Source organism: Anoplopoma fimbria, chromosome 2 (genome assembly GCF_027596085.1).
Source record: "Anoplopoma fimbria isolate UVic2021 breed Golden Eagle Sablefish chromosome 2, Afim_UVic_2022, whole genome shotgun sequence".
In the NCBI taxonomy this organism is placed as follows: Eukaryota; Metazoa; Chordata; class Actinopteri; order Perciformes; family Anoplopomatidae; genus Anoplopoma; species Anoplopoma fimbria.
In genome coordinates this window covers 30,500,263-30,572,351 of record NC_072450.1, presented here as the reverse complement: position 1 = coordinate 30,572,351, position 72,089 = coordinate 30,500,263, and the positions used below count along the sequence as shown (strand labels likewise).

At 41.6% G+C, this 72,089-nt stretch overlaps 1 protein-coding gene across 1 annotated transcript; it reads right to left on the bottom strand.

Moving 5' to 3' along the window:
- Positions 1-47,987: 47,987 nt before the first annotated feature.
- ano9b (anoctamin 9b) lies at positions 47,988-71,773 on the bottom strand. Its single transcript, XM_054615746.1, has 24 exons — positions 71,442-71,773; positions 69,009-69,074; positions 68,275-68,397; positions 68,021-68,160; positions 65,612-65,661; positions 62,574-62,632; positions 61,033-61,112; positions 58,563-58,697; positions 57,424-57,517; positions 57,124-57,184; positions 56,909-56,991; positions 56,012-56,116; positions 55,232-55,396; positions 52,288-52,324; positions 51,943-52,054; positions 51,602-51,656; positions 51,412-51,509; positions 51,107-51,303; positions 50,580-50,732; positions 49,629-49,773; positions 49,415-49,537; positions 49,227-49,320; positions 49,014-49,126; positions 47,988-48,224 (listed from the first exon to the last, which is right to left on the bottom strand). Exons 1-24 carry the CDS (start codon positions 71,460-71,462, stop codon positions 48,191-48,193), a joined length of 2,343 nt encoding a protein of 780 aa, XP_054471721.1. The 5' UTR covers positions 71,463-71,773; the 3' UTR covers positions 47,988-48,190.
- Between the last annotated feature and the right edge of the window lie 316 nt (positions 71,774-72,089).

Genomic DNA, 72,089 nt, shown 5'->3' with positions numbered 1-72,089 from the left:
GGAATCAGAGATGGCTGTCTGGCTGGCACACACTCTGGGACCTACATCTGGAGGTCTAACTACATTCTATCATTAGACATCATTACTGCTGCTCCTCCTTTCACTCTGCATGCTGAAAGCTCCACAGTAAGGGACAAACAACTACATCAAATTGAGTCTCTCTCTGTGTTTCAGGCTGTTTCCTTCTAATGATATTTATGCTTGTTAGTGACATGTTTTAGCCTTGCTTATTAGCCCACTAGAGAGAAGCCCTGCATTTGGGTGGACAGACAAGTTTCCTACCCAGGCCAATTTGTGTTCTGTGTTACTATTGCATACAGATACTAACATTATTCATGTCATCGTTAGTGGTAGATAGACTTTCCATAGAAGACCGCTCCTGTGTTTAATTGTGTATAAACATGATGTATGCCTCCAATGTGTAACATGTAACCTTTCCCTCGGTGGGGAATGTATGCTGCTGATTCTGGGCTTTGGTATCTAGGGCAGTGGACTCCACACTTTTTTTTAACTAATTTGACAAAATAAAAGTAGTTAAAAGCTATTCATAGCACCAAGTTATACATCCCAAAAAGCAGACATCATCTTTGTCTTTTATGGTCTTTTAATAATGTTTCATCTTTCACAGTCATTGAGTCTATTACTCTGTTACCCATTCCTCATGAAAGTAGTATATTTTTTGCCTATTATTGGTCAGCCAATGTTAGTGCTAAGATGGCACTGGGATCAAAAAACGTAAGGAAACTGTAAAACTTATTTCTTCCAGGATTCATGTGGCCTCCATTTCTACATTTGTCTGATAAATAATGGATACATCATGTAATAATTAGAAAGACTGGTGTGCTTTTGTGTTTTAAAAGAACCTAACAAAATGACCACCAAATTTGAACAATTGACACTAAGTTTGCACCCAAAAAAATCTAATTTTTGTTCATACATATTTATTCCAGTGTCCCAAAAATAGGGTTGAAATTATTATTGTCAATAATGCGCATGAAACATTTTATTGAATAACTTATAAAACAGAGAAACAATTTAATGTTAGGTTCATGCAACAAAACCACTTCGTTAGGTTTAGGGAAACCATCATGGCTGAGCTCAAAATAAGTATGTTAACTAAGTAGAAATACATAACAAACGCAACAATAAGTCAAAAACTCCTTGGGACAGGAACACCGCTCTCATACACCGTTCTCCTGCTTGAAAGTCCTGTGTTTGTTTGAATGTCCCGCCCCACCATAAGTAGCCTATTTCATTCTTTATGTGAAGTCTCTAGCTAGAGCATTGCATAATCACATGGATGCATTTAATGAATGTGTTCACCACAACAAAGCATCCTAATACACTTTCCATTGGCATTGTGTCTGTGGTGAAGAGACAAAATTTTAACAGTTAGTGGTCATTTTAAGTATTTCTGTGAGATAAGGCTGTTTCAATCACAAGGTAGCCCCTCCCTAAAGCATACCCCGCTTTATGGTCTATTTGACTCCTTCCCTTTAAGAACTCCTGAGCAAGCATTGTCCAAATTCCCTGTTGGGAACATAAATGTTTGGACAAAATTACAAGACAAACTGTCAAATTCTTGGTCCAAAGTGGTGGTTCAAGAAAGTAACTGATATTGCAAAGAGCCATGACACTGGCTCAATTTAACAGTGCCCATGTTGTCCTAAGCTGCACAATGATACATTCTTTGTAACACAGAGACATCTCTCTCTTTGAAATGAAACAAATAAGCGGGTTCCCCAAAATGCTTAATTTCTCATAAAAACAACTGTAGAAATGCAATGGTAAATGGAATTGTACTTCATTCATCCATTCATTTTCCGTAACCACTTATCCTGTTAAGGGTTGCGGGGGATCTGGAGCCGATCCCAGCTGTCAGTGGGCGAAGGCACGGTTCATCCTGGACAGGTCTCCAGACTATCACAGGGCTGACATATATAGACAAACAACCATTCACGCTCACATCCACACCTACGGGCAATTTAGAGTCTTCAATTAACCTAAGCTGCATGTCTTTGGACTGTGGGAGGAAGCCGGAGAACCCGGAGAGAACCCACGCTGACACGGGGAGAACATGCAAACTCCACACAGAAGGCCGTCTAGCCCGGGCCCCTCTTGCTGTGAGGCGACAGTACTAGCCACTGCACCACCGTGCAGCCCAGAATTGTACTTGTATAGCTCTTCCGATCACTCAAAGCGGTGTAACACTAAATGAAGCTTAGTGAAAGTTCAGTCAGGTATCAGGTATCAGGTCATCTTTACACTCCTTGTCATTCATAATCTCAGTCACTCTCTCCCCGTGACTACTCTATCAGCTGATTGTGGGTTTCACTTAAAGTTAACCAACCAGAGTCTGCCACCGTTTCCTGAAGCCAATCAAATCGTTGCTGTCAAACTTTTAAAATGTTCTTCCCTCTGCTGCTGTAAGTTGTCATTTCAGCACGATCAGATGCGTATCGATGCATTTTCCTTACCCTTTTCTACATCTCGTTGCGAGACGATGTTGGATCCAGGTCAGGACTTAATATCAATTTTCAGCCTGCAGGGTGGCCGGCACAGGAGCAGTCACCAGCGCTGAGCAGCGGCTCACCCTCAGACGAGCAAGACGCTCTGGCTCAGTTAGAAGATTGCCGTGGTTTACCAGCACCAGTCCTTCCTCTCTCCCAGCTTCATGAGCAGTCAGTCTAACAGTTAGCCGCGATCCAGTTGATCCTCCCCGGTGCCGTGCTGTGCGTAAAGGACGAGAAAATCAGGTTCATCCAAAGCTCCGCAGGCGAAGACGAAGTAAGTTGCTTCCTGTACTCTGGCAATAAAAAGCCTTCATCTCCACCCTGCAGTCACGGGTTAGCTCCATCCACACCATCGATGCTCGCCTTCAGTACCTGGAAACGCTGCAGCTGCTACTACATCTTCAGTTATCCATGCCGCCAACCAGGACTCCATGCGGCAACATGCCGTCATGTTAAATCAGTCACACATGATAGTTTCAGGCTCCGCACCACTAAAACTACAACTTTGTTTTATGCTGCCTCTGCTTTTACCGGACAGAGGTGTAGCGGACATCCACCAAGACATTATAAACCTGTCAATAAGACAATCTAAACTTATCAACTTCCTTCAGGAACTGCTCTCATGAACATAAAGGCACAGTGGTTGTTCTTACCCTTTGCCGGGACTATCTTAAGATAAGACTTTGGGTCATTCTTGGGGTCACTCCATGTTTTATGAACCAGGACAAAGAGAAACATCCAATTGTAATAACAAGTTAAAGAAACCTTTCATTGATATGTTAGTCCTAGGACAACAGAGGGGGGAGAGGCGTTTCCCCCTGCCTCTTTCTTGTCTCTCACACAGGACACTGATGGGGGCTGAAATGTTGAGATTAATGTTATCCATTAATTTTAGCGATTTTAGCAAATGGCTGCAATGAAACAAAGGGTGAAAAATTTAAAGGGGTCTGAATACTTTCCATACCCACTGTATATCTACATAGACCTGTCTGTGTCATGATAACAGTGTCCATCTATTTTGTGTAATTGTTTAATTCTTTCTGTCTTGAATTTATCAGGTTTTATTCAGTGATCAAACTTTTGGGTATCATTCTTCAGTTCAAACATGGAAGAATTAAAACAACTTTATATGTACCTAGTGTTAATTCAATAAAGTAAGGTTAAAGGATAGATTTTAAGATGGGAGTAAATGGTAAATGGACTGTACTTGTATTGCGCTTTTCTAGTCTTCCGACCACTCAAAGCACTTTTACATTACCAATCATTCACCCATTCACACCCATTCATACACTGATGACAGGAGCTACCATGCAAGGTGCCACCTGCACATCAGGACCCTAACTAACATTCATACACATACATACACCGCAGGAACAGCCTGCGGGAGCAATTTGGGGTTAAGTGTCTTGCCCAAGGACACATCGACATGGACTGCCGGAGCCAGGGATCGAACCGCCGATCCTCTGATTGGGGGACGACCCTGCTCTCCACTGAGCCACAGCCGCCCTGTGGTTTGTAAAACTGCCCCTTTCTCAAGAAGATAAAGCAACAAGAAGACACTGCTCTGGGTAGTCTTCGACGAGCAGTCTTCCACACGACTTTGACTCTGGACGTTGACACTGAAGGGTGGTCTCCACCACCCTACCCCCCTTTGCCATCAGGCCTGAGAGGGGGGGTAGCGCAGCTCTGTCCATCTGCAGGCTCAAAGGCCCCTGTGAGCAGGAACCTCTCCACAGGCTGAGAGGACCTCCAGCTGATATGAGAAGCGAGAACCTGGAGAGCTGCTTTCCTTAACCTGTTTCTCATGGCTCTGCCGGTTCTTTTATACGGTTCTTGGTCTGTAAACTACAGCCCTCCTGAGCCGTCTAATGTGCCATGAAGCTCTGACCTGCGATGCACCAACATGCTGAAGATTAATTCCAGCAACTATTGAGAGCAACAGACTCTTAAACTGGCAAAGATGCCATAATGACCCCTGCTGCTACAAATGGGGTGAAGAGACGACTCAGACTCCTGCTGAGAAAGATGAAGATGAGGAAGAACGGTTGAAGCCCAACCTCAACAAAGAAGACGACCGATTCCCGAAGACACCACAGAAAGATGGGATGTTGGTCATCCTCTGCCTTCACCTCCATTAAACATCAGTATAGCCTCAAAATAGGGTCCGGTAAGTCATTCATATGGTGGTGGTGTCACTTTTAGGTCTTGTCTTGCAATATTGGCATCTCATTTAATTTGTCCCATAGCATGGGATAGCATTATCTTAGTCAGGCATAATGTTCCTTATATTACATTACAGTCATTTAGCAGACGCTTTTAACCAAAGCGACTTACAATAAGTGTATTCAACATAGGTATTCAAGAGAACTACTAGTCACCAGAAGTCATAAGTGCATCTCCTTCTTAAACAAGCATCTAAGAGCATAAACCAGAGCAAAAGTACAGTGCAGAAACAAACTAATACGAACACAATAAGTGCTAAGTGGAAGGCTCAGGGTAGTACTTCTTGAAGAGGTGAGTTTTCAGCCTGCGCCGAAAGATGGGCAGCAACTCTGCTGTCCTGACGTCAGTGGGGAGTTCATTCCACCACTGTGGGGCCAGGACAGAAAAAAGCTGTGACTGGGTCGATCGGCTGCAGGGACCTCTGAGCGACGGGGCAACCAGTCGCCCTGAGGCAACAGAGCAAAGTGGTCGGGCGGGGGTGTAGGGCTTGATCATGGCCTGGAGATAGAAAGGAGCTGTTCCTTTCACTGCCCTGTAGACTAGCACCAGAGTCTTAAACTGGATGCAAGCTCTTACAGGGAGCCAGTGTAGAGAACGGAGAAGGGACGTTTTGTGGGAGAACTTGGGGCAATTGAACACCAGACGAGCTGTAGCTTTCTGGACAAGCTCCAGAGGTCTGATGGCCGACGCCGGGGCTCCGGCAAGTAGTGAGTTGCAGTAGTCCAGAGATGACAAGAGCCTGGATGAGCACCTGCGCCGTCTCGTCAGTGAGGAAGGGGCGAATCCTCCTGATGTTGTAGAGCAGGAATCTGCAGGAACGTGTAACCGATGTCCAGGGTCACACCCAGATTCCTCGCAGTCTGAGTTGGCGTCACCACGGTATCATCAATGGTGATGGACAGGTCTCAGTGCGGGCAACCCTTCCCCGGGAGGAACAGTAGCTCGGTTTTGCTTCAGGTGGTGTGTCGCCATCCACTTCGAGATGTCAGCCAAGCACGCAGCAATGCGTGCCTCTACTTGAGTGTCACCGGGGGGAAATGACAAGACCAGCTGGGTGTCATCGGCATAACAATGGTAAGAGAAGTCATGCGAGCGAATAACAGAACCTGGAGATGTTGTGTAGAGCGTGAAGAGAAGGGGGCCCAGAATTGAACCTTGTGGAACGCCCATAGTCAGCATGTGTGGTTCCGACACGGCCCCCCTCCATGTCGCCTGGTAGGATCGACCTGTCAGGTAGGATGCAAACAGGGAGAGTGCAGAGCCTGAGACGCCCATCCCCTCGAGGGTGGAGAGGAGGATCTGGTGGTTCACCGTGTCAAATGCCACAGACAGGTCCCGGAGAATCAGGACAGAGGAGAGAGAGTTCGCTCTTGCGGCGTGAGGCGACTCTGTCACCGCAAGGAGGGCTGTCTCTGTCGAGTGACCCACCTTGAACCCGGACTGGTGGGGGTCCAAGAGGTTGTTCTGGTGGAGATAGAAAGACAGTTGGTTAAAGACAGCACATTCAAGTGTTTCGGATAGAAAGGGTAGAAGAGAAACCGGTCTGAAGTTCTTGACATCAGAGGGGTCAAGTGATGGTTTCTTCAGAAGGGGGGTGACTCTGGCAGTCTTGAAAGCCGAGGGAAAGCATCCTGAAACAAGAGATCTGATGATGAGGTGGGTGAGGAAAGGAAGGAGTTCAGTCGCAATAGACTGAAGAAAACGGGAGGGGATCGGATCAAGGGAGCGCGTGGTTGGGCGGTTAGATGTAACAAGGTTGAGGACCTCGTTAGGGGAGAGGGGAGCAAGTTAGGGTAAGATGGGGTGTGGAGAGGGGATCACTAAAGCTACTTCTCACACTCTATTGTTTATGCGGATATTCTCTCATTCACTGTATGTCATTGCACTCCTGTCTGTTCATTGAGTCAGACTCTTCTCTGCTCTAACGTGTCCGTGTTATCAATTTGCTGGTCTAACAGACCGTTTCTCAATCTCCCGGTCTAACGTGACCATTTTCTAATTTCCTGGTTTAACCTGACCTGGTCTAAAGTTACCTTTTCTTATTCCCATGGTCTAATGTGACTGTTTTCCATTTACAAGGTTCTAATGTGACCATTTCTCATTTCCCAGTTGGAATACGACCTGGTCCCGAGGACCCAATTTCTCATTTCCCAATCGGAATGTGACCTGTTCACAAGGACCCTATTTCAAATTTTCTGGTCGGCAGTGACCTGGTCTAGAGTGAGCCAAATTTCTCATTTCCTGGTCCAACATGACCTGGTCTAACAGGACCGTATTCTCATACCCGGGTAAATCAAAAACAGAAAACAAAACTAATGTCTTCTCTGTTATCTGGTCTCCGAGGGACTCTTCAGATCTCTCTCTGGTCTTACTCTACCCCGCTCTTCTATTTTGCAGTCTTAGCTGACCAACTATATGTGCTGAGGTCTAATGTGATCGCAACTATCCTGTTCTGTGGTCTAACATGACCCCTTACTATTCTGTACTGCAGTCTGAAATTACTATCCTATACTGCATTCTAACTTGAACCCCAACTGTTCTGTTCTGCGGCCTAACATGACCCCCACCTATCCTTTCCTGCGGTCTGTTGAGACCCCTGCTATCAATTCCGTGATCTGTCAGATCCCACCATACTTTACTGTGGTCTGTCTAGACCCGCACTATCCTGTTATGCGGTCTAGTAAGACCCCCCCCCTATCCTTGTCTGCAGTCTTTCTAGACTAGGGATGCCTCCCGATCCCTGATTCTAAACCGGAACCGATAAGAAAGTAGTAAATAGGCGGGGTATCGGTAAGGTTCGGAGTTTCCGGTTCTGCTATCAGTACTTTAGAAGTTATGGAGTGAGATCTCCGCAGGAAAAAACTGCACTGTAAACCTCTTTCCTTTGTCTCTATCTTTGCACGAGGGGCGGAGTTGTGCTTTATTTTGACACACATACACACACACAGCACCGACTTCGGCTCAGTACAGCCTGAGACACACATTCAATTCAATTCAATCCAGATTATTTTGTATAGCCCAAAATCACAAATTACAAATTTGCCTCAGAGTGCTTTACAATCTGTACACATGCGACATCCTCTGTCCCAGAACCCTCACATCAGAGTTACAACACGTTCAATGTATATGACATAAATTATTCATATAATCATAGTAGTAAGCAGAGTACAATTAAGACTACTTATAATAAAAGCAGCAATGACTATTAGAATTAAAATAATGATATAGGGAATAGTATTGTGACTAATAATAATAATAATAATCGAAGTAACGGTGAGTGCCAGGTCACAGCAGGAGGCACGACCACGGTCCAGGTACCACAACGATTCATGGAAACCTGCGAGGCGAGAAAGCAAAAAGGGCTTCAGGGTAGAAGCAAAGCCAATAAGCGTAATGCTATAGGGAATAGTAATAGTAATGTGACTAATAATAATAATAATGGTAGTAGCAGTGGGTGTCAGCAGGGTCACAGCAGGAGGCACGACCACAGTCCAGGTACAGCCACGATTTATGGAAACCTGCGAGACGAGAAAGCACAAAGACTCCAGGGTAGAAGCAAAGCCAATAAGCGTAATAGTACAGGGAATAGTAATAGTAATGTGACTAATAATAATAGTGGTAGCAGGAGGCACAATCACAGTCCAGATATAACCCAGATTCATGGAAACCTGGGAGGCGAGAAAGCACAAGGACTCCGGGGAAGAAGCAAAGTCAGTAATGTGCATAAATAGGAGATTAATACATAAAGAGGAGAGAGGAGCTCAGTGTATACTAGGTAGTCCCCCGGCTGTCTAGGCATATAGCAGCATATCTAGGGGCTGGACCAAGGCGAACCTGAACCAGCCCTAACTATAAGCGCTATCAAAAAGGAAGGTCTTAAGCTTACTCTTAAAAGTGGTGAGTGTGTCTGCCCCCCCGGACTGAAACTGGAACCTGGTTCCACAGAAGAGGAGCCTGATAACTGAAGGCTCTGGCTCCCATCCTACTTTTATATACTCTAGGAACCACAAGTAACCCTGCATTGATGGAGTGCAGCTCTCTAGTTGGGTAATATGGAACTATAAGTTCCTTAAGATAAGACGATGCCTGGCCAGTTAGAGCTTTGTAGGTGAGTACAAGAATTTCGACTGTTTGGCTAGCAGTCCTTCCTCGTCCACTGCAGCTAACGGTAGCGATGTCATTCGGAGTATGATCATAAGAACTGGCCAATAAATAAAAGCTCATCGCTCAGCTAATTATTAAGCTGCGCCTGTATTTTAAGGATTTTGGAAATGTTTGTAGATTGTCGTGCTGAGGCTCAAGCCATGACCCAACCTGTCCCCCCTTCCTCTACTACCACCGGTCCCAGCCCAAGTCCCTTCACAATAGCAGATACAGGGAAGATGACACAGGAGAGGGTGAACAAGTGTCACAGGGCTGTTGTTGTTGTTTGTGAAAGGCCTGCACCCATTCTCAACAGTGGAGACAAAGGGATTTAGGTAACAAGTCAGTCAGTGTATATGGAGTTGTTTTATGCAGTTATTAATAAGGGGAGCAGCTGTGTTGTTATAAGTTAGTGTTATAAATTATAACACTAACTTATAACTACACAGACCAGCAGCTTTTAATAAAGTAATGTTCATTCCTTTTTAATTAATTGGGTTTTTTTTCTCACAGAATAATCAAAAAGAACCGATAAGTAGTATCGATAAGGAACCGAACCGATAAGCAGTATCGATAGAAGTACTAGTATCGATAAAATCCTAACGATACCCATCCCTAATCTAGACCCTACCATATCCTTTGCTATGGTTTACTTGACCCCTCTTAACTCTGGTTTAACTTCAATCCATGCAAGCTGATTCCAACAAGTTTTACCGATAACCATTCTCTCATGACTAATCTTCTGTTTCTGTTTAGGAGTTCTCTGCAGCAGTAGGTAAGTTATTTATTTTATATATTTATATCAAATAATTATCTCCTATGGGGGATTGTGCCTGTCTGACCTCAGCATCACTGCCCCTTGGTTCGACCGTTTCGCTATGGAGTCTAATAGCCAAAGACTTTGCATTATTAATTTCTTATGTGCGATAAATTATTTTTACATTTTATTGAAGTCTCTCCTGATTGAAATGAAGCCTAGCGGAAGTTCAGTGAAAAGATAACTGTGAAGCTGCATTTCCACATCTATGATAATTTCACTCGCAGGAAAATAGTCAAGAGCATACTCACTGTTCTGTATGGCAACAAAGAGCTGCGCAGACATGTACAGTATAATGTCCCCAACACACAGACACCATCTGTGTTTCTCACTTCCTCATCATTCTCACCACCCAGCCTTTATATGGCACAAGGATGCATTTGGCAGACAAGGTGCTTCCAAGCACACAGTTAACACAGATTTTCTTCTACATCAGGTTTATGGAAAATAACAATAGGTTCTGTCTCATTCTAACGTGCACAATGGCTTCCAGAATTTACAGCTTACAATACTGAATCCTGAGTGCTGCCACTCAAGATGAGCGGAAATAACTGCATTAAAAATAAAAAAACTGCCTTCTGCCTTTAAGTTGTCTCAGGAAATTCACTTACCTACATATATTCATAGTTCTGAAACTAAATATACAACCTGTTTTGATTTCAAAGAAACATTTACAAGCATTTCTATGCATACATGCAGAGCGAAGTGCACTTATGACTTCTGGTGACTAGTAGTTCTCTTGAATACCTTTGTTGAATACACTTATTGTAAGTCGCTTTGGATAAAAGCGTCTGCTAAATGACTGTAATGTAATGTAATGTAATTATGAGGTCACAATGTTACGGAAGTCACGTAAAACTCTCTGGCTAGTTTGACTAGTTTGGAGTCAGAGCTGAAGCTCACATTTACCATGTTGTAGTGGTTACAACAGCAGTCTCTCACCCAGGCAGCCTGGGTTTGACTCCCGTTGTAACCCATCTTTCATTTGTCATGCTCCGGAGAGAGAGTTTTTTGAAATGTGAAACGTTGACCAATCACAACAGAGTGGGCTAGCTGACCAGACAGGGTAGACTTTGCTTTCTGGAGGGAGTAGCAAGCGCTACAACGGAGCATTTCAGAGAGAGGGTGAGAAGGCTGCAGGACAGCCAGGATGAGAAAAACACAGCGGATTATGAGCATTAACGCATGTAAACATGTTGCAACTAACTAGAGATAAAAAAAATGCAACCGGAAAATAGCATAATAGGGCCTGTTTAACTTTGGCCGTTGTATTGTAAAAACACATCTCTGCATATCTCTATTGGAAACAATTGCCCTACTACATATTTATGCAGATGTCATTTGAATCCAGGCTAGTTAGCTCAGTTTTAACCAAGAGATCACAAACCATCAATGAAGCTTTGGATTAATCAAAGCAGGAAATATGAGTGATGCTCAACATCACACTAGCTGAAGGTTCAGGTGACAGGAAGGAAAAACATATCAGGTTAGCCAGTACCAGAAGGGTGGTTTATTCAAGCTGTCGGCTCCTCATCCATTCCCTTGGTTTATACCTGCCATATTCGGCTTCTTGCTGTTCCTACTTAGATTTCTGCTAAGGATTTTGACTGGTAACACTACTGCGCTCACCATTCTTAAACGGCCCCGGCCAGTAGGGGCCGCTAGTGATATCTCAGCTGAGTGCATTTACGACCCCCAGACTCTACTCTGCGGCCAGAGACACTGTGGGCCAGAAACAGTTTGTACACTGTTATTCTTTTGGACAGCGTTTTTGGCTAACAGGTAACGGAACTACCAGTACACAAACTGCTGCTACCTCAGCGCCACTCAGCAGTTGCTATGTGTATAGACAGCTTGGTGAGTTTGTGTGTGTCTTATAAAATGACTTTGAGCCCATTACTTGTACAACGGTTGCATCACCTCTTGTTTTTAGTTTAAATGTAGTCTGTTTGATGATGCTTTACAGCACTGGTAGAATTCTTTCAATATCAGAATACAGCAGTGGTGGTTGCAGACACATGTGGTGTAGATCTGCACTCTATTGAGTTGACCCTTCAAGTGTAGTTTGTTGACCCTGTACGTTTACATTGCAAATATATGAGTAACAGATTAATGATGATACACAGTTTTTTTTCATTGTTTTGGTAGGCTTCTCCACAAGTATCATGATAAAAACACACGAAGGAACAGATTCCATCGGTTCATAGTTCATTTAGTATTTTTGGCAGTACATTAGTTTGTATTGGTAGTGCACACATTTGCTAAACTTCTGTATAGTTACACTTTGTCAGAGTTAAGTTTATCTGAAGGTGCTTTCATTTCTGTCTTTTGAGATCTCAGTTTTGAGTTTGCTACTGCTGGAGGGACATCTTGTCCCCCTAAAGTCAAGGGAGTGGCCGATCAGACAGAACCAAGTTCCCTCCACATCATCGATTTTGTATCTATTTCAAGGTTCATTTAATATCATTTCAAATGCAAGTTGTTGTCCCTTTATGCTACTCAAGAAAAATGGTGGAGTATGGAGTAAACTCACAGCCTGAGGAAAGAAGCTGCTCTGTAGTCTGATGGTACTGCAGCTGATACTTCGGTATCTCTTGCCAGATGGCAGCAGCTGGCTGTAGTGGGGCTGGATATTATCTTTTAGTATCGTTTGGGCTTTGTGCAGTCACCTCACCTCAACGATACCACTGATGCTTAGTATAACCAAGTCGTAACCTTAACTTACAGAGGAACTCTAAGGGAGTACTAATGCATATCTGAAAGAGCCTGATAAATTTCTTCAAGTGATGTCATTTGATTTAACATTGTGGCTGAAGCCTACAAGTTTTACCTCTGTAGCTCTATCCCCATCTCTGCTAGATGCTAGTGGCTCAAGGCTGCATTCACAACTGCCAAGTACAACCAAAAGTCATTGGTTAAGTTGTATTGTGGGATATGTTAGCATAAAGTTTTGATTTAGAATTTAAAAAAGGATATCATGGTTCTGGTGCATCAATCTTCACCTCCTTTTTAAATACTATACTTGGCAATGTTATCGCAACACTAATTGGGGGAGAACTCTTTTAACTAGCCCATATTGTTCAAATTATCCATTTAAAAAAGGTGACACTGGACATCATAAGTACCGTCAAAAAAATGACTCTGTATTCGTTTAGTTTTTCAGAATCATCCAGTTTTCTGATTCTGGCCTTTCAGAGTTGGTGTGTATTAGTGTGTGCTACCTGGACCTCCAGAGTCAGTGCTGTTTCTCCACTGCCAGGCAGAACAGTGGCTCTGCAGCAGGTGAAGCAAATCACGAACAGGAAGGTCATCTTCACAACCCTGTGGCTCACATGAAACATTAATCACATGCATATTATTCTAATCGGACACCTCTGAAGGTACAGACTACACTTAGAACAACAGTGTAAAGTTGGGGATTTGCCAGCATCATTAACCACCAGAGAAGACTGCAGCTCAAGTAGAGGCATCCATATTGTCATCTGTCACAGAGTATATATCCACTGGGCTTTCTCCTCTGGTGCTATTGGTTTCAGTGAAAGGAATTGACAGCAATAACACCTGGGCATTTACAACAAAGAGCACTGATTGAGTTATTTGTTTAACATTGTATTTTCATTCAAAAAGTCACCAGAGCAGTAAAACAATTTCACCTGTTTCAAATGGAATTTGTTCCTTCAGTTTGTTTGTATCTCAATACTTGTGGAGAAGCCTGGCAAAACAATGAATTAACCATCTTGAAAGGAGGGCATGGCAAGCAATGAGCAGTAATAATGGAGGTCAAAGTGACTTTTTGGTAGTAAACTGCAGGAATTATTAAGCCGGCCTGTAGTCCATAACTCCTTCTCCACATATGAGACTTGTCTTGTTCCTTTTACAAGGACATGTTTTGGTCTCAGGTCCCACTGGAATTCACCTTAATTGTTTCCTCCGACATATTTTGTACTATGTTAAATTCATTAATATCATCCTGTTGTCTTCTATTCAATTATTTTTAATTTGACTTAACAATTCAAGAATAAATCGTTATCAACACACAATCAAAAAAGGTCAATGTCAATTGTACACCCAGTGTTTATTTTGTCAAAATCGTACGCTGTCTAATTTGGGGTTTCAAGGTGTGGTTTTCCAGTTACTTTTTGGGAATGAAATAAAAAATAAAAAAAAGAATAATTCATCACTGCATCGTTAAAGATCATTGAACCTATAACCACCATGGTACTGTCAGAGCTGATTCTCTCTCCTTGCACTAAGTCCACAGCCTCCTTCACACATGGCCTTTCCAAGGCGACCTGGAGCGGGCGGTTGTGGCGCCTCTTACAGGAAATGTGCCCAGCGGGGTGCAGCCAGCAACTGGGAGAGGTTTCCACTAGGGAATCCTCCCACACTGAGCGACTGTCCCTGACCAACTGAGTTGAATCCCCAGAAGTGGTCATTATTAAACTGTGGGGAACATTGCCAGAGACGAAGTCAGATGAAATCACCTTGTCACTTTTTACCGCCAGCTCTGCTGTGAGAGACTCCTCATTCAAGAAAGAGGCGGGATGTAGATATAGGTTTTGCTGACAGCTTGAGGATAAGATAAAATGAATGCTACGACTTTCGGTCACAAGCTCTTTTTAATACTTTCATTGGTGAAATATTTGCAAAAACCACAGACAGATAGCATAGATTTATGAAAGACAGGACAAATATGGAAATGAGAGGTTTTTGCCCGACTGTGACAACGTTTTTATTTCACTATCGTAAGTTGCTACAATTAAAAATTACTTTGGAAGAAATGTATCAAAGGAAGGGCAACTCATTTGGCACACAGCCTCAACAATTTTTTTTTAAATGAGTAGGGTGTCTCAAATTTTCTCTATTGTTTTTATTGCTAGAAGTCACCCTGCATGTGCAACCCACAACTAAGAGCAGGTTATTCCCGCTCTCTGGCATTGTTGATTTTCACTTTGGCACTAAGAAAAGACCAATCACGTTGCGCAGAATGGACATATTAAGAAAATACACTGTAGTATAGGCTACAACGACAGGGTCTAATCCTAGATGGCTAACTTTATTACTCATTTCAATCTTAACAAAGGCAGACCAGATCCACTCCCTCTGTTCTGTTTACCTTTCAAAATAAAAGGCCTAGACATGTACACTGTATATTTGTTTAGGGAACAAAAAAATGTACTCAGAGCATTTAGGTACTGCCAGACGCTGCAAAAGTGCTTGGTGGAGTGGGATATAGATCAAATGGTGTGGTGATCAATGATACCAGGCAGATCTCTGGCCTCATTGCTCTGAAACAGCAACAGAACAACAAATGGAGAGAGGCTTCCTCAAGAAATCCCATTATTATTTGGATGACATCATGAACACATAGCCCAAATGTGTTTTTGTTTTATCAGTTCATTAGTACAATGATTAGAACAATGATAAAAGGAAATATTTTTCAGTTTAGTTTATTTTGTATAGCCCAGAATCACAAATTACAAATTTGCCTCAGAGGGCTTTACAATCTGTGCACATGAGACATCCTCTGTCCTTCCCTCACATCGGCACAGGAAAAACTCCCCTAAAAACCCCTTTAACAGGGAGAAAAAAGGAAGAAACCTATGGGAGAACGACAGAGGAGGGATCCTTCTCCCAGGATGGACAGAATGCAATAGATGTCATGTGTACAGAATGAACAGCATATTTAATAGTTTAAAGTTTTTATCATCAGTCCAAAAACTTATTTTTTGTTGAAGCCTTAATTCTTTTGTCACATTGTAAATTGTAACATCATGTAGTAAAATGTGATACATTAACATTTGCACCAACATGCATTTCAAAACTGCAAAGAAAGGAAAGGAGGGTTAAAGAGCCCTGTCAATCTGACCTCCCCAATGCTAAACTGATCATATCAGACAGTATCCTAATTCTATTACCATTTGTAACTTTTCATGTTCTTTCATTTACTTTGTCAAACAGAGTGGTGGTGAGATACATGCATAGATTTTTAGAACTGGTGTTTAATTTAACTAACTTCTAAGGTTGTTTGGCTGTGTCTGATCTCTGAAAAGTTGACGGCCGCCTTGTTGTTCCATTCATACAGTGGGCTATTAGTGGTAAGCATTAAATCTACAGCGTAAAAGCCCTTGTTAGAAGTTTGTAAGGAGAATTATTATTTTAGGTATGTAACCTACCAAAGCAGGGACAGTATAGACATCATGATCATGTAATTCCCTCATTGTATTACTGTATCATTGAAACTCTATAGAGCTCAAGTGACATAAGCTGTCAAAAATTGGACACTTGCCCAATTTAATAACCGAGGCTGTTTCGCTTAAGTGTTTAAAAGGAATTTGTACTGTCAATTGCTCATGCATGGTTTAAGTGTTGAGGAAATGATTTCATGTTGCAAATTATGTAGGGCAGAACTCACACACAAAGGCACTTGATTACCCATTGTTTTAGATGAACAGTGCATTGCTTCTGCCATTCAATATGACCCCCCCGAACTAGATGGCGCTGTCACTGCAGAACCTTGGCTAACATTCCCTGTAGGTTTGAAAATATAATTGAATGCAGGTTTGTTTAATGATGATGTTATTTATCCAGTGAATTCTAATTCACTTCATAGTTATACTTTACTTTATATTACTTAATAGAAACAGTCTGATTTTGAAAGTTTAACTTCCTGAGTTTAAAGAGTAGCTCAACTGTAAAATCACCAGTTTCCCATTGATGAAACGTCATAACTTTTGAATAATGATATACACTTAGATGAGGTACTTTGTGCTGCCTGCTGTTCATCCAGTGAAAGTGACACAGACAGAATGTCTGAGATGCTGATGTTTAATCAATGCTGACTAATTAAGACATCCAGCTGTTCTTGTGGCTTTACATTTTTAACAGGCTCCTGGTTTCCAATTAAGCTAATTCATGTCAGCTACCACAAACACATGGCTGGCAAACAAAGCAGACAGTTTGGGCTACCGGGATATACATCCCATAAGCCCATAAACCGGAACATTTCTGTTAGACTTCTGTCAAGTCTATCACTTTAATTGGAGGCTGCCTTGTACCTTGTACCTCAGTACATCAGCTCTGCCTTAAATGGATTTAGGTGTTTTGTCATAGTAGCTGTTTATCAAAAGCAATATTGCCAAAGAAGGACAGACAATATGTAGACGCAGAAACAATGATTCTAAATATGTTTCCTAAATTGGGTAAGACTAGAATGATGAAATGCCGACAACTTTTCAGAGCAAAGGAAGAGAGGAGGAAAACCACCTGTTCACAATTTCTTTCATGAGCCTTTCTAAAAAATGTCCCTGGGGTTAACTTTCCATATTCTAAAATGAGGATCTTGTTTTTAGAATCTGATGGTGAAGATTTTGAAACTTGACGATATCATGATATCTACATGTGCTTTATCCTAATGTCATCTTTCCAACTTTATAGCTGTAATCTGTGCTGACTTAAATATTGTTTATGTGTGTGTTTATTTAATGTGTGATCTTAGTTACCTGCCCTGGTCTGTACAGAATGTTTGCTTTATAAATCAATTTGATTGATTAATTCACTGTCTATGCTGTTTGGCCCTCCTTGTCCATACTCATAAATATCGCTGCATGACTGGCTTGTGTCTGACAATGTGGTGAAATTTAACCCACAACGGACTTGGCCTTGTGGGAAGTGGTGTTTGTGTCCCGGAACCCTCCCATCGGCATAGGAAAAACTCCCCTAAAAAAAACATTAACAGGGAGAAAAAAGGAAGAAACCTTTGGGAGAGCGACAGAGGAGGGATCCTTCTCCCAGGATGGACAGAATGCAATAGATGTCATGTGTACAGAATGAGCAAACTAACAGAGTTACAACACATTCAATGTATATGACATAAATTATTCATATAATCACAGTAGTAAGCAGAGTAACGAAGAAAAAAAGACTACTTATAATAACAGCAGCAATGACTATAGTAGATAATAAAGATATGGGGAATAGTAATAGTAATGTGACTAATAATAATAATTGAAGTAGCAGTGGGTGTCAGCCGGGTCAAGGCAGGAGGCACGACCACGGTCCACGTACCACAACGATTCATGGAAACCTGCGAGGCGAGAAAGCACAAGACTCCAGGGTAAAGGCAAAGCCAATAGGCGTAATAGTACAGGATACAGAATAATAATAGTAATGTGATTTATAATAATGATGGTAGTAGCAGTAGGTGTCCGCAGGGCCACAGCAGGAGGCACGAAAAGCATATATATTTAACCTGCATCAATAGGAATTAAAAAGTTTGGCTTTTTGGCTAAAAACAACACTAAGTATTAGCAAACTGTGACTATTTACGCATCCATCAGACACAGAGCAACATTAGCATTCATAATGAGTCTTGTTAGAGTCAACCTGTTGAATGTAAGTCCATAATTCCCTCTGCTTTAGGCTGTAAAACCAAAACAATGAAGTTAAAGATGCTGAAATGATCCATAAACGCTTTTAATAACCGGGGGCCTTTTTATTCCTGCGAATAATTCACAAGTCAATACATTTTTTCAAACTGTTATTTTTGTCATGAATATTTCTATTTCGTTAGGGCACTGTCACTGCTGCCTGGGCTTAACGCCACCCACGACGTTTAAAGATAGCTCCTCTGGTCCTTGCCACTTAATGCTAGTCCCATGCAGTGTGTGGCAAACAAAGCAGTATAAATGTGTTATATTCACCTATTCTAAAGAGTTTCTGTAAACTGTGTCCCTGAACAGTGTTGGAATTGTATGTATTGGATTTTAATGCAAATGTTGAGACTATTGTGGATCCAATGAGCAAATTGTCTTCATGTGTGATGGTATTAGTCACCATAGTAGCCCTTTCACATATTGAGGGAAACTTGACTTCACTATATAAAATGACAATGTTGTGACATTAATAACAGCCACATGAAACAGAGCATTGCTTCCCCTAACCAGAATGATAATGTGTGCCTCCAGACTATTCTTTAGCGCCGGCACAGCGCTGTGGACCATCGGACCATCAACAACAAGACAACAACAGTGACTCACAAAACAAATATCATCCAGTGACAGCTGTCAACATACAGTTATGTCATTGCTGGTTTCGGATAGCTGACTGCTAAGGACTGTAAATGTGTTCAGCACCCAGACTCTCCACTGAACAGCAACTATCTTACATTCTACCTTAGCATCTCAAGCAGGCTAAGGCTCCCATGGGTGCTGTCTCCCATCTCTCCCATTCTAAGTGGGTCAGTGGGTCCAATACACTCGCCAGTTAAGTGCCGTTGCTGCAGCAAATGTAAGAAGATAATGAGCTGCAATTAGCAGGGCTCTCTTATCAGCTCCCAGCTAATAGATCTGCACTCTAACCCATCCTGACAGAGCGGGCCCTGGAGTGCTGCAGTGTTTACCTGTACGACTCCTTTCCTTCTTCCTCTCCAGTAGAGCAGTAGAATATCAATGCTTGTGTATGTCGTCAGTGCTGCTCGGCACATTGCAGCAGCATGCGTCGTGCATACAGACAGCTGTCCTCACTGTGACCTCAGTTTAATCATCTGAGTGCAATGTCAACATGGTTTGAATGTAAGAATAATGAATAGTTTTGAACACATCGTTGGCAATATTTCCTATAAAGATTTATATCCTGCATGTCTGAACCACACCTGTCTGGCATTGTTCCTCTGCTCTGGGATGTGTTTCATTCTTGCTCTGTAGAGCTGCTGCCATAGAAATAGAATAGGAGTAGAAGGGACATTCCCATTAAATTTAACATAGTTGGATGGTCAGAGTAGCGTCCCTTTTTAAGTGTACCGTTTCCATTGCGAACGTTGTAGCAGGCTAAATTCTGTATAAACTAAAACAACATACGGCAAGTCACAGACTCACTGTGAGGTTTTGCAGTAACGACTAAAAAACTACAATATTGTAACAAAGCATAGAGAGAAAGAGTAAATGAGTAATACTTCACAACTTAATGCTTCATCCACACACTCCTGTCACAGTATAGGAAACCACATTGCTATCAACAAATGTGTAAAAACTTTGTTTATGCTTTGATGCTAAACTGGTTACAGAAAATGAGACTGGAGCCAGCTGCAGCGCTGGGTCTAACAGTCCCTCCGCTTCACTCCCCACTGCTCTGGAGATGGACAAGCTACCTAGCTAACTAGCCAGTCAATCATTTCTGGAGCTGTCTGCTCTCATTGGGGCAACCTTCGGTTCTGAAAAGTGAAGTAAATTCTGAAGTGTCTTAAAGTGTGTCTCTCTCTCCTGTCCATCAGGGGGCGGCTCCTCTGGTTGTATAGAAGTGGATGAGAAAATGACTCTACTTCTCTCTTGATTTATTACCTCAGTAAACATTGTAAACATGAGTTCATGGTCTCAATCTCTAGTTTCAAGTCTTCTTCAATACAGCATGATGTTCATTTAGTACATTATGTTCCATTTAGAGTCAAATAGACCATAAAGCAGGGTATGCTTAAGGGCGGGGCAAACTTGTAAACCTTCTTATTAAAGGTCCGGATGTACTTAGCTCAACCCTCTAGTGTCACTTCTGGTTGCAAAAAATAATAATATGGCGATGGATCAAATGTCAAACAATGTTTGTTCTACTCCTGTTCTATTTCTATGACTGTTGCTGTGTGTGTGTGTGTGTGTGTGTGTGTGTGTGTGTGTGTGTGTGTGTGTGTGTGTGTGTGTGTGTGTGTCGTTTCATTCATGATGAGCATCAGCATCAGATGTCAGCTTAATCTAGCTGCCAAAGAGCAATCAGAGGGGCCAGACATGACATGAATAATAACACTGCTCAGAGGTAGACTCAAATTATCTTTTGAATGGTTTGCACACCTGCATACTTCATATTTTAGAGCCATTGAATGCATGTTATTGACCTATGTGTGTATTCATATTTCATTCATGATTTACATTTCTGAACAGTTTTCATTCAAGTACAGATTCTGATAAGCAATCCTGACAATAAATGAAGAGAAATGAGGGAGCAAACAGACAGAAAGAGAGACCCCGCCCTAGAAAAGTCTACAGCACAGGACTGCTGCAGTAAGACAAAACACACACAAACACACACACATGCGCTCCCACACATATCCATGCACACACGCACACACACACATGGAGGAAACAGGGAGCAGTGAGGAGAAGGTCCCCACCCCTGTCTGTCTCCAATGCAGCAGTGCTGCAGTCAGACAAAGGGGAACAAAGGTTTCATAACAGGATGGCAGCCGATGTTACAGCAGCCCCTAGTGGTCCAACACTGAACCCCAGAGCAGTGCTTAAGACCACCACTAACAACGACTGGGAGGCAGCATTATGTCATTATTTGGATCTTTGATCATATTATTACGATAAAAAGCAAAGATGATAATGAAATGTATTATTTGATGCAGGGACTTTGAAAAGTTCTGAGTCAAATTAAGAAATCGAGTAGATATGACCAAAGGAATTGTAAACATGACAAACAAAGAGCACCATGGGTAATCGTAGTGGTATGATGCCATTGGGCCCAGAAACAGACAAATGGATTGAATAGATCTTATTTAAATTATTGGGTCTTAAAAGTTGTATGCGAAAGAACCCTATACCTTGACTCAAGTCTCACACACACAGTGACTGAACATCTCTGTGTTGTGGAAGCTAGAGGGAAGAGTTTTACAGCAGATTATGAACTTTCATTAGTTTAAAACACAGAGTAATTATACAATACGGTTATACTCTTTTATTGAAAAATAGGTTACAGTTATTATTGAATGGCTAATGATATTAGCAATATTTTACCCTCAGTACCGTTACTGAAAAAAAAAATTAGTTTTTTGTTTTGTTAACAGTTATTTATTTTTAATTAAAGTTTCATTGCATGTTTTTATATATTGCATTGCAGTAGTCTGTATGAAGAGATACCTAACAACTAATCAATGCTGATACTGTATGTTCATAGATACAACAGTGATTCAAATACAGTAGCCTACATGCTTTGAATTCTTTACATGTAGCTCTGCAGTGTTCTAAACAGAGCAGATGGCATGAAGCAGACGTTAGAACGTTCATTACAACCACAAGAAGAGACTTGACTGGGACTTGCAAAAAATGACTTGTAAGTATCTCTGGATCTAGCTTATATTATACTCGGAAGCCAAACTATTTTTGCTTCATGCTACATTGATATGAACAGGGCTCTGCATCAACGCTGTATCCAGCTCTCTTTATACATCTATGCTCCTGAGTGGTTAGTTCAAGATCAAGTGCTGGGCTGCAGCAGAATACATGCAAACTTATCTGTCATTTCTTTGTTCTGTCAATCATTTTTCCTTTTCTTTTGTAAACAACAACATCTTTGGGCTCACAAGTAACTGACTGACGGTCTGAATTCTTCAGGATAATGAAGTTACACTTGCAATTAGATCACACTTAATGCACACAAAGAAATTGAGGACACATACACACATGCGTCCCTGTGTAGTGTTGCTATCGGCAACGCCTGTAACATATTATACATGCAAGACACAAAAGAGGAAGATATTCTCACAAAATGCGTATCATGGTGAAAATAGCATAATAGGGCCTGTTTAAGTCTCTGTAAACATGAGTACGGTCTAGGCCTGCTCTATATGAAAAGGCTCTCGAGAACTTCTGTTATGATTTGACACTATATCAATTACTTCAACTGATGATGACATGAATATAGTAACTATATTGTCTGTAAATAAAATACAGTATATTGAAATTACAGTCCTCTAACTCCCCCAAAAATTGACCTCTGTTGTTGTGCACACCAAACCTGAATCCTATATACAGTGTTTTATACCTTGCACATCAGTGTGCAGTTGGCTTCTGGAAAGATCTTTTTATTTGGCGTTTGTGTGTAAAGTTTTGATTCAAAATTAAATTTTTTGGAAGAGTTTATATAGTTTAGAATTTTTTATTATATTTATATTTTGCCAGGATAATCTCTTCGAGATTTTGAATCCCATTTATAAAGGGGACCAAGAAGGCAGCGTTAGTGTCAAACAAGAACCAAATAAAAACACAGACAACAGATAAAACAATAAAAATAAAAACAGCAAAAAGTTAAAAACAACATAAAAGCATTTAGCAATATATGAAGCTTAGCAAAAATTCAGTCAGGAAGACTATCTTTACACTCCTGTTCATTCATAAACTCATTCACTCTGTCCCTGTGATTACTCTATCAAGTGATTGGGGGCGTTCACTTAAAGTTGATCAACCAGTTTCGGCCACGGTTTCCTTTAGCCAATCATATCGTTGCTGTCAAACTTTAAAAATATGCTCTCTGCTGCTGTCAGTTGTCATTTCAGCATAATTCAGATGCGAAGCAGATGCATATGGAAAAAATTGTCCTTACCCTTTGTAGCATAGCGTTGCTGGTAACAAAGACGATGTCAGATTCCGACTTCGATCCTTTTCGGGGAGAGTCAGGTCTCAACATCAATGATCAGCCGCAGCCGGCATTCAGCCCGCCCGGCGACCGTCGCAGGCGCCCTCTTGGCTTAGCTAGAAGATTGACGCATTATTCCAGCACCAGGACTTCCTCTCTCCCAGCTCAGAGAGCTAGTGAGCCTAACAGTTAGCGATCCAGTCGACGCCCAGGCGTAAAAAGGCGAAGAAATCCGGCTCATCACAAGCTCCGCAGGCGAAGAGAAAGTATCTCACTGCCCTTAATCCTTCTCCACCAGCAACACCAGGCCCATCTAATGCAGACAACGCTGTCATCTCCAACCTACAGTTGCTGGTTAGCTCGATCCAGACCATTGATGCTCGCCTCTAATCCCTGGAAAAAGCGGCGACTACATCAGCGACTTTAGCCGCCACCCAGGACTCTATGCGGCAGCCTTTTCTTCCCCAGCGCCATACTGATAGCCGCGGGCATGAGGTGCTTCATTCACATCACGTTCAAATTGTCATGGTACTGTCATGGTCATGGCCATGTCTCCGGTTATTCCTTGTGTTTCATGTGTTTTCCCTTGCCCTTGTGTCTCCTGTGCTCCCTTGTTTGTTTATCTCTCTGTAGTTGTGCCCCAATCCGGTCTACGTCGGCCGGGTCCTTTGAATACCACAAAGGCTGGACCGAGCGGTCCCCGAAATGAGACGGTCTGGTCCACAAATGATTTCTTGTTTGCATCACCAGCTTTTCACGCCCCCACCCTTTTGCCGCTCCCGTCTCCTAGCAACCAGCTGCGGTTGTCATAAAAGAGTATAAAAAAGTTAAAATATTAAAATGGACGAGCTGCTGTAAATAGCGCAGTGGCTTTCGGCTCTCTGCAGTATATCAACCCCGGTCATCCAGTCACTCACCGCCAGATCGTTTCAACCACAGTGGTAGATTGCCCTCCAGGCTTATACGTATTGTGCTTTTGAGTGTTTCTTGCCAGTTTCCTTGTTTCCCTCTAAACCTTGTTCTCCTTCTGCCACAGGAATATTACCCACCTGCCTGCCGCTCCGTTCACCTCCTTGCCGCCGCTCAGCCTCAGCCAGACATCCACTACCCACCTACTACCCACACCTGCCGAACTTCTCCCCTCTTCCCAACTCCATTTTCCAGAAAATCCTATCAATAAACCCTGTTCACTATACCTCCTCCGAGTTTGTGTTCTGCATTTGGGTCCCCCCCGTGGACCGTAACAGAACGATATGGCCTACATGGACCCAGCAGACACAGACTCTCTCCACCAAACCCTCGTCAACCAAGGTGCCCTCCTAGCTCAGCACGACCAATTCCTCCGAGAGGTAATGGAGACCCTCAAGACCCTCATGCCCCATGTGACCAGGATCGGCAGCCAAGTCAACAGACTTTCCGCTCATATCTCTGATCCAGCCCTCGTAGTCCAGCGCAACCAGCCTGCCCCCACAGCTGCTCCAGCCCCCCCCGGCTCCCCCTTCCAGAGAACTTCATGTCCCAGCGCCAGAGCGCTATGGGGGGGGACTTGGGAATGTGCCGGGCATTCCTGATGCAGTGCTCCCTGGTGTTCGAACTACAGCCATCCACCTTTACCACAGATAAGTCCAAGATAGCGTATGTTATGGGATTGCTTAAGGGGAATGCTTTAGCCTGGACCACAGCAGTGTGGGAGAGCCAACCGGCCATTAGCTCCTCTTTTGTTAGCTTCATAGATGAGATGAGGAAAGTGTTCGACCACCCCGTCCGGGGTAAAGACGTGGCCAGGCATCTCCTACACCTTCATCAGAGCACCCGTAGCGTTGCAGAATATTCGGTCGAATTTAGGACCATCGCAGCGGATTCTGGGTGGAATGACACCTCTCTCCAGGGGGTCTTTCTTAATGGTCTGGGCGAGAATATTAAGGATGAGCTAGCCGCTAGGGATGACACCAACAGCCTAGAATCCCTTATCTCCCTCGCCATTAAAATCAGGACCACAGGTCCCCGTGGACCGTAACACAAATTTGTAATAACTTTAACGAAAACATGTGTACATACCCCAACTGTAATTTCCTTCACGTCTGCAGCTACTGCAAAAACGCCCATCCCCGGCCAGTCTGCCCCCGGCGCATATCCAGGATCCCTCCACGGCCGGGGAACATCATGGTTCAAAAACATTTTAACACAGCATCCCTCTACACCAATAAATGTCCGGTCACTTGCATTCGAACTCTCCTCTCATCCTGAATCTGTATCTGTAGACTATCTCCTCACAGGTCTGTCTCAGGGTTTTCGGGTCAGAGTCCTTACAATGCCTACCGGACAGATTTTCAAAAAATCTGCAGTCAGTGGTAAATGATCCAGGTGTGGTTTTTCAGCTGATCGAGAAAGAGGTTAATAAGAAATACGTCGTCGGCCCTTCCCAGTCCTCTCCATTCCCCACGTTTCGCATTAGTCCTATTGGTGTAGCCACGGGTAAATACTCAGGAAAGAAAACATACATTTTTGATCAGTCCGCCCGCCCGCTCCGGCTCATCAAGTGTTAAGAGTCTCATCCCTCCCAAGCTATTTTCCCTTCATTACGCTTCTGTCGACAATGCCATTCAATTAATAAAACTAGCCGGTCAAGGCGCATGGCTTTCAAAAGCAGACATTATAGATGCGTTTAAAATAGCCATGGGTCCAGACACACGTGTGGCCTGCTTTGTCTGGGGCCGGCACTGGAAATGCAAGCGCATCTCTGTAATGGTGAAATACAACATGGCGGCGCACAGGCTTGGCGTCTCTCCAGATTCTGCAAATTAGTAGTTCTCTTCCTATTTGTCTCAAGTCTGTTCACTCAGTACAGTCTTGCATACATTTCATACAGCCGACAAGAAGCCGACAGTCGAGACTGTAAACAAAGGCGATGTGCGGCCTCTGGTGAACAAAATGGATGAGCTGCGGCTGCGGATCATCACTCACAAAAGGATTATGGACTGCAACATCATGATCTCCCGATAGCGCCATTGAGCTAACGGAACGCTACATGCTCAGGACAGATAGGACAGCAGTCGACTCCGGTAAGACCACCCCCCCAACCAGCGACGCCTCCCTCCGTGATGAGCTTAACAACTTTTATGCTCACTTTGACAGGGACAACCAGGAGGCGGTCTTCAAGACTGTGCCCCCTGCAGACCACCAGCCCCTCACTCTCCCCCACCGACGTGTGTGCTGCACTGAGCAAGATTAATGCACGTAAGGCTGCTGGCCCTGACGGCATCCCCGGACGCGTGCTGAGGGCCTGTGCTGGGCAGCTGACTGAGGTCCTGACTGACATCTTCAACCTGTCACTGGCCCAAGCAGCTGTACCCACATGTTCAAAACCACCTCAATCGTGCCAGTGCCAAAACACTCCACTGCAGCGAGTCTTAACGACTTCCGCCCTGTTGCACTCACCCCCATCATCATGAAGTGCTTTGAGAGCTCATCTCAAAACCTGCCTACCACCCACACTGGAGGGGTCCAATTCACCTACCGCCAGAACAAGTGTACAGAGGACGCCATCTCCACAGCGCCTCACTCCGCCCTCTCCTACCTGGACAACAGCAACACCTATGTGAGAATGCTGTTCATCGATTTCAGTTCAGCATTCAACACCATCATCCCCTCCAAACTGAACACCAAACTAGGCGACCTTGGCATCAACACCTCCCTCTGCAGCTGGATACTGGATTTCCTAACCAACAGACCCCGGTATGTTAGGTTAGGCAATCAAACCTCCTCTACCCTCACCCTGAACACTGGCATTCCACAGGGCTGCGTGCTGAGTCCTCTTCTCTACTCCCTGTTCACCTATGACTGCACGCCTGTACATGTTTCCAATACCATTATCAAGTTTGCAGACGACACAACGATGAGTCGGCCTATATTGAGGAGGTCCGGCACCTGGCGGCGTGGTGCGCCTACAACAACCTGGCCCTCAACACCAAAACGACCAAGGAGCTTATTGTGGACTTCAGAAAGACCAAAGGCTGCACACACACCCCCATCCATATCAATGGAACGGAGGTTGAGCGTGTCACCAGCTTTAGGTTTCTGGGTGTCCACATCTCAAATGACCTCTCTTGGACCCTCAACACCTCAACCCTGGTCAAGAAGGCACACCAGCATCTCTTCTTCCTGAGGAGACTGAAGAAAATGTCTCCTCTGATCCTGGTGAACTTCTACCGCTGCACCATCGAGAGCATCCTGACAAGCTGCATCACAGTTTGGTATGGCAACTGCTCTGTCTCAGACCGGAAAGCACTGCAGAGGGTGGTAAAAACTGCCCAACGCATCACCGGTACTCCACTCCCTGCCATTTATACATGAAATCATGGTCAATATAATTTGCCTTTTTTGACAAGAATTTGCAAATAAAAACTCTTTAATATCAAAGTGAAAACAAAATAATGTCAATTAATAAAAAATATATAAGGTAAAGTAAATGATTGCATAAATATTCACCCCCTTCAGGTCAGTATTTAGTAGATGCACCTTTGGCTGCAATCACAGCACTGAGTCTGTGTGGATATGTCTCAATCAGGCTGGCACATCTGGACACTACAATTTCTTTCCATTCTTCCTTGCAAAACAGCTCAAGCTCTGTCAGGTTGCTAGGGGATCGGACGGGGACAGCTCTTTTCAAGTCCAGCCACAAATTCTCAATTGGAGATCTGGGCTTTGACTTGGCCACTCCAGAACATTCACCTTGTTGTCTTTGAACCATTTCTGTGTAGCTTTTGCTGTATGCTTTGGGTCGTTGTCTTGCTGGAAAATAAATCTTCTCCCAAGTCGTAGTTCGCTTGCATACTGAGTCAGATTATCCTCCAGGATTTGGCGATATTTTTCTGCATTCATGTTCACCTTTACAAGCCTTCCAGGGCCTGCTGCTGAAAAGCATCCCCAGAGCATGATGCTGCCACCACCATGCTTCACAGTGGAGATGGTGTGTTTGTGGTGATGTGCAGTGTTTGGTGTTCGCCAAACATAGCGTCTAATCTGATGGCCAAAAAGCTACATTTTTGTCTCATCAGACCAAAGAACCTTCTTCCAATTGACTTTGGAGTCTCCCACATGCTTTTGGCCGAATTCCAGGCGAGATTTCATATGAGCTTTTTTCAACAGTGGCTTTCTCTTTGCCACTCTCCCATACAGCTTCGACTGGTGAAGAACCCAGGCAACAGTTGTTGTATGTACAGTCTCTCCCATCTGAGCCACTGAAGCTTTTAACTCCTTCAGAGTGGTCGTAGGTGTCTTGGTGGCCTCCCTCACCAGTCTTCTTCTTGCCCGGTCACTCAGTTTGTGAGGACGGCCAGCTCTAGGCAGATTTAAAGTGCCATACTCCTTCCATTTCTTAATGATGGATTTAACTGAACTCTATGGGATGTCCAGTGAGTTGGAAATCTTTTTGTAGCCATCTCCTGACTTGTACTTTTCAATGATCTTTTCTCTGAGTTGCTTGGAGTGTTCTTTTGTCTTCATGTTGCAATTGTAACAGGAATACTGATGAACCAGAGACTGGACCTCCCAGACACAGGTGTTTTTATACTACAATCACTTGACACACATCAAGTGCACTCAGGTGATCTCCATTTCACTAATTGTGACACTGCTGGTATCAACTAGCTGGACCTCTGTTGAATTAGGTCAGTCACTTTAAAGGGGGTGAATATTTATGCAAACACTTATTTTACACTATATATTTTGAAGTAATTGACATTAGTCTGTAAAAATCTGTTTTCACTTTGACATGAAAGAAGCTTTTTTTTCCAATTCTTGTCAAAAAAGCCAAATTATATGGACCATGATTTCATGTATAAAAGCAACAAAAGGGGAAAACATCCAAGGGGGAGGCGGTGAATACTTTTTATAGGCATTGTATACTGTATATATCTTGCATTTCATTTTATTATTTATCTGTTATTTGTACTGTTATTTATTTATCTAGTATATTGTACTGCACCTTTACTGCTTCTTTTTGCACTTCTGGTTAGATGCTAAAACTACATTTCGTTGTCCCCGTACCTGTACTCTGTGCAATGACAATAAAGTTGAATCTAATCTAATCTTCTAATCTAATCTAATGTGTGATAATCAAGCTGTTGTCGACTTCATCAACATAGGGCGCTCCTCCTCCAAAGATATCATGCCTTTCATGGGAAGCATCATGTAGTCAGCCGTCGCACATAACTTAATTATCACAGCCCGTCACATGCCTGGTCATTATAACACACTAACTGATTCACTTTCCCGTTTCAAATTCCAGACTTTCTGGAGCATCTATCCAGAGGCCAATCCAGTCTCAGTAACAGTTCCCCTTTGTCACGCCCTGATGCTTTCCTAGACCAAAGCCTCATGGGGAAATATATGGAGTAAGCCAAGATTTATATGAGGAAGGGTTTAGCACTTTCTACCGTGAGAACATATGATTTTGCTTGGAGTACTTTCGCTTTGTTTTGTGTTATTGTAGGCATGCCTCTGAAACCGGTTCTCATTAACACTGTGTGTGCTTCCATTTGCTACTGCAGTGACGTTCGCCATTTCAAACCTCCATATATTCGCAGTTTGATTTCTGGCATTCAATTTAATATTAGGTGTTATGATCCTGCTTCCGCAAGTTTGTTTTCTAATTCAGCCATCAAATTACTGTTAAAAGGTATTACTAAAGCTTCGTCTTAGAATATCTGTTCAGTCATGCATATAGCTGGTGGTGATGTCATTTCATGTATTTCTTGTGTGAATTGCATTCTTTAATTTGTTTCAGAGCTTGAGTTAGCAATATTTTATCCATGCAAATGTTCTTCATATATTAACTAAAACTCCTTCTGCATTCTATTGTTCTGGTGGATATTATCTCATCAATGTGTAATGTATTTTGTTCATAAGACTGAGGCCATTAGCTGGTATAAAGTGACTATGGTCTCAATTCAGAATCAGAATCAGAATCAGCTTTATTGGAATTTGACTCCGGTTACTTACGCTCAATAATACACAGAAACAGACAAATAAACAAATAAATCAAGGAGGTCCAAGAAGATGAAAAGGATAAACATTACCTATTTTGTACACAGAAATATAAAAATGTATATATATGAACATAAAAACACAAAAAACAACAACAATTGGCTGGTCCCATAGACTGGTTATCAATCTCACGTTCTACGTGACCGTTTTCTCATTTCCCTGGTCTAACGTGATCGTTTTCCATTCCTCAAGTCTAACGTGACCAATCCTCATTTCCTGTTCGGAAGTGACCTAGTCCCGAGGACCCAATTTTTAATTTCCCGGACGGATTGTGACCTGGTCCCCGAGGACCCAATTTCTCATTTCCTGGTCGGAAGTGACCTGGTCTAGAGGGACCGCTTTTCTCAAATTCTGGTCAAACATCTCCTTTCCCCGGTCTCCGGGGACTCTTACGATATCACTCTGGTCTAACTCTACCCCCCTATCCTGTCCTCTCACTTGAACACAACTGTCCTGTGCTGCGGTCTGACATGACCCACAACTGTCCTGTGCTATAATTTACTAGACCCCTCTTAACTGTGGCGTGACTTCAATTTGTGCAAGCTGATCCTAACAAGTTTTACCCGTAACCTTTCTCTCATGACTAATCTTCTGTTTCTGCTTAGGAGTTCTGCGGCAGTAGTTAAGGTATTCATTTTATATATCTATATAAAATAATTCTCTTTTTGGGGGATTGTGCTTCGTTGATCTCAGCATTCTGCCCCTTTGTTACATGGCTTGGCCATGGAGTCCAATAGCCAAAGACTTTGTAGTCTCTCCTGATTGAAATGAAGCTTAGCAAAAATTCAGTCAGGAAGACTATCTTTACACTCCTGTTCATTCATAAACTCATTCACCCTGTCCCTGTGATTACTCTATCAAGGGATTGGGGTGTAATGGTTGGTCATGTAAAGTTGACCAACCAGTTTCCTTTAGCCAATCACATCATTGCTGTCAAACTTTAAAAATATGCTCTCTGCTGCTGTCAGTTGTCATTTCAACATAATTTAGATGTGACCCTCCTCCACCCCAGTCACCGCTAGTCGTCAGCACAATCAGCATTAGGATTACAGGAAGTCCCTTCATCATCACCACCACCAGTGTCTAGACTCCAGGGGGATTGTGCTTTGCTGATCTAAGCATTGTGCCCCTCTGTTATAAATCTGCTTTAGAATAGAATTTTTATTCAATGTCAGAACAAGTACGTTCAGAGCTCTAATTATCCTTAATCCTGTTTTTAAAACCTGGCATGTTTATGAAATAATCTAGTTTAAAATGTCTCTGTAGCTCTCAACAAGATGAGGGTCCAATACATTTAAAAGTGCTTTCACCAAAAGCGTGTTCTAGGGATGACATGCCTAATGTGTCTGCATGAGCCGAGGTTGCAGCTATGGGGTTGTAAGGCATCAGCTATAAGTTGAATTTACAATTACTTGATTTCATTCATTTATTTTATTTTAATATGGCGGATCAATGATCCCTTTCCCATCAATTCTCTATATCCCTCATGTCATGGAGCATGGCCAGAGCTTCTTGTACATCCATCCATGAAAATCTCTCTCCATTTTTGTTGCATAGATGGTTAGGTATCCAAATCGACCTGTTTAGTTTCAAGTTTGTATTTTTCGGACGATACAAGGTTGTGGCACCTCGCCCGGAATAGGGAAACCGGTGCACCCTCCTGGAGCCAGACCTGGTAGGGGAGCTCGCCGGCGAGCGTCTGGTGGCCGGGCCTTGGCACATGGGGCCCGGCCGGGCCCAGCCCGAAAAAGCTACATCGTGCCGCCACCCTGTGGGCCCACCACCCACAGGGATAGGCATTGGGGTCAGGTGCAATGTGAGCTGGGCGGCAGGCTGGGGCGGAAACCTGGGCATGCTGACCCCCGGCATCACAGACTAGCTCTAGGGACGTGGAATGTCACCTCTCTGGCGGGGAAGGAACCGGAGCTGGTGCGGGAGGTGGAACGCTACCAGCTAGATATAGTTGGGCTCACCTCCACGCATAGCACCGGTTCTGGAACCAAACTCCTGGAGAGGGGCTGGACTTTTTCCTTTTCCGGAGTTGCCCAGGGTGAGAGGCGCCGGGCGGGTGTGGGGATACTCACAAGCATTTCATTTTATTGTGGTATCAAACTGTATTTCTACTCCAAATTAATTCTGCTTAAGGCTCAATAATTGTTAAGTTGAGTGATTGGTCTTGGATCCTCCTTCTTTACATTGGGGATGAGGGTACTGAAAATGTAGTGGCATGGTAACATGCAAAACCAGCATGACATTGATTTAAGGTTGAGTATGGAGGATGAATTAAGGAGTCTCACAGCCAGAGAAAAGAAGCAGTTTCTTAAGTCTGGTGGTTTAGCAGCTGTTACTTCTGTATCTCTTTCTAGACGGCAGCAGGGTGAACTTTCTTTTAATATCCCCTCAGCTCTTCACAGGCTCCTCCTCTCCCCAATATCACTGATGCTCAGTAGAATGGTACCAATGATGTTCTGGTTTTAATCAGCAGCTGTATAGCCCTCCTGTCCTTAGCCGTACACATCCCATGTCAGTTTGTAATTTTTACAGTCAGGATGCTTGCTACTGCTCCTCTGTTAAAGTTAACAAGAGCAGCTGCAAACTTCACAACAGCACCTTATGCTTGGGGTAGCAGCTGTGGGTGTAAAGTGTAAACAGGAGGGGGCCGAGTACACAGCCCTGGGGGCCTCGGCTGTAGAGTGGAAGAGGTGCTGGGGGTCTGTTTGTTGGGAAGTCTAATAACCAGTTACAGAGTGAGGAGCTCATGCCCAGATTGCTAAATTTACCAATCAGTTTCATGAGGGAGATTGTGTTGAAGGCTGAGCTGAACTCAACAAGCTGGCTTTGTTGGCTCTGTATGCAAACTGGTGAAGGTCCAGGCTGGCTGGGATGTTGATGTTGATGTGCTGGACAACCAGTTCCTCAAAGTTCCCACGTAATCATAGGAAGTTTAATGATTTCTCTGTTGATCCCAACAATTAATTTGTTTCAACAATTGAAAGTCATACAAAGTAACACTGTTCTTCTGAAAATGCCCAGCTGGGATGTGTTGTGTTTTTTTTTTGCTGAAAGCTTTGGTTGCATCTGGTATCTATGATACCAAATATCCTAGCAAGTAAAAATGTTGGTATAATGTAAAGTAATTGCTCCGTCCTTTGATTTGGATGAAGGGAAGGCTGAAATCTGCAAGTCAATGTCGGTTCATGAGATTTTTAAACAGAAACATCTTGCCAGGTAGGATTGTTTGGTTAAAGAGCTGAAGTTGGATGGAGCCGAGTTCAAGGAGTAGGCTACTTTTGTGGTATTTGTTCCGCCCCTACTCCACAGTGAAGGGACAGCTGGTGAGAGTTAGTTTACCAACTCTCGTCTTTGATAAACAGGCTAAAAATGCAGCTGGCATTTGTAGCATGTCGCTTCCCATTGCAATATGGTAGCCTCATGAAAATACACCACAATGATGAAAATATAGCAACGCGCTGAATATCTTGCCTTAGGGAAGCTTATACAAAGGGAATAGAATAGGGCCAAGGAGTGACACAAGACACAAGCCAGGCTTTCCCCAAGATACCAACGCATTTATTTAGCAGATTCATGAAGATGTTATGATAAGTGGTATCAAAGGCAGCGCTTATGTCAAGAAGTGCCCGGGCCACACTACCTGTGATAGCAGCTTGGTGTGGCAGAACCGCTTGCTTTTCTTTAAGGCACCTGTTTGGCGCGGCTCGGCTGCATGTCTTGCAGATATTTGTTGCACGGGTCACAGCAGAAATAGACGGGGATCAAAAAATGATAAATACAATTCACAATCTTCAGTTTAGTAGGCAGACATGACAGCTGGAGCAGGTTGTACAGCAGGTTGTACAGGCTGATAATTTGTTCTATCAGAGCTCGGGGATAGTGTTTATTAGTGGTTATTTATTCTGAGAAGTAAGCTGTTCTTGCATCTTTCATTTTCTGATTTAGTAAATTCAAAACACAATTCATATGTAGAAAATGAACATTAAGTTTTGTCTTTTTTTCATCCTCCATCCTGCAGACTTACTTACAGCTACGGATACCATCCTTTATCCAAGGGGATGATTTGGTGACTGCCACTGACCTGGTTGGCATCTATTGCCAGAGAACACAGGTTATTAAAGCTGTTTACCAGAGAGATAACCAGAGTGGACTACATAAGACACAATTGATGAGAACCTTAGAGAAGACTCGTTATTAAAAACGCAAGGAAGTTACTTTTTGCTTCAGAATTTAAAAAAATTGACTGGATACAGGAGTCTTATACAGTACATTTATTGTCAGACATACAGGTAAAGGCTATCAATGAAAAGGATTGTAATATATTCAGGCCATAAGTAAATACGACGTCAAGGTAGTGTTCTCTGTAATGAATTGAATCAAAGACATGCTACACCAGGTTGAAAGAATCAGCAATGTTTTGGAATTCAGTGGATATTAAAATCCCACATAATAGGTCAATCATGATTTTAGTAAAAAAAATAAAAGAAATAAACTAAAAGTTGTTATTTGGTTTCTGGGGCAGTACATTAAGGTTTTGTTTGACAGAGACCTAGAACTGAATAGAGAACATTTAGCTGGAGTGATGTCAGTTGGAGGGACAGCTGTACAGGATATGTATTGAAGATTAGTTTTGTTACCTGCTTAGTGGTGCAACACCTACCCTGCACAGCTGGTTGAGGCAGAGACATTTGGTTAAGGTTGCATTGAACTTGAGTAGTTAGGGTCAGGAAAGCCTATTGGCCAGGACATAGGACACAAACAAATAAGGGGGCCAGTACTTTGGCGAGCATGGGCGCCTGGCCAATCCTAGCGCTTGAATGCTGCACAGGGTGGGTCTTGCAAAGAAGAGCAGTGGGAATCATAACACAGGATGTTCATGAGTGAATTGTCCACGGTCAATCAAGTGGATATGATAGCACTATGTGCAGCATGTAGTAGTCATGCACCTAGTAAGTCTAATTTAAATGACCAACCTCCCGTTGACAAACAGTGCTGTAGAATATCACTATTTATCACCATACTACTTATTTGCTGGAAAACTACCATATAACTAAATTCAATGATAGAAGTCAGGAAACCAATAGGAGTGATCACAAAACGCCCCAGCTTGGGGTTTAGCTTCAGTAAGGGCATAGGTAATCAATACTCTCTGCAGGTGACAGTATTGTAAATCTGAGCTAAATATAATTAGTTTTGTTAGCAACTCAAGAAAGATGACTAACTTGAGCTGTCATCAGTTCCTGCTCAAACCACATACACTGTATGAAGAGAGAAAACATGCACATCTGCAGAGAATTGATAATATTCAGTGTTAGCTTTGAGGTGTTTAATGAGATTAGGTGGCATTAATCACTGAGCCAGTACCTCACTCATCACCCTAATTTGGCAAGATTGTCATTTTGAAAGGATGAACCTTCTGCTGGAACAGATATATTTGGCTGCAGGGGTTTGACTTTAAGCCTGTCATGCTGGAACAGCAGTCTTGGCAGCTGGCACACACTCTTTCAGGGCCTTAATCCACATTACAGTTGGCTGGTGTTCTTGTTCCCCTGCTCCAGGATCAGAGCATGACAGACAGAAACACAAAGAGGGGGTGAGAAGACCTTGCTTCATCCCTGCATGCGTCTATCTAAAGTGCTGTTGATTATGTTAACAAACAAAACAGGAAGCAACTTCACAAATTTCTAATCTCTAATTCACATTTGACGGTTGTGGTTCCGGGCAAAAAACAATTATTTAGCTTTTTGTCTTCATTGACTGAATTTTTATTTGTTTATTGTGTCATGATTGCCACATTAGAACAATATTACATGGCTGCAGAGGGGCTCCCCCACGTTGAATCCCACCCAGATTTGATTGGTTTAACTGTTGAATTTGGGCTGGCCTAAATGTCAATTTCATTGGTTGGAACATCTTGGATAGCTGCATTCTTCTAATGAATTGAGTTTTCCTAATTAATACACAGTTTCAAATACACAAAATCTGTTAATAGGTCACATTAAGAACAATTTTTTTTTTTTAAAAACACTAAACCGCAATATGAACTACTGGGCTTGGTATAAGTTACTTTAACATTTACCAAGACATTTTTTGTGATCAAATTTCTCTAATATTGACATAATTTTACAGGAGCAATTGGGGTAGAAAAGTAATTCTAGAAATGATTAACATCTATGCACTTAGTCAGTTTCCCCCCCAAAATGACGAAAGAATCAAGTCAAAAACCAACAGCCATCCCACTTGAGGGCAATAGCTCTGAGTACACATATCTAACTACATGAGCACCCACCCAAAATGTTCACAGTCATAGCGCCACCTACTCGCAAAAGGAACTGACACGTCTTATATTTCGATGTACTCCTCTTAGCCAGTTGACCAGATCAATGTCAAATTTGGTAAGGAAAGGCTTAAGACATTGATGATGCTGCATCCTAAATATTGTGAGTTTTTGTTGACAACGCAAAACTACTAAGACCCTTGATCCCACTTCCTGTAAGTCGCTTTGGATAAAAGCGTCTGCTAAATGACTGTAATGTGATGTAATGTAATGTCCCTGACTGCACAAAGATACCATGTCACACCAAAGTCGTTATACTATTGGCTCACAAGCCTTGGAGTGGGAATCAAACAATCAAGACATTTTTGATCGAAATAAACAAAACAATATTTTAAATAATTAATCAACAATCATAATATTTTTTTTATGGGAATAATGGTACTTTCATTTGGCACCTTTCTTAAAGCATTGTGGGTGTTTTATTTTTAATTTTTGGACTTTTGCTGTGTTCACACCACAAACCACACAGCAACATTCAATAAGTAATTTTCATTGAAAGCCGATAACACAAATCTACAAATTGATGGCTGACAATTGTCGCTGTGTGACGGGTTGATGCGATACAAGTCAAAGCTGAGCGGATACCCAATTTCTTTCATAATAATGGTTGGTGGGACATTTAGAAAAATAAGTTGCTTTCAGGATTTTTTGACACCTAACCTGTTTGCTTATTTAAAACAGTTTGTCAGGTACGTATCAATTAGACCCTGGTGCAGACCAAACAACTGAACAAAGACTGCTTGAAAAGGTGGATCTCAGTCCACTTCAAAAGCTAATCTACAAATGAATCCATCAGCTGATGGTGAAATCTGTTCAGGAAACAAATTTATAGTATAAGAACATCTATATAACTTATTTATATCATAATGCACAAGACTTTTGCACACGAGGGCGGACATTTTCCTTGATTAATAGGCCCACAGCTGTGCTTCTATGCACCATCATCATGAACTATCATCTAAAAAATACTAATAATGATTGTTACCAATTATTAATAATAACAAAAAAATACACACATCAGAAGCATTTTAGTTCTGAATAACCTTCTGTCAGTCACTGGAATTTGATTTCCGCACATGGGTCCTGATGATGCAGGATGACAATTGCCCAAACTTACAGATCAACAATTTACCTGTCAGTTTGTTTGACTTCATGATCAATGTTAGTTTGTAAAAAAAATTGTGTTAACAGGAACTGGACCAACACCTCATTTATAATGGTTGCGCACAAAACAAGGCCAGAAAGGGTCGTATGCCAATTCCTAGACAAAAGTTGTGATCTATAAAACCAAACTTGACGGGAGAATGTGCTCACCTGTACAGAAACTGTGACCCAGACGTACAAACATTTTGGAGACACAGACGGTGAGGGGGCGAATGGAAGCCTGACTGTAGAACTTAAATGCAAGAGGCTTCATTACAGGTATAATGATGCCTCTCACATTTAGTGTCGACTGATCACACTCTACTTTCTACTTGTATATTCTCTTTATCATAAAAGTGTTATTTGTGCTTGTACTAGTGAGCCATAACCATGAGCACATTTCAATTGTAAAAATAAAATAAACTTCATATTTCATCAGTGCTGTCTGCTTTCCTCAGCTCAGAGGAGAGGTTTGGTCCAGCATACTAACACTCAAACACTTAAACAACTGCAGAACAGAGTGTCAAAATTTTTTTATAATCTTTAATACAGTGCAGATATCAGTACATTTTAGTTTTCATGAAGTGTTTGTGAGTAAAATCACTGCAGTGAACACAACTTTATTGATTATTAATGGTTTATATCATAGGGACAAATACTGTGCCAGATAAACTGAAAACAGCTACAAGATGGAGTTCAGAGCTCCCATGGACTGTCACACACTCTGCCTTTTCAGTCTCCTTCACTTTCCAAATCTTCATCACTAGCACATTTGTATTTATAAATTTAGATCTGGAAATAAATTGTTATCACACACAATCACTAATCAATTATCATGTCAAATCATAATGCCATGGCATAAGTAATGTAACTAAATTGAATTCATCAATCGCAGTGTTTCCCTGGTGGAGGTCACTAGATAAACTTCCCTGTGGCAAAGCCCCAGGGATTGATGAGATCCAGCCAGAAATGAAAAGGCTCTGGGTGTTGAGGGGCTGTCATGGTTGACACGCCTATTCAACATCGCGGGACTCGGGTACAGTGCCAAAGGAGTGGCAAACCGGGGTGGTGGTTCCCCTGTTCAAAAAGGGGGACCAGAGAGTGTGTGCCAATTACAATATCACACTTCTCAGCCTCCCTGGTAAAGTCTACTCCAAGGTGCTGGAAAGGAGGTTCGGCCGATCGTCGAACCTCAGATTGAAGAGGAACAATGTTTTCGCCCGGACGTGGAACTACGGACCAGCTCTTCACTCTCGCAAGGATCCTGGAGGGGGCCTGGGAGTATGCCCATCCGGTCTACATGTGTTTTGTGGATCTGGAGAAGGCGTATGACCGGGTCCCCCGGGAGAAACTGTGGGAGGTGCTGCGGGAGTATGGGGTAAGGGGTCTATCCTCAGGGCCATCCAATCCCTGTACTCCCAAAGCGAGAGCTGTGTTCGCGTCCTCGGCAGCCAGTCAGTTTCGTTCTCAGTGGGTGCTGGTCTCCGCCAGGGCTGCGCCTTGTCACCAATCCTGTTTGTGATATACATGGACAGGATATCGAGGCGTAGTCGTGGTGGGGAGGGGTTGCAGTTCGGTGGTCTGAGGATCTCGTCACTGCTTTTTGCAGATGATGTGGTCCTCATTGGATCATCGGCCTGTGACCTTCAGCACTCACTGGATCGGCTGGCGGCCGAGTGTGAAGCGGCTGGGATGAGGATCAGCACCGCTAAATCTGAGGCCATGACTCTTAGCAGGAAACCGATGGATTGCTTACTCCGGGTAGGAAATGAGTCCTTAGCCCAAGTGAAGGAGTTCAAGTACCTCGGGGTCTTGTTCGCGAGTGAGGGTACTATGGAGCGTGAGATTGGCCGGAGAATCGGAGCAGCGGGGGCGGTATTGCGTTCGCTTTACCGCACCGTTGTAACGAAAAGAGAGCTGAGCCGCAAGGCAAAGCTCTCGATCTACCGGTCGATCTTCGTTCCTATCCTCACCTATGGTCATGAGGGCTGGGTGATGACCGAAAGGACGAGATCGCCGGGTACAAGCGGCCGAGATGAGTTTTCTCAGAAGGGTGGCTGGCGTCTCCCTTAGGGATAGGGTGAGAAGCTCAGCCATCCGTGAGGAACTCGGATTAGAGCCGCTGCTCCTTTACTTAGAAAGGAGTCAGCTGAGGTGGTTCGGGCATCTGGCAAGGATGCCCACTGGGCGCCTTCCTTGGGAGGTGTTTCAGGCACGTCCAGTGGGGAGGAGACCTCGGGGAAGACCCAGGACTAGGTGGAGAGATTATATCTCAACACTGGCCTGGGAACGCCTCGGGATCCCCCGTCAGAGTTGGTCAATGTGGCCCGGGAAAGGGAAGTCTGGGGCCCCCTGCTTGAGCTGCTCCCCCGCGACCCGACCCCGGATAAGCGGACGAAAATGAGATGAGATGATGAGATGAGAAGACAACCTTCTGTGTGGAGTTTGCATGTTCTCCCCGTGTCAGCGTGGGTTCTCTCCGGGTTCTCCGGCTTCCTCCCACAGTCCAAAGACATGCAGCTTAGGTTAATTCAGTGGTTCTAAAACTTTTTCTGTCACGCCCCACTTTGGAGGAAAAGAAATGTTCATGCCCCACCGCCCCAACAAAATTGTAACGAAATGATCCATGTTGATTTTTTTTTTGAAATAACAACATTTTGTGACTCCTCCATCTGTGCTTTTTCAAATAATAGAATAAAGAAAATTGCAATCACTTTCAAGTAGATTGCTCCATTAGACAAAAACAAATAAAATGTGCAATCACTTTGTTAGAACAATGCAAATAAAGTTCTATCTGTGCAAAAAAGAACTAATATTTGGCAAAAATAGCTTATTGTGGCTGCAATTAACCTGTTTTGCACTGAATATCTTTTCAAGATAATAACAATAAAGTGCAACCTGTGAAAAACTAAACAAAACAAGTTCAAATATTTGGCAATAAAGAGTTTTACTGAGTTTTACACTGCATATCTTTTCAAAACAACAATAACGTGCAACCTGTGCAAAACAAAACAAAATTAGTGCAGATATGTGTGAGCCATCAAGTTTTAGCAGTATTAGTGGCTGCGATGAGCCTGCTTTCCACTACAAATCTTTAATTGAAGACTCTAAATTGCCCATAGGTGTGGATGTGAGCCTGAATGGTTGTCTGTCTATATGTCAGCCCCACAGTCTGGAGACCTGTCCAGGGTGTACCGTGCCTTCACCCAATGACAGCTGGGATCATCCAGCCCCCCCGCCCCTTAACAGGATAATTGTAACAAAATGAATGAATGAAGGATTGTAGTGACCATTTTGGAAGCAATCAGTCTGATTCTTTTTAACATATAAATACTAGGGCTGGGAATCGATCCATCTGGATCGATCCGATTCCGATTCATAAGGTCACGATCCGATTCGATCCACGATCGATCCGATTCGATTCGATATCGATCTATTTACAGACATAATGCAAATAAATACTGTCCCATAGACAAAACAGCTCCATGTGTTTGTGATTGTATCTGTGTACGTGTAAGAGGGACACAGAGAGAGAAGAGTCAAGAATCAAGTATTTATTTTAGACAAAAATCCAAGTATTATTTGAAATTTAAGTAACATATCCATGGCAGAATTAAAACAATGACCAGAACAAACAACAATGACCAAATAAAATATAAATAAATTACAATTAAATGGCCCTCTATATTAGAAAACTTATTATAAGTGTGCTAGATGGTAATAAACATAGGCCTACCCATGGCAGGAGTAAAACAATAGACAGGAACTAACCAACCAGCTCAGAATTCGAGGGAAACTTAACCCCAAATGCCTTTTCCAGTGCTGTTTGGCTGGCCGTGGTGCCTGGATAAATGGTTGCGGAGATTCGTGGTATTGCCACTATATTTCCTCTGTCTGACACAGTTTGCACACTGCTTTTGTTCTGTCTAGTTCGTCTTTGTCCTCGTAACGTCTGAATCCGATGTTTTGCCAAACATCAGCCTTCATTCCAGAAGGTGATGTCAGTGGTGCCGCTTCAGCCATCTCGCTAGCTTAAGTTTCGGTTTCGTTTAGCGGGCACTCGCTTTTTATAGTGCGCCTTGCGCGTCAAAGAAAATAGTGCCTTTAGTCACCTGGAAAAGATCGATCCAGACATTTTTGGATCGATATCGTGCTTTTGAGCGTGAATCGATATCGGATCGCGGATCGATTTTTTAACACAGCCCTAATAAATACTGTGGTGATACCTGTGGTGTGTAATGCTGAACAATAGATACACTGGCACTGTTAGGACTGCATCAAAGATAGAATAAGGAGGGAACGAGTGTTCAGGGACCAACTCATTCACAAGCCCTTCAATTTCTGTGTAAAAAAATATATTTTTCTTTGTCTTCCTCTGGGTAGTTGCAGTGATTCACCGTAAAGACCCACTGATCACCAGGCTTATTTCTATGCATCAACATTCATAAGGTGCTTTGCAGTGACCAGGCAGGATGTGAGGATGCTCACATTTGGGATTTATAAAAATAAATAGCGCACGCAAGTTTGTCCGTGTATGTTTTGCCGTACGTGCATTTTCTCCTTTCAACGTACACAAATATTTAGTGTAGATCCTGTTTTATAAATTAGACCCCTGAGCTAAACTGAAACAATGTATAATCTTTCCCCTTGGTCAGGCAGAAATACAGGTGTGCAAGGTTTTGCAGGCCTGCAGGACCTCACCAACTACAGGAGACCATCCCCCAACACTGTGGAGAATCGTCAACTGGCTGAAGACCTGAATGTCCAAGGTTTGACAAGCCAACCTTCACACGCCACAACTGCTCTCACATCAAACAACCACCTACACCCCCTGCCACCTTCTCACCTCTCCCATCCGACCCCGCACCTGAACTGAGGATCTGTGAAGAGGATGTGAGTATGTTCTTTCACAGACAGAAGATCAGGAAGGCACCCGGCCCAGACGGTGTGTCACCCTCTTGCCTGAAAGTCTGTGCTGACCAGCTGGCCCCCATCATCACGCAGATCTTCAACCGATCACTGGAGCTATGTGAAGTCCCCTCCTGCTTCAAACGCCTCACCATCATCCCGGTCCCCAAGAAATCCTCTGTCTCAGGATTAAATGACTACAGGCCTGTCACCCTGACGTCTGTGGTCATGAAATCGTTTGACCCACCTGAAGGACATCACAGGGCCCCTGCTGGACCCCCTGCAGTTTTCCTACCGGCCAAAAGGTCAGTGGATGATGCAATAAACATGGCACTGCACTACATGCTGCAACACCTTGACTCCCTAGGGACATACGCAAGGGTTCTGTTTGTGGACTTAAGCTCGGCAATCAACACCATCATCCCGGTAACACTGAAACACAAACTCTCCCAGATCACTGTGCCAGCCTCCACCTGTCAGTGGATCACTAACTTCCTGACAGACAGGACCCAGCAGGTGAGGCTGGGAAAAATCACATCCAGCATCTGGACTATCAGCACTGGCGCCCCCCAGGGATGTGTGCTCTCCCCACTGCTCTTCTCCCTCTACACCAACGACTGCACCTCAGGTGATCCATCTGTCCAACTCCTGAAATTTGCAGACGACACAACAATAATCGGCCTCATCAGCGACGGTGATGAGTCTGTGTACAGACGGGAGGTTGATCAGCTGGCCCTCTGGTGTGGTCAGAACAACATGGAGCTGAACAAGCTCAAAACTGTGGAGATGACAGTGGACTTTAGGAGGAACCCTCCAACACTGCCCCCCCTCACCATACTCAACAGCGCTGTGTCCACTGTGGAGACCTTCAAGTTTCTGGGATCCACCATCTCCCAGGACCTAAAGTGGGCCTTCAACGTCGACACCATCAGGAAAAAGGCCCAGCAGAGGTTGTACTTCCTGCAACAGCTCAGTAAATTCAACCTGCCTCAGGAGCTGCTGACTCAGTTCTACTCCGCCATCATCCAGTCCGTTCTCTGCTGTTCCATCACTGTCTGGTTTGGATCGGCCACCAAACAGGACAGCAACAGACTACAACGGACTGTCAGGTCTGCAGAGAGAATCATTGGTGCCAACCTGCCCTCCATCCATGACTTGTACATTTCCAGAGTCAAGAAACAGGCAGGACACATCTCTGCAGACCCATCACACCCTGGACACAACCAGTTCAACCCTTCAAACTCCTCCCTTCTGGTAGGCTCTACAGAGCACTGTACACCAAAACAACCAGACACCAGTACAGTTTCTTGCCCATGGCCGCACTCTTATGAACAATTAATCAATCATCCTCTGTCAGGAACAAATCCATGTGCAATAGCCTGGTTACTTTAAATTCAAAAGGTTTCCATATTTATTCAAGCAGCATTGCACGGACGCACAATGCACTTTTATTTACATTTTTGTCGTTGTTTTTTGCATTTTTTATTTTTCATGTGTACAAAATAGTTCAAAGTGTATCCTTTTTTTCTTCTTGGAGCTCCTTGTTTTTGGTTTATTTGTCTGTTTCTGTGTACCAGTGAGCGTTAGAAATCAGAGTCAAATTCCTTGTATGCATACACATACATTGGCCAAGTTCAAGACTTCAGTTGGAGCTAGGAATGAGAAGAAATACTGCTACAGCTGCAGGAGCAGATTCAGAGCCAACAACACCACTGATCCACTAAAGACAGGCAGTTCATTATGACCTCATAAAGTTACGGAAGTGAAGGAGAGAATTCAATCGGCTGTTTCAGGCAGCTCAGGAGCAGTGTTTCTGAGGTGGAGGGTAACTCCTTTTAGGCGTGGACTTCAGGTTTTACACTCTACAGACCTTTTACATGTACAAAAATATATATAACACTAAAGAAGAGGGAAAAAGTGGAAAAGCATAATAGGGCCACTTTAACAAATGGGTAAGTAGTTCTTTACAGACAATCTAACAATGTTCATGGTTAAATGAAGACTTTAAATACAAGTGTCTGTAGCAACTGTTATCAACCTTATCTGCAATTTGTCTTTCAGGGAGAGAAGAGGAGAGGAGTCCAGACGAGACAGGACAGAATACATTGTGAACCCTCTCTTAAAAAAAGATAAGATTCCATTTTGATCTATTTTATCATGTTCAGATGGATCGTTTCTTAGGCTGTTAAAGTTGTTTGTCAACTATGAACTCCCTTAACTGCCATTTGTCTTCTAGAGAAAAGAAAGAAAAAGACAGGAGGAAGAAACAGAAGAAGACCAGACAAGACAAGAAACGAGGAACGGGAAATCAATAGGAGGGTAAACGGGAAAGTCTGGCATAATGCAGAGAATGATCTGGCAGTGAGTGTGTGTGAGACTGGGGTTTAAATACTAAAGGGAGTAGGTGCAGCAGAGTGGGCAGGTGAGAGTGATTGAGCTGATGAGGTGGGTGTGGCAGACAGGTGCACTGCATGAGCTGATTAGGTGAGTGAGAGATAGGGTACATCCCAAGTCTCTTAAATTGCCTCCTCGATTCCCTCACTTGCGTTGTATATAGAGACGCAAGGAAACCATGCGAGGAGAGGGGAAACGAGGAAATGTGTTTTAAGAGACATGAGACGTCCTATCCTCTGTAGCGCCACGTGAAGCGACGTCAGTTTCTGATGACGGCAGCACAGCTGGAGCTGCTGACAGCGCTCGCTGGAGAAGTATCCCTTAAGGGCTTTCTGCCAGAATCGTCTTATTTCAATTCAAAGCATGATATTGTTCTAAACCTGACCAAGTAGGTATTTTAGCCTTAACCACTGCATTCACACACAAACAATAGCCCCCCTCCACCTGTCAACACAGTCACTTTTATTAACATTTCCATAATTTATTGCAGAGGGAAATAAAAATCTATAGATGAAGAGCTCATTGGCATAAACAGAGAAAAGCCATCCGTTAAATGAATAAACCAACACCAGTTTGATTCATATTGCCGTAGTGGGCAAATGAAAAAATATGACTCCAAACACAAAAGACACATTATATCAACCACCCAAGACCACATTTATGAATATGTCCTGGATTGCAGATGATAAACTCTTTAGGAAAAGCGAAACTAACAGATATGTGTTAATGCTATTTAACCCTTCAAATGCAATACAGTTCACTCACTGCCATTCAGCAGCTGAATGTAGGACATCATTAGGTGTGTTGATAAACTACCAGCTGTAACTCATAAAGTTAATGAAAAAAGAAGGTACCAGGCCTATATAAGAGTCAGACAAAACATTTTCACGACACAAGAAAAAGAAGATGTCCCTAAACACTTTGCTGTGCGCTAAGGGAGTAAATGACATGCTACAGCAAGAGCAGGAGAGTTCAAGACGCAGAACGGCCAATTTAAAGCGTGCAATTGTGTGTTTATTAGAGGTAAGCATCATACACACATCAAGTTTAATGCTGTATGAGTGGTTTCACAAATTAGAAGAATTAAATGTTAAATATCTTGGAATCACAGTTTATAAAAGTTAGGTGTGGGAAGTAACTATTTCTTTATTTTGTAGATGGAGTTGGACACAGAGCCGATTCATGCACAGCTCAATCCTCATGTGCCAGTCCTTTCTGTGTTCTTTGATGGCCAGAAAGACCTCATGGCTGACTACAGGCTGGGGCACCAGTCCATGGAGGCCCTTTTGAGGATTCCGCCATCAAAGAACACACAAGGCTGGCCACATGAGGTGCATATATTAATAGCTATTTACTGGTTGGCACACGGCTTATCATACAGTGTGGTGTCCCGGGCATTCAATGTTCCAAAGTCAACAGTCTGCAGACAGGTGCACAGTGGAGTGGAGAAAATAGCAGCCCTTTGCCAGGTGGTCATCAAACTGCCCACCCATTTGCTATGTATAGATTTCTAAGTTGCCTTTAAGTTTGTGTTGTGAAATACTCTTCTAAAGTATATAAATTAAAGTAATTTGTGTTCTGTTTACAGCTTGTCATTATTCTGCTAATCTCCTTACCTGGTTTTTGAAAGTCCTCTTTAAAAACCCGTAAGAACCCACGGTGACAAAGTTGTCACCAACACTTTATTTATCTTTGAAAGTTCCTTATACAGCTTTATCCCTGGTTTTAACTCTTGGAGTCCCTAAGTGACGCATACTGAACATCCTGGTGAAGTCATGTGACAGTCAGTTAATTTGTGTACCCATGACAGCACATTTGACGAACTAGCTCATTTCAAAAAGCTTGTTTAGTTGCAAAAGGTAAGTTTTAACACTTGTAACAACTCTAATGCTTTGATAACATGTCCTACATTACATCTTAACTATTTTAACCATATTTCTCAAATCAATTTATATATAACAAGTTACGAAAATATCGGAGTGACAGATGTGTCACGTCGGGCCTTTAATCTTAAAATTGTCTCAGAAAAACCAATGTGACGTATTTGTCACAATAAGAAAAAAGTAATGAGATGACCAATTGATTTAGCTGGATGAATTAATAAATGTTATGTTGTTCATTCAAAAACAGCATAAAATAATGCAAATTGATTCAATTATTAATAAAAAAAAGAAGTTTTTACATATCTGTAAATAAAACACACAAACAAGATTTAATCATCCTATTTTTTTTTCCTATTTCAAAGTAATTTCACACATTTTTTGCAGTATGGATAAGAATGAAAGTGTTCAATGCACTGAAGATCATCCAGGGAGATGACAGTGAGTTTGAGTGCAACAGACGCAAAACTGTTAACAATGGTTTAAACATGGTGCTGATGTTTTCCCTCGGGATATTTTTTTTCATGCACATTTCTAAAGTTTACAACATAAGTTTGATGTTAAGTTTTATACAGCAAAAAAAGGCCAAGTTGATTGATTTTTAAATGAGTACAGTTATACGTAAACGTCCATTGTGACAGCTATATAACATTTCAGATCTTTGGCTTTAGGTGGTAGTATTTCAAATATATTTTCAGTAATGTGTTCCTTGTGGTCCATTTAGTCTGTTTTATATCCCCTATAATTTTCCTTGAAGGAAAAATGGGTCTGGGTTCTTGTGGGTTAAATGATGCTTCACCGAGGAATTGTGGGGATGGCATTGTCTTCTTATCTTTGGTAAATGAAGGTCCAGTGAATCCTATGTTAAAGGAGCAAAGAAAGGAAGCATAGAAGCACCTATCCTTAGCATTCAGAGAATTCCAAAAGCTCTTATCATGGCGGCCACTCAGATACTTCCGGGTCATTTCACTCAGTTGGTAACCTTCCTGACCATAAAGGACTTTTCCACCGCAGCCCTGGTCTGATGTATGTATTGTGGGATACACTGAGCTCTGAAGTGGCATTTTTTGAAGGGTTAACAACAACTTATAAACAACATTAAATTACGAATATATATTCTTTCTTACATTTTAATATAAAAAGATCAGGTTACTGTAAGCTGTTGTGTGAAGTGTCAGCAGGACTAATCTAATATGCAATACCAAAAGTCCAATGATACCCTGACACATAGACCTCACACATTACAGTTTAGTAAAGTCCAGTCTCGTTTTCCAACAGCAGATACAAATTGTACAAAGAAGACACCATCTCTCCTGTTGACAATTCAACCAGTCAGGACTCATGTGGAGACAGATCCAAGGTCAGCTGTGCGTGGTCAGACTTCTGTTGATTTGCCACGTTTAATTACACTGAAATAAGAACAAAAACACACATTATAGAGTTAGAAAGAAGAAATGAGAGTGTGTAGCCCCACTGTTGTCACTGTGACACTGTGATGTTGTAATTAAAAGGTCACACTGTCAGGGGGGTTAAGATGATCTAAGGAGATGTAAGATAGTCTCTGTTTTCCAAACATGTCAGGAACACCAATATCCTCTGATGTAGTTTTACAGTTGAATAAAGTAATGCCATTAACAAAAAACATATTAAGACATGAATTGTGTACAGTAGTATGCTGTGGTTGTCTTTCTAACATGCTCACTTTCATAATGCTGACATGCTAGTGTTTAACAGGTAACTTAATCGTGTTCACTTACTTTAGTGTATTAGCATGCCAACATTAGTCTATAAACACAAAGATTGGCAAAAGTGGACAGAAGTAGGAGGGGGAACATGGATGTCTGAGCCACATTCATCACAATCAACTCAATAGTTGTTGAGATATTTCAGTGTTGACCAAATTGGAAGACAGACAGACAGTGACAGACTGACAGAAATACATTAGCATTCAAAAAGCTGCTCACGTGACTGACAATCACGGCAGTCATTTATGTCACCTGTTTGTTAAAAAAGACTCTGATCCAAACTATCGCGTAACGTTCGCCACATCACTGCTCTCTGTCCAATGTTTCCGTCAGCTGCCTATGATGTCATACGACTTCAGGAGATGTCGTGGCAGAGTTCCCAGAGCATGGTTGTGTATTTTCAGAGCTTTAGCTTCATGTCTTGAACTATGTCCTGTGGTACTGCTGACTTACCTTAGCTCCTCCTTCAGCCGTGCCAGTTTGTCGAGCAGCCGATCATTCTTCACCAGAATGGGATTGTTGGGGACGAACCAGGCCGCTATAAACTTGCACATCACCACAACATGCTGCAGGAAAACACATAAGACACACAGCAACCATTTCACTATCTATCACCATCTTCAGTTCAAGTGGACAACACTGTCTAAGCAAACCAAGAGTACAAACCTCAAACAAGATGACGAAGGCAAAGCGGACAGCCAAAACCAACCAGAACTGAGAAGTCAGAGTGTAGTCCTCATCACTCCGGTAGTCTCTGTAGCTGTATGCACACAGACAGTTGGTCCTGTTAACCAGATCTGTGACCGATTCTTTTGTTATGTTCGGACAGAGCAGTAAGACTGAGGTCTTCTCACCTGCACTGCGTGACGTTGAAGCCGCTGTCTGTGACCATCTGTTCTGGACGAAAGTCATTTCTAACTGTTGTGTGTGACACAAAAGCCATGGCCAAAGTGTCATTGATGTATCCCTGCATGCAGCTGCAACAAGAGCACAAAACACTCATGATGACACACAATACACTCAGCTGATGTGTTATCAGGTGTTTCTACCAGCTGTAATATGACTGACTGTGTGTTAGTGCTTCCATTAGCACAGGGGCCATAACGGTAACGGTAGACGAGGCGCGGAATGAAGTCTGATGAGACTCCAATGACCAGACCGTTAGCAATCACTGCTAACACCCCGATGGCCTCCAACACCTTCGTCCACACGCCTGTACACAGGAGACAGTACTGTTACACACATCCACCTGTACACAGGAGACAGTACTGTTACACACATACACCAGTACACAGGAGACAGTACTGTTACACACATACACCAGTACACAGGAGACAGTACTGTTACACACATCCACCTGTACACAGGAGACAGTACTGTTACACACATACACCTGTACACAGGAGACAGTACTGTTACACACATACACCACTACACAGTATTGTTACACACATACACCAGTATAAAGGAGACAGTACTGTTACACACATACACCAGTACACAGTATTGTTACACACATACACCAGTATAAAGGAGACAGTACTGTTACACACATACACCAGTATAAAGGAGACAGTACTGTTACACACATACACCTGACAATTAAGCTAACATACTTCTATACTTCTCTTCATCACTTTGTGGTAACAGGATTCTCAGGTGAAGAAAAGGTTGTTGATATGTCTAGCTGACAGACAAACAGGACATACTGTATCAATTAACCTTTATATCTTCACACTGCCTGATAAAGACTTGATCTTTTTATTTCATTTATTAAAGGTTTTATTACATGTTTTAGTTTCAGTGGATGTTATTGTATCACTTTTGGACATGTTGAAGGTTTTCTGTGGAGTGCTCTTATATTGATATTGATGTTTGGTATTTTCGTCGACTCAGAATTTTGAAAGCCACTGTTCTTGTGTTTTATTGAAACGATTCAGTTACGTGAAATGTATGCTTTAGCAGGCCGATCTACACAGAAACCTTTGACTCGTATATATGGACAGACACACAGCTCACCGATGTCGTTGGTCTTCCTTGCAACAATCCGCCGTTCCAGGCGGACCATCTTGATGGCGTCCAGTCGGATCTCAAAGATGTTGTTGATGAGAGCCAGCAGAGGGGCGAGGGGGAAGGCTGCCACAAATATGGTGGTGAAACTGAACTGGACCACTGGAGGGGATGCACAGTGATTTAGAAACATGGAAAAATATATATATTTTAAGCACTTTTATTAAAGATACAGCGTTTTGCTTTGTGCAAATAAGCTTTAGGAGGAAGTCCAACAAGTTATGACAAATGTGTTGTTTTCATACAACTGTATGATGTTGTGTTACGTTACAGTGTTATGCTGGATGGACTAATATATTCTATCATGAGCGAAGTTTCATCATTTATTTTACTTGTGCCCGTGCACCATTGACCCTAACCCTAACTGTAGTGCTGACCTTTCTCAGTCGGGTACTATCGGGCCATTCTTTGGTATTCTATCCACCTTAGAATTAGCGCGTTGGGTTTTCAGGTGCGAGGCTCAGGGGGAGACCTACCCATCTCCAAGAACTCATTGAACAGGCTGAAGGCGTTCGTGTCGGCCAGGTGGTAATTATACAACCAGTCCCGAAGTTTGCAGACGTCACAAGATTCAACACGTCCCTGATTGTCGCGGCAGGCCTTCCTGTAACAGTGACCACACTTCCTCTCCAGCTTCTTCGCAGTGCTTCTGCTCAGACAGTTCTTAAACCAGCTGGAAAACACAACATTGTTTACATGAATGCAAAAGACTGACATTACACTAGCTCATCACCAGCCGCTGCCTTACAGAAGATGTGGAATGAAAACACAGCACACTCACGGCACAGTGAACTCAAAGACGTTGTTGAGAGTCTGTTTGAGCAGCATGATAACGGCCATCTGGATGAAGAGGTCTGTCAAACAACCACTAGGATCGCACTATAACACACAGGGAATATATACATTGGTTAACACTGTGGTGCAGACATGCTGTATAATTGATGTAAAAACTAAAAAGTTTATCCCCTTACCTCCTCCAGTCTCCATCCAGCGAGACGCACATAGTCACCTGGATGGCCGTTTATCCTTTACAACAAAACATAAGCTTCTCAACAATCTGCATTTTAACCCTCTGAACTTAAGGCACAGTACACCTGCTCAAAGTGACGGAGTTCCTTTAGTTTTACAATGATACATGGAGCTAAAAGATACTACAGCATAACAGGACTCAATAGGTGGAGCTATTCTGATGCTTTGGCAATGTTGACATCCATGTAAATAAAGCATATTGAATTGAATTGACAGTTATAGACAGACACAATGACATGTAGATGGACAATAACAGGCAGGCAGACAGTTTCAGACAGAGTACCTTCCCAGGAAGAAGGCCACATAGAAGAGTGAGGAGAAGAGAGTGAAGAACTGGAAGGTGAACATCTTGACTGTGAAGCTCCTCTCTGTGGCTGCAAATGAGTTAAGCTTTTCTGAAAACACACAGACACACAGAAAGCATATGACAATGTAATGCATTCATGTACTGTGAGATATTTGACAAAATGTCTTTGAATATTTGATTTGGTCTCAAATTCAATATTAAGAATGTATTTAGAAATTGTTCTTAATTGTTTTAAATCTATGGTGTATGAATTTCTATATCTTTTATTGCATTGTTTACTAGCCACAACACACTGAATATAGTTTAGTAGTTTCTTCTCACCTATGTCACACAGCTTGAGGGACACCCATCTGTTTACCTACAGGGGATGTTGAAAGAGAGAGACAAACAGAATGACAGGAGAGATTTGATAGTTATTACATGGTCAGCAGGAATACCTTTCTAAGAGCAGGAGGCTGTGCGTTCACAGGTTTGTTTGTTAACGAATATCAGATGCTTCCTGAGTGGTGGGATGATGTTCCTGTCAGTTTAAAAGACGTTGTAGAGAGCTAACGTTTGCTTGCAGAATGACTGGCAGCTTAAGAGGAGATCAATACGAGTAAAGGGTGTAATTTCAAGTTAATTTCCTCAAAAAGGAAACTTCTTCTTTAAACTTTGATTTAACGTAAGACAACTCACACTGTTACTGTTTGTTTATGGCTGTTTTATATATTTTTGGGGAATATCTCATTTAGCTTTTTCAAGGACAAACACATTAACACATGGCACATAGCCGTTAAATAATAATTAACAGTACAAAGTCAACAAGACAACAATCAAACAATTTAAACAAAAAAATCAAATAAACAACCAGGTATTCAATCACATCCCCAATCCAAGGTTAAAAAAATACTATCAATTTGGTGTGATGGGAGATTTCCCATATAATCTAAGAAGGGTTGCCATATCTTGTAAAATGTTTTACTCTTATTCCTTAACCAATAAACTATTTTCTCTAAAAGGTATACTACTATCAATTACAGTGAGCCAAATTCCAATTGAGACATATCGACATAAGAGCTTTATACACTGTCGAAATTGTTTTAAACAGTGGCTGGTCAGCATGACACAATTTTTCCACAAGTGTCATCGAGGTATTTCAGCGACCTTCATTGTCTACTGTCTGAAGTACGTAATTGCAGATCTTTATTTATGAAGCAATATTTCAGTTTGAACTGTTCAAAAGACATAGAGACCCCATCCTCCATAGCAGTGTTCTAGGTGACTGATGCCTTTCTCTCACCATAATCTAAAGTAAATACTCTGAAAGATCTTTGGTAGCTGGCTCTTTCCCCATAGAGGGGTTTTAGGGAAGAGGAATACCTCTTGTTCATGCAGTTTGTACCAAATTTGAACTGACTGAATGATTAAGGGGTTGTCTGTTGCAGTTTTAATTGACCTTTTATCCCATTTATACAGAAAATCTGCTGATGTCTCTTCCTTCATCTCTATCATCTCAATGTTGATACATAAAGGAGGACAACTATATATCAAACAACTGTGCAAAAATCTAAATAAAAAAAATCTTCAAAGTCAACTTGGCCAAACTGACTCTTGGGGCCTGACCATGCTAAATAAACTGTTATTGTGAACCATACATAAGAATCTATCAGAATATTTATTTTTATAACACTGATTCTGTCCAATAATGTGAATGGCTAATCTTTCCATTTTTTCAAATCCTCCCCCATTGTCTGCAACAAACTGGCTAAATTAAGATTATAAAGATTTTTACTTTCCCAAAAAAATCCCAAATATTTGAAACCAATAGGAGACCAATTGAAAAGGAATTTATGTTTGACGATATTGTAGTTGAATACAGACAGTGGCAGAATTTCACTTTTATCAAGGTTCACCATATATCCAGAAAAGGATCCATATGATTTAAATAGAATCTGTAAATCGGAAAGGGAGGTTTCAGGATTAGTTAGATATAGGCAAATGTCATCAGCAAAAACAGATATCTTATGCGTGTCAGTGCCAACCTCAAAGCCACCTATTTTGGGATTGCCTCTAATGACCTCTGCCAATATTTTTCCCATTAGTAATAATCTTAGCTTTGGGGAAGTGATTTTATCAGATCAATAAACATGTTTATGGCTGTTTAATTATGAGTTAACAGGCTCTGTGATCAATACTGGGGTGATCAGTTTATATGGCACTGTGATCAATACTATGGTGGCGCTGCTGGTTAGGTTATGGGAATCTCAGTTCATTTCACACTGCAATAAGTGTCATGTTAGCTAGCCAGAGAAACAAAGGTTGCGTGTGTTTAAAAACTATTTTGAGAACATAAGGATGAGTTATGCATACAAATTCACATCCAAACATCAATTGTGCTGCTTTCCAACAAGTAGAATTGTTTTTACATATTGACAATGTCCATAATTGAGTAATTGTGACATATGTTAACTAGTTTTCCAGCCTCCTGCTGCACTAGCTCCTCAGCTGTTTGAAAACAGAAACCCTGTCTATTATATGTGGACTGTCTGCTGAGTATGAAATTAAAACACTCCCGACACAGATGTTCAGTTACTTTGAATGGTTCCTAGAGGCACAGACCATTTCAGTATTCTTAAAGTACACTGCTTTAGAAGATCGTGAGTTTAATGTCTTGCTTTTACTTCCATTTCAACTTATGAGTGTCTTTGACATAAAACGCACAGTGTTTATAAGTTGTTGACATATTCAAAGAACCTGCATCTTGAGTAAAGATTTTGTAGTAACGATAAGATCATCCACTTCCTCACATCACCAGCCGCCCACACATTTGCAAAAAACAATGATGGCGATCAAATGAGCAAGTTGGTAATCTTGGTGTTGTACAATATCTTTGCTGCACCAAAGTGAAGATATCTTTAGTCAGAAAATACAGAGGTCAGGACCTTGGTGACCTCAACGATGGCCAGTTGGAGATTTTAGGAATTTCTGTCACCAACAATATATCCCAGATGGTGAACAGAACTACAGACATGTTGACAAACTGTGGAGGGAATGGCTACAAATGCAGCACCACTGGAGTTAACCGTAACCCTTTTACCTAGTAAGGAACTGCTACAAATATTAAACACTAGAAAAGACGCTGATTTATGCTGCTTATCTGGTGTGACTACAAAGTTAGCACCAGGCTAACCAGCTTGGAATAATGTGTAAATGTGTTATTTTTATTCTTCTAATATATAGACGTGTGAATGCAGCATGAGGATCAGGATTCAGGTAAACTTACCCGGGTCATGATTTGAATGGTGACATAGTGCAGCACAGCTCCAAGCATGACAGCCACAGTGTTGGCATGATCCTTGGTAAACTCCCAGCTGCCTTCAGACATCAAGGGGGCGGCCACCACTCGAAACACCACCAGGGCTTGAGCAAGACCAATGATCAGAATCAGCTAGAACACAAACAGACACACCAACATGTTGCTTGTTTTGCTGACACTTGACCATCAAACATTTGCAATTTCAATCTCAGAGAATATCCCAGTTTTTCCTCTCGTAAATTTATGACTTTAATATATATATTATTTCCCCCTCCACCTCAGGCTCCAGAATTATTACATTGTTTCACCTTTAATGGCCCAATACACCGACGTAGCAATCTTTTTACGATGAATTGCACTCATGTTACCAAATCCGCAGGAAATAATTAGGACTGTTTGACTGACGATAATATGAAGTTACAGCTGTCCTTCCAGGAAAATTTAAATGATCTTTAGTTGTGAAACACTTTCATTGGGACAGGTGAACATTTCAGCAGTTAGTGATCTATGCAGTGAGATACTTTATTTAAAAATGTATTTGTCATGAATCATGCCTATCAGCTAGTGGTACAGTCCACGCTGTATATCACACCCACTAAATTCTTCAGTTATCAGACTACAGATATTGAGTGCTGTTTGTGTGTGTGTGTGTGTGTGTGTGTGTGTGTGTGTGTGTGTGTGTGTGTGTGTGTGTGTGTGTGTGTGTGTGTGTGTGTGTGTGTGTGTGTGTGTGTGTGTTTGTCTTACCATGAGAGTTACCAGAGTGAGGACCAGGATGCTGCGCCGGTAGGAGTGTCTGAACTGTTTGGGTTTACAGTTTGGATCATTGACTATTTCCAAAATCAGTTCCTCCTGTAAACACAGAGATATTTACCTCACACATTGAAGAGATATAACAAGGACTTTGTGTCCTAGAATCAAGTACTTTAACAAGAGCTTTAACATGAAAAAGAGCATTGTTATGGAAAAGAACCTCATCACAAATGCAAAAAAAAAAAAAAAAAAAACCTAAAAATGTATAACCTAAAACTTAAAAAAAAAAAAAAAAGATCTGGAAATGAAAACCATAAATTATAGACCAGACAACTTTAATGCTGCAGTCATGTTATACATCCAGATATGTGTAAGTAATTAAAAGTATCTCACTACAGAAAGTAGAGTGGGTGTTTACGCATCAACCGAAAACCCTAAATTCATTACATTTTCAATAAATTCATTTTCCCAGTAACATCCAGCTGATGTGTGCACTGACTGGAAGGTTTTACAACATGCAATCAGTGAGGATCAGGAAAATATCACAAAAGTTCTTGCTTGAATTTAGATTGTTTTGGAAAATCATACCTGTCTATACTCTTTTACTTTCTATTAACTGGATATTGTGTATACTGTTTTACTGCATATTTACTGGATATTGTGTATACTGTTTTACTGCATATTTACTGGATATTGTGTATACTGTTTTACTGCATATTTACTGGATATTGTGTATACTGTTTTACTGGATATTGTGTATACTGTTTTACTGCATATTAACTGGACATTTTTTATACTGCATGTCACAATACTGTAGGGATGCAATTATTGAAACGCAACACAACACTACAGATTACTACACAGGATCTAGACTCAATCTGTCTGAAGTACCTCCTCCTCACACCAGTCATAGACCTTCCACAGAGAAACATGTCTGGCTCTGTGTCTCTTCCACAGCTCCAGAAACAGAGTTGCTGAAATACACAGATACAAACGGTTAAAGAGGAACTGCACATCACAATAGGTCACATTGCATTAAACATCAGAGTAGAAAACATTATATTAGTCTTCCCCATACATCAGATCAGGTTAATTCAGACACTCACCCCAGATTGCCATGAACATAGCAAAAGCCACAGTGCCCTCATTGTCAAACAGGTGGCTGACCTGTGTTGATACAAACAAATCAAGATGGAATATCATAAATATGACAAACACAGATTAATAGCAGGACCATCTTTTCATAAAGCCAGGAATAGTTTGTGCCTTAAGTTGAGGAAGGTTCGCTCCTCCTGGACAGACAGAAGTGCAATAGAGGTGGTGTGAACAGCATAGACCAACATACTACCCCCGGCCTGGTTGAAGTAATGAAATCAACAGAATTAAGTGACATTAGATGAGGTCACCTTTGCGTAGGTGCAGGTGTCTGAGAGCTGCCACACTTTACACCTCTTATCACAGCGAGGACACATAATGATGCTGGCCTGACACACTTCCGTACTGAGGACACACAGACAGACAAAGATTAAAGGGTCAAAAGAAATACAAAAAGTCAACCATGCTGCTTTTTTTCTAAATCAAACCTAGTTAACAGGAAAAACTGGCTTCTCATGGCTCTCCAGTAGTGTAAACAAATCCCCACTAATAGCATAGAGACTTCCTGTTGGAGTTAAGAGACATTGGATCTCATGCAAGAACCAGTCATACCAAACAGATTGATTGGAGACTCATTTAGGAGAATCTGTGGCATTCACACATTTTCTTGTTTTAGAATTTTCTCTGAGGTATGAGTAAAATTCACAAATGGTCAATGAATTAAAAATTAAAACATGATACAGAAATTAACAACAAAAAATAAATTTAACTAAAGTAAACTTTTAATATTCTATTCACCAGATCATCATCATGACTTCGGTTTTACTGGTTTTATGGTTTTATGATTCCTTAAATGTTTTTAATGGCAACTTAAACTGTTCAGCAGTATCTACTGTTAAAATATGTGATGTGTGAGATTCTTTTTTGGTAACATTTCTACCTCCGCCAAGGAGGTTTGTCTGTGTGTTTGTCTGCAGTATTAGTGAAAACTACTGGTGCACTTTTCATGAAACTTGGTGTAAGGGTGTAGCATGGGCCAAAGAACCATTACATTTTGGATAAGATCCAAATTGCGGAGAAGTGGCATCAATTGTGTTAATAGTGAAATCTCATGGACATTCACTTCTGCATGAAGTCACAAGTGAAATTCATCGGGCAGAAATGAGCAATTTACAACAATTAAGTCCAGTTAAGAGAGTTTTGGAGGCTTTGAAAACACACAAACAAACCTTGCAGAGAATATCAGAGAAGTTTTGGGGTTGAATAGGAGAACGGACTTGCTTGAGGCCCAATTCGTTTTGTTTTTTCTACCATGAGAACTACCCAAAGTCATACATTTTCAAATTCTAAATAGCATCGAAAGGACTTCATCAATAAATGACACTCATGAAAATGATCAAATTACATAACATAACTCCACATAATATTACTTCCACAGCATCTGACTCACATAAGAGGGTTGGTGTTAAAGAAGGCGAGTCCATACAGGAAAACTATAACACCCAGAACAGCAGCTGGAGCCAGCATCTTGGTGTACCAGCCCAGCCACAGGTAGTACAAAGCCACTTTCTCTCCAAAGTACTGCCTGCAGGGAGGAAACACACAGGCAGACATGATGTAACAGACAAACACATCAACATCAACTTCCTGGGCCTGTCCAGCTGGTAGGTGACCCCGAGGTAGCACCAGAACACGCTGATACATCTACATACATCTCATCTGGCTTGGGAACGTCCCAGGATCCACGAGAAGGAGCTGGACAATGTTGCTGGTGAGACGGTAATCTGTACTACCTTTCTAAACCTGATGCCACCCCTATGCTGCCCCTGATAAGCAGCAGAAAATAGATGGATGTATGGAATGGATAAATGGTGTTATTCTCAGTTTGAAAACCTCTGGTCTTAATAAATGCAAGTTTCACATTCTGTGTTCCTTAATCCAATACGTTAACATCATTAACAGTGACAGACAGACAGTTACAGACTGAGAGACAGTTACACAGAGATACAGACAGACAGAGATACAGATAGTTACATACTAGGGGTGGGAATCTCTAGGCACCTCATGATGATTTCATCTCGAAGAATCAAAATTTGTATATACATGACTTATTTTTTCTCACTGTGAACATCTGCAATTTTTAGAACACTGCATATTTGTAATGATTCATAATTTAAAAAAACAGATGATTTACTTCCTTCATCTTTTATTAATTCAATACTAGTAAGAAATAGAAGAGATGTGTCAACAGGAGGGTAAGATAGACTTCTCTTCGACCAAATCCCCCTGGTATAGGCTATGAACATTCAGCTCTCTTAAAAAATAATGCTATCTTCAACATGTGGTAAAACTAAACATACAGTGAGTGAACGGTTACGGGGACACAGGATTCTGAACCAACGGATGTGACGTAGGGCGTGTTACCGCCATCATACCCGCTGTCCTCGGGGACTCCACTGCTGTGTCCGTACAAACGATGAGATTAATGTTCTATCATCAAACTAGAGCAAAAATGGCCCTATACACAGCTTTTGGCCCAGCATGATACATATTCCAGTGAGGCTGATACATACACTGTTTTACATACAATTCAAATCCAGGAGGGAGATACAGGATTCTGAGCTGGGCCGATACGAGAAAAATGGATGAAAATACCAGGATCTGTTTCGCCCTGTTCCATTAACCAATCCTGAGACTGCTTGCAAAGTAACAGCCAATGCCCTCCTTCCATTGAAGTTGTCCCTAGCAACACTACTCACTCCTCTTAGCAACCCTTCCTGGATTATTTAATTGGATTCCACTGATCCCTTTATGGATGTGCCCCAACACCCAGTATGTGTTCGTCAACCTTCCATCCCACCGAACTTTCTCCAAAACGGCACCTTCAATGGGACTGTTACAATCAATCTTGGCAAACAGTGAGTGAACCGACTGAATAATTCATTGTTGTTGTTATATTGGTTAAATGTATCCATATGTGTGATATTTATTCATCCTGCTGTTATTTAGGTGTTACAGAATTAAAAATAGTTTGTCCAAACAAATTCTTGTTATTGATGTTGTACTCAAGCTCAGCCTACCTCACCAAAAACTCGCTAGTATTAAGCCTAGCTTAGAATGTAAACCAATTTCACGTGTATTACGTCTGTTGAGTTCAGGGGCAGCGTTAAGGAACGGACAGCCCGGTGTCACAGAATTGTTACCTGAGATCGTAACGTTGAGAATTGAGTTTAAAATGTCAGATTATTGAGTTGTCTGCATCGAGTCGTAATCGCTGAAAAGAGAATCGTGATGCATCTGAATGAATCGAGTTTTCCCCCACATCTATTACAGACTACAGAGATACAGACAGAGATACAGACAGAGATACAGACAGAGAGACGGATACAGACAGACAGACAGTTACACACAGACAGACAGACAGAGATACAGACAGAGAGACGCTTACAGACAGAGATACAGACAGAGATACAGACAGAGATACAGACAGAGATACAGACAGAGATACAGACAGAGATACAGACAGATACAGACAGAGATACAGACAGAGATGCAGACAGAGATACAGACAGAGATGCAGACAGAGATACAGACAGAGAGACGCTTACAGACAGAGATACAGACAGAGATACAGACAGAGATACAGACAGAGAGACAGACAGACAGACAGAGACAGACAGACAGAGATACAGACAGAGATACAGACAGAGATACAGACAGAGATGCAGACAGAGATACAGACAGAGAGACGCTTACAGACAGAGATACAGACAGAGATACAGACAGAGATACAGACAGAGATGCAGACAGAGATGCAGACAGAGAGACGCTTACAGACAGACAGACAGTTACACACAGACAGACAGACAGCCAGAGATACAGACAGAGAGACAGATACAGACAGACAGACAGTTACTGACTTGACGTCGATGACAGGTTGGCCTGTAAACAGACCCGACCATCGAGCCCACTCCTTCCTCAGCCTTTTTTGCTCTTTTCTCTGAGAATCATGGGAAAGATCAACATACAGATGTCAGGTGTTTATCCTATATGATACACTGTTTCACATCAACATTTCAAAATATGGGCAAAAAAATAGTAGAGAGAGAAACATTAATATATTTGTAACAAAGAAGAACCCATTTCTCTGTGTCATCACCTTTGTACTGGGCAATATACAGAGTAACCATGTGACCGTATTTCATGACATGATGGTGTTAACTTATTGTCTTATCAGACCCTTTAAAACCAGAGCACTTAGCTGTGGATTTCTGGATCTTCTGTTGTTGATCTTTCTACTACAGCTTCAGGTCATTGAGCCTTTTACCTGTTGTCATATTTACACAAACCCCGAAGCCAGAACAGAAGCTGCTTCATGCTGGTTTAGTTTTTCTGTGTAAATTAAGTAATATGTGCCGAGTAGAGATGTCCTGAGACCATCTATCAGGGCCGATCCGGGCATATTAAAATGGTCGGTCTCAGTCAGAATAAACATGCTAAATTTCTTTTGATCCTTTCTTTACTGTACTTTTATCCCCCGCAGTCAGCTACATAAATGTTAAATGGTAAATGGACTGTACTTGTATAGCGCCTTCTAGGACACATCCACATGGACTAGCGGAGCTTGGAATCGAACCGCCGATCCTCTGATTAATAGGCAACCTGCTCTACTAGAGCCACAGTTGCTAGTTCAGGCTAACCAAGCTACAGGAGGTTGGTAACCGTTGTGCCCATATCTTTATTGAGAACTGGCTCCATCGTGGCGTCCCGGATCAAGCTGCACTTGATGGGCAGAGGACTCCAGTGGCACGGGAGGAGGTGGACTCTGCATTTACATTAATGATGCTTGGTGCTCAAACGTAGTCAAAATAAATGGTCTCTCTCTCGGTCCACCTCACAAACACAAACACACATACACACACACACAAAAACATGTATCCTCCATAACAACCTATGTACTCAGGTCTAAACCACTCAAGACTATGTCAGTTTTGCAGCTGCAAACTCAGCTTTTTTTAGCCAATGCTGATCACTTTCACCGATTTAAATGAGAAACATCCCAGGTGGCAGATCATATCATCTGTCTTTAATAAAGTTAACTGACAACAGAGTGAGACGTCTTATCGCTTCCTGAAAAAATAAGGTAATTCAGATGTAGCAGCTACAGTTGTTATTTCAATGTCACAGATGAATCATCATTTAATTTCAACGTATCTTCTGTTCTTGTTCGTATCATTTTTTCTGTGTATACTGAGGATGTTAAGCACAAACATTCAGCTCAATATTTGATCTCATGTTTAGGTTGTAGTTAAGTGTGCTGTGTCTGCTGGTCATTTAGGTCAATACAAGTGTCATATCGTATCATATTAGCAGATAATCCATATCAAAAGACTCGGATCTGGGCCAAAAAAACTTGATTGTATAGTAGCAGTTTAATGTGATCAGTCAAAGGTTTACTCACCTCATGGAGGCAGAACATGGTTTCAAACACATCCTTCATCAACAGCTCCTTCAGGTTCTCTGAAAGAAAAAAAAACAGGACATATCTACATGAGAGGCTGTTGTTTGTCTCATATCACAACGTGACAGCAGAGAGTGAGAGGCACGCAAAATGTCAACTCTGTGACATATTTTTATTCGTCAGCTTTGAGGACTTAAGGGAAAAATTCTCTGCACCAAATGTGATCAAATAAAAAATGTGCAGGAGAAGCTGATTGATGCACTCATAACACTACGTCAAATGTCAGAGCTAAATGCTGTTTTCAAAGAATTGATGAGCACATAAGGCAAAGACAAAATTAGTAATACATCACAATACAATAATAATAATATTAATAATAATAAACTATATTCATATAGTACCTTCCATTGAGGGGGGGGGGGGTTTTACAGTGCTTTACAACAACGTAAAGAAGAAACAAGAGAATGAATAAAAACAAACAAATTAAAACATGCAATTACTGCCCGATAAATCCAAGCAATAAAACAAAGAAAAGTATAAGTGCAAAACATGTAAAGGATTAAAACAAAGGAAGATTGACAATTAATTAAACGCAATGCTAAAGAAACAAGTTTTCAATCTGTTTTTTTAAATTGTTCACTGAGCTTGCATCTCTCAAGCCTTGGGTAGGGAATTCCATAATTTTTGGGCCTAGTTAAAAAAGGCTGAGCTGCTGATTTTCTTATTTTTGTGAATAAAAAAATAAATAGGAGCCTTATAAACAAATCAAATAACTTTAACATCGATCTTAAAAGACACTGGGATCCACTGCAGATCAGCTTAAACTGGGGCGATAAGCTCTCTCTTTCTTGGTCTAGTCAAAGGCCTGGCAGCAGAGCTCAGAATTAATTGTAATTTATCAATGGATTGTTTTAAAAGACCGGGGAAGAGAACATTACAGTAATCAAATCTGCTTGAAATAAAGGCATGAACAAGTTTTTCATCTTCTTGTTGGTAAAGTAACAGGCGTACCTTTGCAATATTTACAAAAGGAAAGAAAGCTGCTTGGTCACCTTTTTAATGTGGGATTTAAAATTTAAGTTTGAGTCAAGGATGATGCCCATGCTCATGACTTCTGATTGAACCTATGAGGCCAAATTACATAATTAAGTTTGGCAAGAACTAGCTCTTTTTTGTTTGTGGACCAGCCCTGTTTTCAACTAGTTTCTTGCAGCTAAACTAGTTAGTAAATGGTAAAGAATTTGCTCATCACTTGGGTCCAACAAAATATACAGCTGTGTATCATCAGCTAATAATCTCTGATAATATCCCCTAGAGGAAGTATGTTGCAAGTTTTGACTTTCACCCAATTCCTAGCTCCCTTTTTGAAACTTTATTTTTTATTCTGTATGTGAAGACATCCTTGCTGTAGTAAATCACTACCTACAGCTTGGTGTCTTCCCCACTGATTTTAGATATTGGATAATTAACACCCAATTTTATCCTGATTTTAAATCACCCATTTTTAAGCAAACCTAGTTTTTAAATCAATTATTGTTGCCTATGGGCAGTGTCATAAGGAGGCAAAGCATCTCTTTCCACAGTTATGCTGATGACACTCTATGTAGATGTGTCTCCTGATGAAACTAGGCCAATTTACTCACTTTTCAACTGTATTTTAGATATAATATCCTGGATGTCACAGATTTGTTTTACAGTCCAACCAGCATAACACAGAAGTACTGATCATTGGTTCAAAGGCTCAGAGAGAAAAACTGTCCTCCTAACCAAACACACGGCATAAGGCTCAACCCAAGCCAAGCTTTGGTTCTGATTTAAATTTCAAGGCACTTGTGCAGGGTCACAAAATAGCATTTTCTCCTTTGAAGAACATCTCCAAAGTCACTTGTGACCTCGGATGACCCTGTGCAGGTATAAGTTCCGTTGTCATCCCTGAGATAAGCCCTTTTTCATCTTACCGCTTACGCAGGCTAACTACTATTAGAAGCATTAGCTTAAGCTAATTTTGGTTACAATTAAGATTTCTCGGCCGTGCTAATATGAGCCTGTCCGCTCAGGTTGGCTGGATAGACATCGTACTGTAGAGTTATACGTTGTCGCCTCCTGCTTTCACAGTAAACAGAGTGTCCTCTATCCGGCATCGTGGTGGGACGCTAGTTAAAACAACTTGACATCATGTACATTGACTATTGTAACATAGCTATTTTCACAGGTAGCAGAGTGCTCTAGCTCAGGCTAGCTTGAAGGCGAGCTCATTTTGACAGCTACCGTGCTAGTGAAGAGAGTGTCCCCACTCCCATCTGACTGTACGGACTGTTTTCTGGCCTTTTTCCAAAGTAGCAGAGTGCTTTCACTCAAACCAACTGGTGGGACACCAATATTTAATTATGTATGTAACTACGGTTCTATAAATCCTGGATGACCGCCAGAGTTCTTTGTCACTGGGAATCTCGTGAGCTTGCCAGAATGTTCATTAGGACTGATCTCAGGGATGACAACGGAACTTATCCCTATAACATTTGTTGATATACAGACTAGACCTGTGTGTGTGCGGGACAAATTATATTCACTGTTAAGCATTGCCTCTGCCGGTCATACAGGATTCATAGAACCCTCTAAGTTATGCATCTGTTTTTGGTTTTTTTATTGATTTAAAAAAAAAAAAATTAGTCGATAGGCACTGCATGGCCTAGCAATAGATTACCTCTCAAAAGTTATTTTGATTTATGAACCAGGGAGGCCCTTCAGATTCTCCGGTTCTCTTAGCTGTTCCACAAAACCGAACAAAAACGTGCTTTTGATTATTTTTAGGACTTTATTATTTGTACTTATTTTATTAACATTTTCATCAAATATTTTAACCTTTGTATGTTATGTTGTTCCAAAAGTGCTGAATTGGATTGATTGATTGATGTTTTATTATCAATATTCATGGCTGCCTCTTTAAAGTCTGATTGGATGATATCTTGTTATGTTTGCTGCAGGACTACAAAGCTACAGAAGTTTCTCTTGAATTCAATTAAGCTAGTCACACTCACCTCCTGTGTTGATAAAGGTCTGATGAAGGATAAAATGGACTATTCGGATCCTGTGAAAAAAAATATTTAGTTCAAGTAAAGTGAAAAAACTGTATCAGTAGAGTCCGAATGAGTAGGTTTATACAACATGATGTATTTTGACTGCACATGTGTTGGTATACATCATACACATTCATCCCGCAGTCTAAAATCAGTCAATCCATCTGAGTCCTCTGATTTAAAGCAGAGCACTGAGGATTGCAGTCTCAAGTTTTTCTGTGCACAGTTTAAAATTGTATTTCGAGCCCAAACCTTCAAAAATCATGTGATATGAACTTCCTTTGACATAAATATTGCTGTAAATCCTGACTCATTTATTTGAATATATTTGAAAGAAAGAAGTATAAAACAGATATAAAATAATGTCCATAAAAGCTTTACAACAAATGACTTTCTACTTTCCATTTGTACTGTATGCTCATGAGGAGAGCAACAAACAGGTGGGGAGAGCAACAAACAAGTAGAGGAGAGGAACAAACAGGTGGGGGAGAAACAAACAGGTGGAGGTGGGAAAACAGGTAGAGGGGAGGCACAAACAACGGGAAAATAGGAATAAATGGGGATAACAGGAACAAACAGATGGAGGAGAGGCACAATCTGGTAGAAGAGAGGAACAAACATTTGGAGGAGAAGAACAAACAGGTGTTGTGGAACGGATGAAGAAGCAAAACTTATTTTAGAAAATCTAATAAAAAAAAAAATCAAAATCAATGACTGTTTCAGTGTCCGGTTCAGTACATTGCTGTGCTCCCCTGATGTTACTCCTGTCTGTCTCTTCAAACTGGCCGACTGCCATCTACTGTAGGTAATACACTGACTAAAGATAGGCATATCAACAAGTATAACAACATGACTCAAAACACCTGAACCGTAGCTCTAAGGCTAACAACCCAAGTAATGCATACAAACAAAGAAAACCAAACAAATAAGTTCAGAAATTATGTTATGTGTAATAAAATGGAATGGCACAGGGAAAAAGTATTGAAGAAAGGGAGGTGCAAAAAGGCATGGAAAGCCAAGACACCAGCTAAAAGACCTTTGCAACCTTATTGTTGCAAAACATACTGATGGCATTGATTACAGAAGGATTTCTAAACTTCTGAATGTTCCAGTGAGCACTGTTGGGGCCATAATCCGGAAGTGGAAAGAACATAATTTCACCAGTAACCACGACCAGGTGCTCCTCGCAAGATTTCTGACAGAGGAGTGAAAATAATTATCAGAAGAGCCAAGGACCACTTGTGGAGAACTTCAGAAAGACCTGGAATTAGCAGGTACAATTGTTTCAAAGAAAACAATAAGTATTGCACTCAACCGCCGTGGCCCGTATGCACGCTCACCACGCAAGACTCCATTGCTGAAGAAAAAGCATGTTGAAGCTTGTTTAAAGTTTGCTGCACAACATTTAGACACGCCTGTGAAATACTGGGAGAATATAGTCTGGTCGGATGAGACCAAAATTGAACTCTTTGGATGTCATAATACACACCATGTTTGGAGGTCAAATGGCACTGCACATCACCCCAAAAACACCATACCAACAGTGAAGTTTGGAGGTGGGAACATCATGGTGTGGGGCTGTTTTTCAGCATACGGCACTGGCAAACTTCATATAATTGAAGGAAGGATGAATGGAAAAATGTACCAAGACATTCTTGATAAAAATCTGCTGCCATCTACCAGGATGATGAAGATGAAACGAGGGTGGACATTTCAACAAGACAATGATCCCAAACACACAGCCAAGGAAACTCTCAATTGGTTTCAGAGAAAGAAAATAAAGCTGCTAGAATGGCCCAGCCAATCACCTGACTTGAATCCAATAGAAAATCTATGGAAAGAACTAAAGATCAGAGTTCATAGAAGAGGCCCATGGAACCTTCAAGATTTGAAGACTGTTTGTGTGGAAGAATGGGCCAAAATCACACCTGAGCAATGCATGCGACTAGTTTCTCCATACAGGAGGCGCCTTGAAGCTGTCATTACCAACAAAGGCTTTTGTACAAAGTATTAAATACATTTCAGTAAGCGTGTTCAATACTTTTTCCCTGTGTCATTCCATTTTATTACACATAACTTAATTTCTGAACTTATTTGTTTGGTTTTCTTTGTATGTATGGATTACTTGGGTTGTTACCGACATTTCATGTCAATAGCACCTTTAGAAATATATTTACTGAGAAAAATGGTGACGTGTTCAATACTTATTTTAACCGCTGTACATACATACATACATACATACATACATACATACATACATACATACATACATACATACATACATACATATATATATTTATATATATAAGAGAGAGAGAGAGAGATACACACAGACACATGTGTACTTATTCATGCGTATGTGAGTGTTACCTGGTAGCCTGGTTGACAGAGCCCTTTACATCTCCACACCAGTTGCAGGAGTCGGAGACTTTGAGCAGGTACTGGTAGTCTTGAAACATATCACTGGGAGCACGGAGGCCGAAAAACACTTTGTCATCATGGATGATCCTCTATGATACAAAAACAACACAAACATTAAAGGAACAGTCTTTACGATTAAATGATGTCATGTGGGTGTCAGGGGGTTCTGAAGAAGTGTGGGACAGTGAAGGAAGCAGACTCACAGTGATGCTGATGTTTTTCTTTTCGAGCTGCTGGATGAAGGCTCTCTGTCTCTGAGCCTTCAGGTCCGTGTCATCGTCCACCATGTGGGCCACCAGCACGTAGTCAAATGTCCTGCGGGTGGGCTGTTCAAAAACAAAAAAAACCTTGAGACATATTCACATTGATTACATTGTTAAGCAGCTCAAAAGAAGTATTAGTGTCAGATTTGTCCAACTAACAGAAATGAAAAAAAGAAACAAACTATTTCTCACTTCCTACCACCCTACTTCCAGAGCCAATACTTATTTTGATCTTAACTACACACTGTGAAGTTTGTCCACTATTAAACTGATACAGAGATTTAGGTTTGTGTACTGTCAATGTCGATCCATGTTCTGGATTTAGGGTCTTTTTCCAAGTTTTACCCAACAAAGTAAAACCCAGATAATGTTACAGTAATGAGCACACCTGACCTGACAGACCCAATTAACAAGATACTAGATGCATATGAGACATCTGACATGAACAGGCTCACTGTTTTATCTCGAACGGTGACAGAAGGAACTTTAAGATAAAACTATGTATCTTTTCATGTCTGACGGCACACAGGTTAATCTGTCCAACGCAGAGTCAAAGAATCCTTTCATATGAGCAGATACAGTCTTCGTTTGCATGTTACTGATGACATCTGTCCACAGTTATCTTGTCGATGTATGGAAAGTCCAGAAGAGAGGAGAGGGGCAGGGAGTCTTACCAGTGAAGGAAGTAAATGCTCAGCGCTGTGACTGTCCTTCTCTCTGTCCCCCAGCTCAATGTTTTCCTTTGACACACACAAAGAGTATTATTATTATTATTATTATTATTATTATTATTTATTATATTCCTTTATTGATCCCCATGGGGGAAATTCAGGTGTAGCAGCAGCTCAATTACAGAAACAGATAATAAATACAATATATTACACAATAAAAATAAAAATAAAATAGATAAAGATAAAAATAAAAATAAAAATGTACAGTATATCCACATGGGGGGGGGGGGCCTGGTCAGCATGATGACAGACTGTGTTCTCCGCTGTTGTTGTACAGTCTGATAAGGTTAGTATTAAAAATATACACACAGTACAGCATGTTGTTTTTACCATACTGACTTATTCGTGTCATTTGCAGTTAAGGTGAGCAGTGTAATGTCTGACAGAAGAAATAACACATTCTCCCTCCTTCAAATAAAAACATAGATTCATAAATGGTCAGTTAAGTAGACACAGGTGTTTTACTGCTACAGTCTCACCTGCTCAGGTATGACCAGTTAGCGTATGATGGCTATTAATGTTATCAAACTTTACCTTGCATTCCTACATGTGCTGCAGGGATGATGTATTTTCTCTACACCCCGTTTGCTACGGTTACAAAGGCTTTGCATTTGAGCTAGTTGCTGAACAGAAGTTGTTACATTTAAGCTTTTTGTTACATTTACGCTAAGTTTGGGTGGGTGAATGCTTTAGAGGAGACTTGGGTTGCTTTCTTCAGTAACACTTAAGTAACTCAGCATAGAAAAATGAAAACATAGAAAATTTGCATGCAAAGAAGATTTGTGTAGTTCGGAGTCACATTTCAGTTACGGTTTATATCATTGAGGGTAGGCAAAATAACACAAACGCCTGTCAGCATAACACAATGCAATTCAACAGCAGCACAAACTTCACACCCCACAAAGGATCATGAACACCTCTCAAAAACTGTTTCAACACAAACTGAACATTATAACCTTCTTGAAGGAGAATTATATAGCCACTGTTGTATCACACTGCATAAGTTTGAGCAGGTGGACCGAATAAACTGGACATGGAGCTGTGTATGGGAAAAGATCTGCCGTTACTGTCAGTATGTGTGATACGTGGAATACCATTATCTTCCATTAACATTCAACCAGTCTAACTGTAAAATCTTAAGTCATCCTTCTGGTTGTTCTCATGGTCTGTTGTGATTCATCTACATTTATTCATTTTTTTTCACAGCTCAAATAGAATGGTGGACAGCTGCTGAGAGTCTTTGACTTCCTCTCTGACAGACTTCCAGGCTGCAGGTCCAGACCTGCCCGACATGCTCAGCTTGTCACGTCTGTCGTCTCGTGTTGTCCCTCACATATCACCCTCTACTTCCCTCTGTTAAACACATCCTTCTCTGCCCTCGTACCATTTACAGTGCAGATAAGCGGACTGATAAACTCGGTTTCTATTCTGGGAGCGATACCGGATCCAGATACACTGTAGTGACCAATCAGCATGAGTGTGACCTTGCCTGCTACCAGTTCTAAACAGGTTTCACTTTTGGTCCACTGAGCTGATTAATCAGCCGTACGACAGAAATGTAATCAAGTAATGTGACCAATTCATCGTTCATATCATTTTAAAAATATTTTTTTCTGTGATTCTAGTCTTCTATGATATTAAACTGATTCATTTTGAACATTTTGTTATACAAATCATGATATTTGAAAACTTCACCCGGGGCTTTTGAGAAGTTGTGTAGTCATTTTTTTTTTTTCACTATTTTATGACATTTCATAGACTGAACCAACCGTCAGATTATTGAATATGAAAGGAACCATTAGCTGCAGCTTTAATCTACTTATTTAAAAAAAAAAAATGTATGTAAAATATGTAATATGCATGCGTGTTCCCAGGTCAGCCTCAGATGTAAAGTAAAGTGGGACATTTTCAAACTTAATTTGACAAGTTTGGTGTCCTGTTAGATTTTTATGGTCAAACCTGAGAGACTGCTCTGGAAAAAAACAGTGGTGTATTGTTATTATCATAAGAAATACACCTGTTGTGGATTTTTCAATCAGGCTCTATATTCAGTTTGATATTGTTTAATTACTGTTAAGATATTGTACACCTTTTTTTCCTCATTGAAGTGACTTTCCATTATGTTTGTTTTCTGTCTCTTGATGAGACTAAATATTCATTCAAGCAGTATTCCAACGTGTGTATGTAAACATGTCTATGTCTAAACATGTGTATGGACTTTCTTCTTTTAAACTTAAACTGACCCATGTATGTTGATCTGACCCTGACCCTGCCTCTGAGTTAAGCTACTAATGGATTTCCCTTCTTGTGATGAAATAGAATAATATATAATAATGAATATAATAACTTGTTGAGCAGATCAAGCTCAGTGTTTACCTCGACAGCCTTGTAGAACATGTTGGCAGTTGTTCCAGTGTTGATCGAAGAAAAAAGCAAAAGTTACATCCAACAAGAAGCCAGCCTACATGTCCCGTCCTGCTTGCTCATGAACTGCCGGTTACTCCATCGCTCCGTCATTAATATCAACCGATCACATATAATAAAACATTTAAATAAATGAACATGTATCTCGTCGATATATCTCCGCTCCTCGCCTCACTTCCGCATATCTCCAGGTGACTGCTTCAGGTGTTTATGTGCGCGTGTAACAGGTAAAGGTTAGGTCTCTTTTTTTTCTCAGGTAAAGGTGTGCCGTTTCACCTGCAGATGTTGCGTTCACGTGCGCGGGGGGAAGATGGGAAATGTTAGCTTTATACTTCTGAAAGTCAGTTATTGCGCAGAGGAAATGTTTTTAAAAAGTACTTTTTTTAATGACATGGCAATGCTGAGTACGCAGTAATAACTAATTGGAATACAAAAGAGAATAAATCAAAGAAAACACAGCGTACAGTCAACTGTCACATCCAGGGGCGCCGAAAAGGGGGGGTAAAGGAGACGGATTCTAGGGGCCCATGATGGAGGGGGGCCCAGAGAGGCCCCTAATGATGATGAAATTATAATACAGAAAAAAAGAACAGAGTTAGT

What these genes read in the sequence shown, in the direction of transcription:
- ano9b (XM_054615746.1), bottom strand. Translation starts at nt 71,462, where the DNA reads ATGTTCTACAAGGCTGTCGAG. An exon ending in TGTTCTACAAGGCTGTCGAG is followed by an intron (nt 69,075 to 71,441) that starts GTAAACACTGAG and finishes TGTGTGTCAAAG; the next exon opens with GAAAACATTGAGCTGGGGGA. An exon ending in CCATTCAAATCATGACCCGG is followed by an intron (nt 52,325 to 55,231) that starts GTAAGTTTACCT and finishes CATCCCCTGTAG; the next exon opens with GTAAACAGATGGGTGTCCCT.